General features: G+C 44.6%; 1 protein-coding gene across 1 annotated transcript; it reads left to right on the plus strand.

Moving 5' to 3' along the window:
- Positions 1-397: 397 nt before the first annotated feature.
- Positions 398-40,800, plus strand: sec22c (SEC22 homolog C, vesicle trafficking protein). Its single transcript, XM_067968261.1, has 7 exons — positions 398-669; positions 10,504-10,715; positions 14,116-14,279; positions 16,472-16,651; positions 22,509-22,627; positions 27,533-27,598; positions 35,674-40,800. The coding sequence occupies exons 2-7, from the start codon at positions 10,534-10,536 to the stop codon at positions 35,872-35,874; spliced, it is 912 nt and encodes a 303-aa protein (XP_067824362.1). The 5' UTR covers positions 398-669; positions 10,504-10,533; the 3' UTR covers positions 35,875-40,800.
- The last annotated feature ends 31,289 nt before the right edge of the window (positions 40,801-72,089 follow it).

The raw sequence follows: 72,089 nt of genomic DNA on the forward strand, positions 1-72,089 counted from the left end.
GCACACAATCATCAGTTGCGCCCTGACATTTTCCCCACCAGGTGCGACTATTAACCACGCCCGACTATTAACCACGCCCGATTTAGGGTTCGAGAAACGGCCTCAATTTCAGACTTCCAGCATTTTCTCAATCTTTTCGACAAAGTGATTCTAATTCCGTTGAGTTTTTATAAAATGTTTTTTTTTTGCTCCTTTTCCCTACAAACCTTCCCGGGGTTTGAACACCCCGCACGCTCCACTCCAACCGCCACCAACGGCAAATCCACCTCCTCACATCTCGCGAGCTCCGCGCGGGATCGCGCTTCCTCTCCCCCCGGCAGGGCAGGTATTCTCGCGAGAGAACGCCGTGTGCGTTCGTGAGAAGTGGAAGCAACCATGTTTGTTCTGGACGGGTTGAAGAGCCGGGTGCAATAAGTGCGCAGGCAGAGTCGTTATTCTCACGGGTGGGAGCTGTTGGCTGAAGGTAACGCCGCAGTACGATTTGGCGAAAACGATTCGGTTTGTGTTTTTGTGACCCTCGGACGGAACGAGGCCCAAGTGACCCGCAGTCGACGTGTCAGCGACAAACTACAACGTCCAGCATGCATTGGGGCCACTGGCGCATGCGCAAGGTTCCGAAGGCGGACTGCTCATGCGCAGCTACAATGGGCCATCAATAAGAAGTAATAGGTGAGATTTATCAAATCCACTTTAGGTCTGGGCTACTGGGGAATGTGATCACCTAAAACGTCGAGCCTTCGAAATGTTTTTTAAATTGATCAGACAAAACCTTTATGACGGAGGTTTTTTTCGGAGGGCAGGGCAGGGGAGGGGGTGGGAAGAAAAAGACCTGAAGGTGCTCAGTGCAAAGGAACGAACTTGCATTTCTATAGCGCCTTTCACGACCTCAGGATGTCCCAACGCACTTTACAGCCAATTAAGTACTTTTGAAGTGTAGTCACTGGTGTAATGTAGGAAATGTGACAGCAGTGTAACAATGACCAGACAATCTGTTTTTCAGTGAGGTTGGTTGGGGGGTAAATATTGGCTGGGAGAATTCCACTGCTCTTCTACGAAATAGTGCCATGGGATTTTTGCATCCACCTGAGAGGGCAGACCTGGGCCTAGGTTTAACGTCTCATCCGAAAGATGGCACCTCCAACGATGCAGCACTCCCTCGGTACTGCGCTGGAGTGTCAGTCTAGATTTTGTGCTCAAGTCTGTTGGAGCCACAAGCCCCACTCTGGAGGCTGGAGCACAAATCGGGGTGGACACTCCATGCAGTGCTGAGTTGCCATATGATCATAGTGATGCACTGTGCAATTGATGCAGTAATGACCCCTGATGCGAATTATATCACTGGTGAAAATGATTTTCGGTGTTTATATAGATTGGAAAAAGCGGGTCTAAAATGTTTACAAGGGTGAAGCAGAGTAGCCCCTCTTAAAAGCTGCGGTTGTGACCTATTGGGTAGAGCACACAGGGTGGAGTGTATTCTTCACGATTGTCACATAATAATTACACATTTCATTATTTTGCATATGTAACTTGAGGTTTCTTGTTCTGCTGAGAATATCTATAGAAAGTAACTATCCAGGTTAGTTGTGGCTCAGCAGTAGCACTCTTGCCTCTGAGTCAGAAGGTTGTAGGTTCAAGTTCCACTCCAGAGACTTGAGCACATAATCTAGGCTGATACTCCAGTGCAGTATTGAGAGAGTCGGAATGCTATCTTTCGGATGAGACATTAAATCGGGGCCCCGTGGTACAATTTTGAAAAAGAGCAAGGGAGTTCTCCTTGGTGTTCTGGCCAATATTTATCCCTCAACCAACATCATTAAAACAGATGATCTGGTCATTTACTTAATTGCTGTTTGTGGGACCTTGCTTTGTGCAAATTGGCTGTTGTATTTCCCTATATTACAACAGTGACTACACTTTGAAAGTATTTAATTGGCTGTGAAGTGCTTTGGGATGTCCTGAGCTCGTGAAAGGCGTCGCTATGTAAATGTAAGTCTTTATTTTCTTTTTGGATAATGGAGGCTGTGAGATTGGATAGGTATTCTGGAGTCTTGGCTTAAGGAAAAATTTCAAATGCATTTCTCGAATGGGATTTGATGAATTGAGAAAATCTCATGGTGGGGCCTCGTTCCATGCTTTTCTATGTTCTCACAGGTCTGTTACCCATTACTGTGTTTGTTTGTTCTTTCAAGCTACTAGTTTGAGGTAGTCTGGGATTTTATGATGTGACCATGTGAAACAGGAATGCTGTCCACAGTACACTAGTTTAGTTATGTTAATGATGTGGAACCTGTCAACAGTCGTGGAATATACTTGCTGTCAAGTCTCAATGTAAAGCATCTATCCGCAGCATCTGGGACCAAACTTTTTGTGCATCTCATGGGGTACTGTCTAGTTTCTACTTGCATACAAATATATGGTACCTATACTTCATGTCCTTTTATTGATTACATTTACTAAGGATTGAACTGAGAGGTTATAACTATCAGGAAAGACTAAATAGACTGAGGCTCTTTTCTCTAGAAAAGGGAAGGCTGAGGGGTGACCTAACAGAGGTTTTTTAAAATTATGAAGTATTTGATAGGGTAGACATAGACAAGATATTTCCACTTGCGGGGGAGTCCAAAACTAGTGGCCATAAATATAAGCTCGTCACTAATAAATCCAATAAATAATTCAGGAGAAACATCTTTACCCAGAGAGTGGTTAGAATGTGGAACTTGCTACCACATGGAGTAGTTGAGGCGAATAGCATAGATGCATTTAAGGGGAGGCTAGATAAGTACATTAGGGAGAAAGAAATAGAAGGATATGCTGATAGGGTGGGAGGAGGCTTTTGTGGAGCATAAACATCAGCACAGACAAATTGGGCTGAATGGCCTGTTTTTGTGCTGTAATTTCTGTGCAGTGGTAGTGTATAGGAATGTAATTAAAGTGTGATATGGACCTGATTTAATTGACTTGAACAATGGGGTGTAAACTTGCTTCAGTTGGTAGCACTCTTGCTGTGGGTCAGATGGTTGTGAGTTTGAGTCTCACAGCAGACCTGAATGTATAATTTAGGCTGACATTTTCTTGCAGTTATGAGGAAAGGCTAAATGATCAGAATTCCCTTTTTGGGATGAGATGATAGGAACATAGGAATTGCCAGATTTTAAAAAAAGACCAAGGTCCATCTAGTTTGCCTCCTACCACCCTGGTGGAACGATAATGGAGTTGTTGACTAAACATAACAATCAATCACTATCAATTAGTCTACAACAGACCCAGACATGAGGTGAGGAAAAACTCCACTGGTGGAAAGCTTTGGGAACCATAGGTCCAAAGTCGCCTGTTCTCCCAAACGTGCTACACTTAACATATGTCATGTCTCAAATTACTCATGCACTCTATTAATAAGAGGACACATTTTGGGATATAAACTGAGGTTCTGGTTTTATGTTCAAGTGAGTGTTGAAGTTGAAAGACAGCTAAACTTTAATTTTTCTGGCATCGTGCAATTTGTGCAATGGCTGCAATACTTGTAATTGTCAAGTACGTGCCAGCTGTGAAAATTGCAGATGTGCACAAAGTGGGGTCTCTTTTTTGGGGGGGGCATGGGGGAGGAGGAGGAAACACTTTTCAATGTGTCTTTGCAAAGATGTGGAGATGCCGGTGATGGACTGGGGTTGACAATTGTAAACAATTTTACAACACTAAGTTATAGTCCAGCAATTTTATTTTAAATTCACAAGCTTTCGGAGGCTTCCCCCTTCGTCAGGTGAACGATCTTTGCAAAGAGCACTGGCAAAACAAAACAGTGGCGAATGGGTCACGAGATCGTGGCCTCGATTTTAACCCCCTCCTCCCCCCGATGAGCCGGAAACGGTCGGGTGAGGGATTAAAATCTTGAAAATGGAAATCCTGCCTCCAACCGGCTGCCGTAATGTTAACGGCGGCAATTCAGGCCATCGGCGAGGCTCCCACTAAAGGCAGGTGGGGGCTGCCTTAACGCAAAAGTTGCAGCCCAATGATGTTATCAGCACCACGACATAATATTAACGTCAAGCCAGGGGGCGTTCCATGCTGTCCGAACCATGGCGGGACGAGCCGACTGGCTAGAAGAGGCCATGGTAAGTTGTGAAAGTGTCCCTCTGTTTGAATTCGTTGTGGGCCAGGAGTAGCTGGAGTGCTCCCCTAGGCCCTTCGAGGAGGCCTTGGGTCTCTTTCCCCACCCCAAAACACTGATCTTGACGGAACCTCCCACCCCCATCTCGACAGGAATCCCCGCTCCCGCTCCCGCCCCCAGCCCCAGATTTACAATCGCCCTGGAACCCTTCCCACAGGTCTCTGGCTGCTGCCTTCTGCCACCGAATTCCCGCTCCCGCCCGCCGGCCAGGTAGTGAATCTGGCCAGGTCTGGGATGGGACTCTGGGAACATTTATGCAAATGAGCTCTGGCCGTCAAGATCGGCAGGGCCTCCACATCCCAGAACTCTCCGGGTGCGCTGCCCATTACTGGGCTCATGCGCATCATTCCGCCAATCCCCCCGCCGTTAAAAATCGAGGTCCATGAGTCTCCAATTGAACAGCATTATTTATAATCGGCTTTGTTAATTGAAACGAGTTTCGGCTGTCTCAGTCCAGTTCCTATTGGGCACTGATTGGCAATCTCACTCAGGCCACAGAGTTGCTGAAATGGGGGGGTGGGTGGGGTAGTGTCACACTGTTACAGTAGGGGGTGGTCTTCTGAAGTTGGCACTGAGGCATGTCGTTGGGGCAGAGTACTCTCCAACTGGCTGTGCTGTACCTTGCTTGATGCTGATACTTGGTACTGGAAATGGGAAGAGTTCCATTCCCTAGTGCAAACATTCTTCACTTGTACAGCCTCCCCCATCTCTTTCCCCCCCCCCCCCCCAACCAAAGCAAAACTGCTTTTGATGTCAAAGCAGATGCTAGGATCTGGAATGCACTATCTGAGGGGATGGTGGAGGTAGATTCAATCACGGTCTTCAAAAGGGAACTGGATAAGTACTTGATAGGAAAAAATTTGCAAGGGACGGGGGAGCGGGACTAGCTAGATTGCTCTTGCATGGAGCCGGCGCGGACTCGATGGGCCGAATGGCCTCCTTCCGTGCTGTAACCTTTCTATGATTCTAGGTCAGTTCTACCCAGAATACCTGTTCTTTTGTTGCCTCTTAGCAGAGGCTTTTAAAATGTGAATCCAGAATTAATGGACAACAATTGACAGAGAGAACACCCTGTCATCCAGCAGAGAGACAGATCAGTGTAATATTTGGGATTTAATTAAAATTCAGTAGAATGGGCTTCTGCTTTATGATCAGTGGACTTTTGGCATTGCAGTTCCAAAATTGCAGGGCAATTTGGGTGAACATTCTGATATAATTCTGAGAAATGCTGCAGGGTTTGACAGTGACCTCATTTGTAGCTTGCACACAGGGCAAATATCAGAAACTCATAACCTCCAAAATCAATAAATTGTGAATGTCTCCATTTTACTGGCAGAATAAGGGGCTTATTAATTCCTATTGGACATTCTTTTCAGGGCTTGTGGTACTGCCCAGCATTCTTGTCTTCCTTGCATATCTCATTTATGATTTATTTCAGCTATATGAAAAGTGCTTTTTATAGTCCACTTTGAGTTTTATGTTCCTACTGTCCTTGCTGCACTGTGTACAATATTTCAGTGAGAGACAAAATACTAAGCAAGATGCATTTTGTGTAAGTTGAGGGTTGTGGAAAATTTTCTCGTAAATGGAATCTTTTTTTAAAAAAAGTTCTCCCCATCAATAACCTTTATAAATGAGTTTTCAAAAATTAAACATCCTCTTCAAAAATTTATATTCAGGAGAAACTTCTTTTCCTGGAGAGTAGTTAGAATGTGGAACTCACTACCACAAGGAGTAGTTGAGGTGATTAGCATAGATGCATTTAAGGGGAAACTAGATAAACACATGAGGGAGAAAGGAATAGGAGGGTATGTTGATAGGGTTAGATGAAGAAAGGTGGGAGGAGGCTTGTGTGGAGCATAAACACTGGCATGGACCAGTTGGGCTGAATGGCCTGTTTCTGTGCTGTACATTCTATGTTGATTTAAGCTGGTTCCCCAAAGGATCGCCATGAGTGAGGGTCCTGAATTAATATCAGTAGGCGCCGTCATTAACTCTGGGTGGTGCCAGCTCTTTGAAAGAGCTATCCAATTAGACCCACTGCTCTTTCCCAATAGCCCTGAAAAATTTTCCTTTTCAAGTATAATTCCCTTTTGAAAATTCTATCAAAACCCCTCATCATTTTTAAACTCCTCTATTAAATCTCCCCTTAACCTTCTTTGCTCTAAGGAGAATAATACCAGCTTCTCTGGTCTCTCCACATGACTGAAGTCTCGCATCGCTGGTATCATTCTAGTAAATCTCCTTTGCACCCTTTCCTAGGCCTTGACATCCTTCACACCACAAGTGTGGTGCCCAGTATTGGACACAACACTCCAGCTGTGCACAAATGTTGGATGGGGGTGGGATCAGATCGGCAGTGCTGCACAGATAGCTGCTGTCGCTCACTTTCGAGGCTCGCACCCGAAGAATGGATGTGCAGGTGAAGAATGGGCGCTTGACTGAGGTAGCGGGAGGGCTGTCGGAACAATACTGCAGCAGCCCTTAGTAACTTCTGGAGAGTAGAAGGGGAAAAAGTGATCCATCTATATACATATCCAAGTTATTTCTAAAAATGACAGAGGGAGAAAACTTGAGTTGGAGTTAAATTTTTTACAGTTTAATCTTTGTCTGAACACTTAATTACTGCTGTTCATAGTGTGTGGCCAGCCTGGCAGAGTTTTAACTAGGCTTATTTAGTATAATAGTACTAATATACAGTAGGGAGAAAATTGGTCTTGGCCAGTAAGCTTCTTGATATTCAAAAGGCTCTTTTATTATGTAGTTCAGATTTTCAGAGGATGGCACTATAGCAGCCTCCCAGTGTCACGCTGCCCCCATTTGTATTCTCATCTGGCACCGTTGCTTCTTTTAGATGCGAGGCAGACGCAAATTTGGCTGTAGTTTGCAAGGTCGACAAAACAGTTGACTACTGGTGCTGGAACAAGCTAAGTCGGTGCTTTTATATTTCCTTGTACAGCCAACATCAGGAGAACAGTGTGTACTGCACTTTTATAATGCAAAAGAGCCTTTAATTTATCAACTTGGAAGTTCTATCATCCCAAGTGACAGAGCTATAACTACCTGTAATTCACCCTAGTGTTGTATTAGCACAAAACGCACAGACACAATCTGTTTGGAAGTACAGAATCTTTAGGCCTGATATTAGGAGGGAGGTGGGTTGGCAGCGGGGGGTCGACTGGGCACGTGGGTAACCCGCCCAGTGAAATCGGTGGGTTTGGCACGCGATCGTAAGTAAATTGAAGCCACTTACCTTGGCTTCCGGATTTCGCGCTAGAAAGCTGCGCAGCGGGCGGACTGCGCACCCGCATCATAGGCCGTCAGCTGGAGGAGCCCTATTTAAAAGGGTAGTCCTTCACTGACTGATGCTGCAGAAAATAGGCAAAATTACAGCATGGAGCAGCCCAGGGGAAGGCTGCTCCCAGGTTTAATGATGCCTCACTCCAGGTCTTACTGGATTGCGTGAGGAGGAGGAGGAGGGAGATCTTCCACCCGGCGGACGGGAGGAAGCGGCCTGCCTCTGCCACCACGAAGGCCTGGCTTAAGGTGGCAGAGGAGGTCACCAGCACCACCAACATATCACGCGTCTGCATACAGTGCAGGAGGCGCTTCAATGACCTAACCAGGTCAGCCGAAGTGAGTACTCTTACTCATTCTCCTACACTCCATCTGCCACATCACCGCCCCCACCCCACATCTCCTGCACTGCCAACACTACTCTATCACATCACTCCTCACACCCACTGAACCCTCATCCTCATCTTACCTGCACTTCCTCACCTCCCCAGTACTCATCCCACCACTACCACTCAACCCAATCTTCATACAATCTCATGGCTCTCTCTCATACTCACCCTCTAATGCATCGCTTTCACGGTCAGTCTCACCCCACCTGCCGCTACCTATGCTGCAGCCACAGGGCATGCATCACATATGTGTAGTAGGAAGCGTAAGGCAAACGTGTCGTGAGCATGAAGGGGATGCACAAGGGTGTTTGAGAGTTTGTCATGGTTTTTACTAATATTTGATTTCTGACCAACTCACATTACATATTATATTGTCACCACTACTGCCACGACTTGGCCATTCTTGACTGGCTTGTACAATAATGCCCTTTCATGATGTTCTCCATGAACACCTTTGATGCCACCCATTGGGTCACCCTACAGTGGGTGTATGTGTAGTTGCAAGACTACTTTGTGCAGGTGCCTGTTGTGCAGCACTGTGTTGTGTAGCTCCACGTGGTGGAGGTGGACGGCGTGCCTGGCGAGGCTGGTGATGTTGCTCATCCTCCAGTGGAGTGATGAATGCAGCTATGGAACCCCCCCCGCCCCCCATCCTGAGCGTGTGAGTGTGAGGGGGTCCGCCAAGTAGGTAAATGTGTTTGGTCGGCAGAGTTTAGGGTATGATTTAATAATTTTGTGTAGAGACAACGCTGTGGCAGACAAAACTTTGTCTGAGGTGACAGAGTGCCCTGCTGCAATGAATGAGGTATTCCTCCCAATTGTCAAGGAATCCTCTGCATCTCTCAATAGCTGCTGACTGAAACATGTCTGCAACAACAGGGAGTGTTTCCCACAGCATGGGAAACACGCTGAGGAGAGTCCAAAATCACATCCCTGCTAAAATCTCTTCCCAACGAGGTCTGTTGACGACCTCAAGTACCTCCCTAACTATCTAAACTGTCATACCGCCGGCTTTAATTGCCAGTGGGAGCTCCACGTGCCGGGACTGCGCGCACACCGATTCGCGTCATTGGGGAACCCGGAAGTGGGCGGGTTCGAGCCGGGCTCCGGACCCGCTCCGGGATTCCCCAATTTTAGGAACACCCCCCCCCCGCCACGAACGCACCCGCTCGGCCATCCTAAAATTGACCCCTATAACTGTGTTAGTAGATGGTCTTCACAGTCAAAGCTGATACAGTACAGAAATGTCATGTCTCCACCCTATTCACTGGAATACTAGTCAATAATGTCGGCTATGTAAGCATTTGTCGTTAATCTCTTTTTCTCCCCATCTCCTCCTAAGCATACCTGAAGATTCACAAATAACATGGCCTTAAACTTCTAGGCAAAACTCCAACAATGGTTATGCATATAGGACAGAGTATATTTAGTAATAACTGGTACCGATTATACAAGTCACAACTCCAGTCCCACAGGATTGTTACACATGGGTAACTTTACCAGAGATGAGCTGCTTCATCTGCTGTGCTGTATTTTTATAAACACTGGCACAAGACACACAATTCTTTGCTGAAAAATTATGGCAACGCCTCGATTTTAAGATTCTCATCCTTGTGTTCAAATCCCTCCATGGCTTTGCCCCTCTCTATCTCTGTAATCCCCTACAGCCCTCCGCGATCCTAGCGCTCCTCCAATTCTGGCCTATTGTGCATCCCCGATTTCCTTCGCCCCACGTTGGCAGCTGTGCCTTCAGCTGTCCAGGCCCTAAACTCCGGAATTCGTCCCCTAAACCTCTCTACCTCTCTCTTCGCCTTTAAGTCGCTCCTTAAAACCTTTTGACCAAGCTTCTGGTCACCTGTCCTAATATCTCTTTATGTGCCTTGATGTCAAATTTTGTTTGTTAACGCTCCTGTGAAATGCCTTTGGATGTTAAAATCACTATATAAATGCAAGTTGCCTGATGTAATTTTATTTAAAATTTATTGTTTTGCCTACCATTTTTCTCTGCTTTCCTGTCCAGTAAGTGCAGATTCATGCAGGCATCCTGTTGTTCCATGGACATTGCACACACTCTGGTACCTCATCCACATGCCTGCTCTTGATTTGTGAGCCTAGATAGTGACTGTAGAGTATTTAACTTCGGCGAACATCATAGCAGAGCACAGTCCATCACATGACGTTCACACACCTGCACTTTCCGTGGAGGATCACTAGTTAGTAATTGTGAGCGGGACACTGACTGATTTGTGCCTCCTTAGCACAGAACTCCATCACCTCCAAGTGCCCCTCCAAGTCGCACTCCATCCTGACTTGGACATGTATCGCCGTTCCTTCCTTGTCACTAGATCAAAATCCTGGAAGCACCAGGAAGCACCTTCACCACATGGACTGCAACAGTTCAAGAAGGCCCACCACCACCTTCTCAGGGGCAACTCGGGACGGGCAATAAATGCTGGCCTTGCCAACGATGCCCACCTCCCGAGAATGAATTTTTTTAAAAAAGGAAGTGCTGAGGTTAATTAGAGCCCCTCGACTGAGTTCAGCTGACTTGGCACAGAACAGGAATCAGGCCTTATGGTCTGTGTGGCTCACATGCACTAGCAAGACCTTTGGAGGGGCTGCCACTGATTTAATTTTTGTTTGTAATTTCAGCGGTAGCCTTCATGAATACCGAAGAAGACCATGTCTATGATCCTGTTTGCCTATGTGGTCCGAGTGAAGGATGGGCTGCCGCTCTCTGCTTCCACAGACTTCGAGTACAGCAGGGAGCTGCAAGAATGTAAGAAACACCTGAAGATTGTGTCTAAAATGCTTGGGCAGTTTCCTGGCCGCGGTACGGTGAAGAGCAATCAACTTCACATACAGTGAGTACACTACCACCCACCCCACCGATGTGAGTGCTATAAATTGCTTGTCACAGTTAACTGAGAGCTTTGTGAAAGCTGAGCGTCTTGAATCACAACGGTTTGAGATGACTGCGCTCTGGAACCCGAGCGTTGACTTCCAATTCCGACATGTTCTCCATAGTGCAGCAAAGCGGGTCAGTGATGGCTGCTGTTGCATAGAATTACATGGAATGTATAGCACGCACACAGGCCATTCGGCCCAATTGGTCCATGCTGGTGTTTATGCTCCGCACGAGCTGCACATGTTCTGCATGCTGCTCCATGGCAAGTCGCTAGGGAATTTATAAATGAAGTATGTTTGTTAGATGGGGTGGTAGGCTGGTTAGCACACAGCCCTTTCAGCTTTAAGTTTCGTGGTTTGCATCCAGTAAATGGAATGAAAGTTTCCTTTTTCTGCCTTCCTCAAATAGACTTCTATATTTCAGCATAGAGACGGGCCTTTCAGTCCGTCCAGTCTATGAGGGTATTTTCTTTCCCACATGAACCTCCTAGTCTAATCCCAATCTTCTGTTTGCTTCTCATACCCATTAACGTTCTACAAATGGTCATGGAAATCTGGAACTCTTTTCTCCCTCTGCCCACACACACACACACACACACACACACACACAAAAATGCTGTTAGGCTGGCGGTCAATTGAAAATTTCAAAACTAAGATTGATTTTTGTTAGGCAAGGATATTAAGGGTTACAGAACCGAGTTAAGATACAAATCAGCCATGATCTAATTGGATGGTGAAACAGACTCGAGGGGCTGAGTAGCCTACTCCTGTTCCTATGTTCCTTCCTACCTTTTTTTCCAAGACAATATCAAATTATCTTTAAGGAACTTATGGGCTCTGCTTCAACAAATTCCACATTCTAATCACCCTCTGTGTAAAGACATTGTTTCTGCCATTAATTATTTTTGTCTTAAATTTGTGCACTCTTGTTGCCATCTCACGAACTACTGGAAACAATCTTTCTTTATTTACCTTTATCTGAGGTCTTCATCAGGTCACCCCTTCACTTTCTCTGCTTCAGTGAAAAATGCCCTAATTGCTCAAGTTTGAAGTCATACTGGAACCCTTCATCCATAGTAGTGCCTTCGTAAATCTACACTGCACCTTTTTCCATTGCTTTTTTTATCCTTCCTGTAATGAGTTGCCTAAAACTGTACACAGGACTCCAACTGCATCCTAACTTAGGGTGTTGTACGAGTCCAACATTAACCTCCTTATTTTATATTCTGTGCCCTCAAATATACTCAGGCGCATTTGAAATAAGTTTGAGGACTCTCAACCTAGCCCAAGTCTTAATGGGTACAGCTCCATGATATAAACCTGCCCACAGTGTTGTGTCAAATCAGGAGGCTGTACGTTAGCTAGAGGATATTTTTGTAGTATGAGCTGCTTTTTTGAGGTTAACATTAAAGTACATTACTCATGCAGCATTGTGAGCTATATCCTGCATCAGGCTCTAATGCATCTAATCTTGGAGCAGTTGATTTTGAATCTGGTTACCAAAACTGATTGATTTCCCCAGCACAGACATTTCAAAAATTCACAAACACTGAAGTTAAAAAAAGGTAATAATTGTTTTTAACTCACTTGCCGTATACATCAGCTCCATGGGAATCCAGTAGGAGCGGGTAGAGGGCGGGGAGCGGGGTGGTGGGCTAGTCTGGGGAGTGAGACGCGCATTGTCCGCTTCCCAGCCAATACAAATGCTTTCCGCAGGCTGTCACCACGAAGTGTTGGGGACTGCGCAAGATTCAGTCCCCCCCACCCCCCCAGTTTTCCACGCCCTTTGCTCCTTCCATTCCGGAGACTGTATAACCTCTGCTCCACTTCTCCCCACGTAATGAGGCTCAGATTGAGGAAGGAGCGGAGCAGAATGTGAACTTGCACTCTTCCTTGCTCAGTAGCACTGAGCGTCAGTGGTTTAAAGATCCGCACCACTGCTCGGCTCTTGAGGACGAGATTTTAGACTGCAAGTGACTGCGTTTCCTGTGGCCTGGTTGGAGGTGGTGGAGGGAGGAGAGAGGGAGCTGGACAAGTAGAAACTGAGAATGAATTGTGAAGCATGGGAAAGTACAGGAAAAATTAATTGCTTAATTTCTGAACCCTCCACGTTCAGGAGGAAAACTAGAGTGAGAGTTTGATTTATACAGTCTAAAGCAGCATTGCCATCTTTTCCCCCATTTTGTGTGTTTTTACTCCCATTCTTCTACCTTCCCTGTGCCTACAGTTCCCTGACTAAGAGTATCAGACTGTGATACATATTCTGGTTTGTACTGGCTGCTGCATTTTGTGACATACTGTAAAACTGTGGGTGGTATAAAAATCCAAATGTAAAATAATGCAAATTTCCCCCACTACGCCTTTAGCAGCAGGAAGCAGAAACTTGAGTCTTAAGTTCTGTTTGAGTCCAGTTTCCTCCATAAAAATCTTAATACATCCCCGTGTAATGTTAGAGGGCTGTTCAATGATTGCATACTGTAATTAGACTTCAAATATATTTGGTGTAATAACAGTTGACCAATGTTCTGGGTTTGAGTAAATGACTCATTTTCTAAAACGCTGCCACCCTTAATCCTCCTTTTATAAAAATGTGCTGCCGCAGCCCTTGAGCACTGTTTGCAACTTCTATTCCTCCGCCTGATTTTTTTTAAAATCTTGTGCTTTAATCACCTTTTGTAAATGCGGCTCAGTGCTGTGATCATTTCCTTCTGTTTCCCCCTCCCCAATTCTCCAAAGGATCGCGAGGAGGGTGGCGTTGGGGCCAAATGAAGCTGCACTGTGCTTCAGTGCCCTAGCCTCAGAACCTCAGGATGATGGAAGGCTTGACCGGAGATTGGCCTCTATCTAAAGTGAGGTTTTACATTTTTATTTTGGATATGTTTTAATTTAAAAATTTTTTTAAATGAGCTATTTTTACAGCGCATGAGACCCTTGCTAGTGCTGCCAGCTCCCAACAAGCACGTTTAGTGTAACTGGCAATCACTCCTAAGTAAACCTGCTGGATTAAGTGAGGCTGGCAGTTTGGAAGACTTTTTTTTATTTGACTGGATCTTCCTCAGTGGCCAGCCATTGCAAAAACCTACGTTTATTTTGAGGATTTTACAGGGAACAGAGCCATCTCACAAAGTTATGTTCCTTCTCCCTTTTACGGTGCAAGATTTGCCTCTGGCGACAGCACCGTAATGTAAATAAGGTGTAAGTGTATCTAAAGGGTCAGCTGATAAGTTCAGTATTTGACAGAATATTGGAGCTCCACTGCTCAGACTTTTACAAAGGATAGAATTTTTAAGTTGTACATTATATAAGATACAAATTTCACATTCTGTCACTATATCTTTACTGACTTTTTCCCCCCAGTTTTACTACTTCACAGGGCATCGCCTACATGACGATCTGCTGTAGCTACTATCCGACTACAATGGCATTTTGCTTCCTAGAGGAACTTGGAATGGAGTTTGTATCTTCCTTTGAGATCGCTCAAATCCACGTGGTTTCGAGACCGTACGCTTTTCTTGAGTTTGGTTAGTTTTCTGCCTTTTTTTTGCAACCTGGTTACCATTTCCTGGTTCTCATCTTTCCTTCACTTAGCCCCTTTTCCCCCTTTTTATCTATTCAACATTGACTAGCAGTGTACACAACTGATTCCAAGAATGTTCGTGGAAATTGACTGTCAATTACATAAGCACCTGTCTGTTTTTGTTTGAAAGTCTGTGTTAAATGCTCTGAGTAGGAATTTCATCAGGCCAGGCAGCAGCGCACTTTCCAATGGTTTCTGCAGCTACTCAGTAAAAATGACTTCTTCTCAGATGGCTGCAGTTTGAAAATGATCCTGCTGGGAACCCTCTGTCAATGCAATTGTGTGCATGTGTGTGACTATAAACAGTGAAGAATCCCTATCAATAATCTGGAAATAAAAAAGTTGGTATCAATTAAAGTGACTATGAAGCTGGCTGATTGTTGTAAAAACCCAACTGGTTCATTAATGTCCTATAGGGACGGAAACCTGCCGTCATACCCGGTCTGGCCCATATGTGACTCCAGTCCCACATCAACGTGTTTGACTCTTAACTTCTCTCTGAAGAGGCCTAGCAAGCCACTCAGTTGTATCAAATTGTTACACCACACGGACTGCAGCGGCTTAAGACTACGGCAACTAGTGAAGAACCATAAATGCTGGCCTTGCCAGCGACGCCTGCATCCTGAGAATGAAATTTTAGAAAAAGGTGAGGGAGAATATTGGTGTATAATGAGCAGTGTCAGAGTGATGGACTCTTGTTTCTGCTCCAAGTTCACTACCTTGTTAGCTCCCAACCCCGGCTTTGCTCTCTGAGAGATACACAGATGCTTTCCCCACAGGAAATGGGCAACGGTGGGCTGTTTATTGGGCCTCCAAGGAGAGTGGAGACTGCAAGAAGAGTCTTGAAAGAAATAAAATTCAGTGTAACTGTCCTAAAATATATTGTAAACAATTTTACAACACCAAGTTATAGTCCAGCAATTTTATTTTAAATTCACAAGCTTTCGGAGGCTTCCTCCTTCGTCAGGTGAACGATGTGAAAACCTGACGAAGGAGGAAGCCTCCGAAAGCTTGTGAATTTAAAATAAAATTGCTGGACTATAACTTGGTGTTGTAAAATTGTTTACAATTGTCAACCCCAGTCCATCTCCACATCATGACTAAAATATATTGTCACACATAATTGTTAAAGTTGATTGCTTGACTGACAGCAACACATTTACACCCTTCAGTTCTCCCCCCTCCCCCTCCACTCCAAAATAACATTGCTTCTGTCGTTAATTATTCTGATTCAGCGGGAATTTCTGTGTGCCAGTTAAGAATCATATACTCTTACTGCACAGAAGCAGGCCATTTGGCCCATCGTGCCTGTGCCGGCTCTTTGAAAGAGCTACCTAATTAATATCACTCCCCCTGCTCTTTCCCCATAGCCCTTTTTCCCCTTTAAGTATATATCCATTTCCCTTATGAAAGTTACTATTAAATCTCCTTCCACCACCCTTTCAATTGCAATTTAAATATTAAAAAAATGGGAATACCAGTGATTGTGATCTCCTCCCGAACTCTGGAAAGGACGGATGGAAAGGGAGACACTGTTAAACTTATTTTTTTCAATAAATCTGTTATTCCAACCCTTTTCTTTTGCTTCATTCAGTTTTCCATCCCCCTTTTCTCCTTTAGCACATTTCTTTGTGATCCTTATTGCCGCTACCCTTGGTTAAAAATGAATGAACGGCAGGGAGTACTCGCAGTGAAAAGCACTAACCCACATTTTTTTTAATATAAAGAGAAACGGCCTCCTACGTGATGAGAGAGATCTATTTCTAGATTACTATTTTCTGTGGAGAATCTTCATTTCAGGTCTCTGCTTGTACCCTGAGTTGCTGCGATGATTTATGTCACTGTTGGGTTTCACATATCCCAGGTGATTCTGTTGAGTTTGTCTGGGAGTCAGTAGTTTAGACCAGCCTGGAACCTGATGCAGAGCTGCCTCAGTTGGGGAAACTCTAGAACAGGCTGAGTAAAAGAGACCACAATGAATCTCTTGATAGATAGGAGCTACATTTTCCATTTGTTCAAATAATTTGGATAGGGAAGTAGCTTCTATTGGAAGTATTCCTCTTGGTCTTTCGTTCTCGTTCATTGTAGCCTTGTTCGATTAAGTTTTTAAAATGAGCATATTCCATTTAATTGCAGATAGTGTGATACAGAAGATAAAATGGCACTATAACTATTCAAACCGTCCTTCGTTAAAGATCAGTGTGACAAATATCCAGAGGGAATTAAAGGTGACACCGCCCCAGCAGGTGAATGTTGACGATATAGTGGTTACCAACGGGACATTGAATGGGCACCTGCATTTGTATTCGGGCTCTGGTAAGCTCAGATCAGACACTGCCTTATGAATGTACTGATGTAATTGATGCACTGCCTCTAAAATGTAAGCTTATATATTCAGTCCCACCAATGCCATAGCTTAAATTGTTCCAGGTGAGTTCAAGAGTTTGTCAGTAATGTTTGCAAACTGCTGTGGTGATGAATTCAGAGTCAATGTCCGTGCTATATGAAGAACAGATCATGTTTAAAACACCAGTTAAAGTGAAGTATTTAAATTGTACAGTTTAGAACCAGAAGTATTTACATAAGAAATAGTAGCAGGAGTAGGCCAATCGGCCCCTCGAGCCTGCTCCGCCATTCAATAAGATCTTTGATTTACGAGATATTACATTAATATTTGAAAGTGTGAATTTAGTATATTGAGTATCTCTTTTTTTGTAAATAGAATGTCAGTGGTATCAATTTGGGCTTACTGTTTTATTGACTTGGACTACAAGAACCTTTCAACAGGCTAGAGAAGACTGCACTCTAACTCCATTGTAACATGGTGAAAGGCAGACGATAGAACTCCATTTTCACATGACTTGACTTTTCCATGTTTGACATTAACGACTGGTGACAAACATGTCTGTTTAGTAATAAGTATGTTATCCAGTAGGTGGTACAGGATGTTGGAGTCTGTACACTGTGCTGTGGAGTGTGATGCGAGGGTTCTTTGGCACATTGTGCTTCACATCTTGACCGTGATGTGGAGATTAGATACCTTCCCATAAAGGTTAGGGGAATTGGGGTGAAAGCTGCTTTCATACAGTCCATGCAAACGGTTTCAGAGCACAATTGCTGGAGCCAGTCTTCAGTCAGTCCTGTTGGTCAGTGATGTGCTTTGTAAACTTGTACTAATGTAATTGTTACACTTCCTACCAGTGGTGGTGCTACAGCATCTCAGTTTTTCACCAGCCTGCAATGCAGAGCAACTCCTATGCTGCATCTGCTCTAGAATGTGTGACTTTAAAATGGAGAGTTGAATTATATCTGTGTGCCTTGGGGGTGGGGTGGCGAGGAGGAACCACTTTTAATAGATTGTAACAGAACTCTCTCCTCAGAGTGTAAAGTGTTTTTGTAACACTTAAAGTACTGGTGGAAATAAATAATATTTCTACAGGTATAATATGCAGGGGCGGCGTTAAGACCGTGCAGTTGCATGAAGCCCCGGAGCCAGTCATAAGAAAATAAGAAATAGGAGCAGGAGTAGGCCAATCGGCCCCTTGAGCCTGCTCCACCAATCAATAAGATCATGGCTGATCTGATCCTAACCTCAAATCTAAATTCATGTCCAATTTCCTGCCCACTCCCCGTAACCCCTAATTCCCTTTACTTCTAGGAAACTGTCGATTTCTGTTTTAAATTTATTTAATGATGTAGCTTCCACAGCTTCCTGGGGCAGCAAATTCCACAGACCTACTACCCTCTGAGTGAAGAAGTTTCTCCTCATCTCAGTTTTGAAAGAGCAGTCCCTTATAAGATTATGCCCCCTAGTTCTAGTTTCACCCATCCTTGGGAACATCCTTACCGCATCCACCCGATCAAGCCCCTTCACAATCTTATATGTTTCAATAAGATCGCCTCTCATTCTTCTGAACTCCAATGAGTAGAGTCCCAATCTACTCAACCTCTCCTCATATGTCCGCCCCCTCATCCCCGGGATTAACCGAGTGAACCTTCTTTGTACTGCCTCGAGAGCAAGTATGTCTTTTCTTAAGTATGGAGACCAAAACTGTATGCCGTATTCCAGGTGCGGTCTCACCAATACCTTATATAACTGCAGCAATACGTCCCTGTTTTTATATTCTATCCCCCTAGCAATAAAAGCCAACATTCCGTTGGCCTTCTTGATCACCTGCATACTAACTTTTTGATTTTCTTGCACGAGGACCCCCAGATCCCTTTGTACTGCAGTACTTTCCAGTTTCTCGCCATTAAGATAATAACTTGCTCTCCGATTTTTCCTGCCAAAGTGCATAACCTCACATTTTCCAATATTGTATTGTATTGCATCTGCCAAATCTCTGCCCACTCACCCAGCCTGTCTATTTCCCCCTGTAGGTTTTTTATGTCCTCCTCACTCTCTACTTTCCCTCCCATCTTTGTATCATCTGCAAACTTTGATATGTTACACTCGGTCCCCTCCTCCAAATCATTAATATAGATTGTAAAGAGTTGGGGACCCAGCACCGACCCCTGCGGAACACCACTGGCTACTGGTTGCCAGTCCGAGAATGAACCATTTATCCCAACTCTCTGCTTCCTGTTAGATAACCAATCCTCCACCCATGCCAGAATATTACCCCCAATCCAGTGATTCTTTATCTTGAGCAATAATCTTTTATGTGGCACCTTGTCGAATGCCTTCTGGAAGTCTAAATACACTACGTCCACTGGTTCCCCTTTATCCACCCTGTACGTTATGTCCTCAAAGAACTCAAGCAAATTTGTCAGACATGACTTCCCCTTCGTAAAGCCATGCTGACTTTGTCCTATTAAATTATGTTTATCCAAATGTTCCGCTACTGTCTCCTTAATAATAGACTCCAAAATTTTACCCACCACAGATGTTAGGCTAACTGGTCTATAATTTCCAGCCTTCTGCCTACTACCCTTTTTAAATAAGGGTGTTACATTAGCAGTTTTCCAATCTGCCGGGGCCTTTGCCGAGTCCAGAGAATTTTGGAAAATTATTACCAAAGCATCCACAATCCCTCCTGCCACTTCCCTCAAGACCCTAGGATGTATGCCATCAGGTCCAGGGGATTTATCCGCCTTGAGTCCCATTACAATTCCTTAGTGATTTTAATCATATTTAGCTCCTCCCCACCCCCCCCTCCCCAGAACCCCCTGTTTGTCCAGTGTTGGGATATTCTTAGTGTCCTCTACCGTAAAGACTGAAACAAAATATTTGTTCAGCGTTTTTGCCATCTCCATGTTTCCCACCATTAATTTCCTGGTCTCATCCTCTAAGGGACCTACATTTGCCTTAGCCACCCTTTTTCTTTTTGTATAACTATAGAAACTCTTGCTATCTGTTTTTATATTTTTTGCTAATTTATTTTCATAATCTATCTTCCCTTTCTTAATCAATCCGTTAGTTACTTTTTGCTGTCTTTTGAAGACTTCCCAATCTTCTATCCTCCCACTAAGTTTGGCTACCTTATATGTCCTTGTTTTTAGTCGGATACTATCCTTAATTTCTTTACTTAGCCACGGATGGCTGTCATTTCTTTTACACCCTTTTTTCCTCAGTGGAATATGTTTTTTTTGAAAGTTGTAAAATAACTCCTCAAATGAACACCACTGCTCATGTACCGTCTTACCCTTTAATCTATTTTCCCAGTCCACTTTAATCAATTCCGCTCTCATACCATCATCGTCTCCTTTATTCAAGCTCAGTACGCTTGTTTGAGAACCAACCTTCTCACCCTCTGATTGGATATGGAATGTAACCATGTTATGGTCACTCATTCCAAGGGGATCCTTAACTAGGACATTATTAATTAATCCTGGCTCATTACACAGGACCAGGTCCAAGGTTGCTTGCCCCCTTGTAGGATCAGTTACAGTCGGTTTGCCCTCACCCCCTCCCCCGGAGCCGGTCGGTTTGCCCTCACCCCCTCCCCGGAGCCGGTCGGGTTGCCTCCGGACTTGCACTTTGTTTTTCTCGGAAGTGGAGAACTGTTTCCAATTTGTCAATATTGAGACAGCAAGACTGACAATTTTTTTTCCACAAGCAATGTCCAAAACAGAAACTGATCATAACGAAGATGTCTCTATACCAACTCACCGTCTCCCTACGACTGGACTACTATCACCTTTTCTCTCAATCCACCTGTTGTGACAACTATCGGGGGGGCGGGGGGAGAGCCATTGTCATTTTTTTTAAATTGGCGACCCAATATTGTAGCAACATGGTGACTCGCCCTGATAGTTAGTTGCTGTGTCCAATCCTGATTCGGTGACAGTGTGCTAACATTCCAGAAACATTCAAGGATCAATTAGAGGACGGGAAGGGCAGAGAGCAGACCATGAGGGACAGGGTGTGGGCTGGGCAGGTGTTAACTGAATTTGATGGTATCTGTCTACCTATCAGACCAAGTTTTCAATGATAGCAAACATAAGAACATAAGAAATAGGAGCAGGATTAGGCCACATGGCCCCTCGAGCCCGCTCCACCATTCAATTAGATCATGGCTGATCTTCAACCTCAACTCCACTTTCCAGCCCAATCCCCATATCCCTTGATTCCCCTAGAGTCCAAAAATCTAACTCTCTCGATCTTGAATATACTCAACGACTCAGCATCCACAGCCTTCTGGGGTAGAGAATTCCAAAGGTTCACAACCCTCTTGAGTGAAGAAATTCCTCCTCATCTCAGACTTAAATGGCCTACCCCATATCCTGCAACTATGCCCTGCGTTAGGGTTAGGATCTCCAAATGCTTAGATTTATTCAGAAAACAAAATAGAGGTTAAAATTAAGGAATTAAGAATCTGTCAGAATCCTGATTCAGTCATAAAACCAGCCCCATTTCCTGCTATGAATGAAAATACGCAACCAATATGTTGTTAACACCCGGCCTAGCATTGTGGAGTCTGACTGACACCCATCCACGGTCCAAGAATATCCCCACGTGAGCCCAAATTATAAAATGATCAATCGTAGCAATCATTGGAGTGTCTACACTTAAATCTCCAACAAGTTCCCTCTTTTCTGTCGCTTATAGCATTTTTGTTAATCTTTCTCGTTCTCGCTTTCAAGACCTTTATAATCGTTCGATACCATTTACTTTTGTGTTTTCTATCGCTTATCATTTTGCGAACTATTTTTATATTGCCTATTGCAAACATGCCTTTTCACGATCATATGTGTGCGGATTTGACATCAGATTAAGTAGGTAATATTTAGCATTATTGTTTAGTAAAATGTAGGGGCCCTAAACCGAACCTTTGCAAGGGGGGCCCCCCGCAAGGCAAACACCGCCCCTGATAATATCGCAGTGACACTGACATAAAGCACTTCAATTAAATGTTCTTGGGCTACGTCAACATATATACCAATAAAAAATGGTATCTTCCTTTGTCTGAAGTTAGAGTGTTATAATCAGGGTTCCTCACTAATGAATTGTGCAGTTGGCTTCACACTGTGACAGACTAGGAATTCCTGGCCCGAGTGCCCCCTCACTCGGGGAGCTGGAGGGTTGCAGTGGTGGCTCAAATTTGGCACAGGATCCTGTTCTGTCAGATCGCCATCTCTTTTTTTTGAGCGCTTGCAAATTCCAATTGGGGTACAAGAGCTTTACTTCAGACCCTGCCAAGGGCAGATGCCCAAGCATTAGTGGGGGCTTGGGAATGGCTTGTTTTCTTGGGGAGGAGGTATGTTGTATGTTGTGGGCGGGAAGCCCCAAGCCACAGGAAATTCCCTAAAAAGAGGATTTGATTTCAATATTTCCATGCTAGGGAGCAGGAAAGCCATCAGGCTTCATGCTTCTTATCACTACTGGTTAACCCCAGTTGCAGTGTGTGCCTGTGTGGATTTTGGCTGTAAGGACAGGATGTGATGCCCTACACAGCAAAATAGCTTCCCAGCACTTACTATCTTGGGTCAGGTAATTAGGTCATTATTAAATTGGGTGAGGTAATTGAGGGCTGTTGGGACCAAAGAGAATAAGTTGGATAAGATTGGAAAGACAGGAAAAATAATAAATCTGTCCCTCAACAACAAGAAAATCTGGTATCTACACAGGGCCGATATCCTGGTATTAGGCTGACACGTCTATTAAAAAGACCGTCACTATAGCAGATTGCCTCTATTCACAAATACAGTATCTTGTTTTATTTACCCTCAGCACCCAGTTATAGACTGGAGCCAGTAAGTGTCGTTGGGATCCTCTCGGTTATCCTTAATATCATGTGTGGAGCTCTCAACCTGATCCGTGGCATTCACCTCATAGAACACAATTTTCAGGTAATTGAGAAATTTGCAAAATATTTTCACAGATTGAATGAAATAGCTGACAGCAGAGCTGAATAATATTTTTGTTCTACGTTTTATTTTTTCTTCCCCGTACAAAAATACACAAAATGTTAAAGGAATTATTAAAATCTATTTGATGCTTAAAGCATCACTTAATTGGACCAGTTCATTTACTACCCCTGTAGTCATGGCGTGGTCACATAGCTTAGTGGAGTTGGCCTTTATTTTAACATAATGTTGCAAGAAATACCTTTTCCCATCTATATTTATGAATACAGTGAGCAGCAAGACGCCCAGTACAGGCTCCTGTGAAACTTCTATAGTGTAGTGGTAGCACTCTTGAGTCAGAAGGTTGTGGGTTCAAGTCCTACTCCAGAGATTTGAGCACAAAATCTAGGCTGACACCCCAGTGCAGAGGGAGTGCTGCACTGTCGGAGGTGTCGTCTTTCAGATGAGATGCTAAATCGAGGTCCCATCTGCCCTCCCAAGTGGGCGTAAAAGATCCTATGGCACTATTTCGAAGAAGAGCAGGGAAGTTCTCCTGGTGTCCTGGCCAATACCACCAAACAGATTATCTGTTTGTCGGACCTTGCTCTGTGCGTAATTGGCTGCTGCGTTTCCTACATCACAACAGTGATTACACTTCAGAACTACTTAATTGGCTGTGAAGCGCTTTGGGACATCCTGAGATTGTGAAAGGGACTATGTAAATACAAGTTCGTTCTTTCTTTCACTGTCTATCAGGCAGATCTATTTTCATTTGTTGTCATGTTCTGAGTTTCACTTGTTTACTAACGTACCATTATTCTGTGATCCTCTCCAATCTCCCTCCAGTGTCTCTGCACATTTAGCCAGTGAGTAGCTGAATAATGCAGACCAAAATGATCACAGGTTCAATCCCTGGTCTGTGCCACAGCCCCACAGTTAATCTCAGCAACCCTCGACTAGGGAGGGGGAAATTTGGCCAGGGTTATCATGTCCGATTTATTCACTGACCCCCGCCCGCCCACCCTCAATTTGTTGAAGGGCATCAGGTGAAGGCAGAATTGGGCTACGATGTTCTGAGGTTGAATAGTCGACACTCAAATGTCCTGGTACACCCAATGGTTACTTGGTTGAGGTACTGGAGGGTGCTCAGCTGTCATCAAACTATAACCTGTGTGTGTTAGAGGGAAGAAGGGAGAAAAGTAGTGAGAAAATGAGGATGGGGATTCCAGTCAATTGCTGAGGCATGACCTGTTGACTTTTAAATCCATGCTTACCACTCATTAAGATCTCTGTACTCTTCAGATAACCATTAATAACATCTCGTAAAATGCATTTCGCCATTTTTACAATATAGATGTAAAGCTATGGGGAAAGAGAGGGGTAGTGGGAGTAATTGGATAGCTCTTTCAAAGATGGGCCAAATGGTCTCCTGTGCTGTATGAATCTAGGTGTAATTCCCAGTTCACTTTCCACTTTTTTTTGCATAGATTTTCTATCCTCCTTTTTAAAGTGCATTTATTGGCATATCAGCCTTTTACATGCAAGCTTACGGAGTTACAGGGCTCAGCTAGTTGAATAAAAGATGATAATGTCATACTTTTAATTGTATACAGTATTTTACCAGATGTTTTATGTTGATTTTATTTGGTGTGGGAGCTTCAAATTGGTATTGACCAAGACAAAAATTGAGTTTGCTGAACTTTTTCATTGAATTAATCCTAATGAAAAGTTAAGAAGAAACGCATTAACAATGGGAGAAAACACATGGGGCTCGATTTTAAAAGTAAAAAACGGGTGGATTGGGGGCGGGGGGGGGCTTTAAAAATTGCCACCATTTCAGACCTGCCCCCAACCCGCCCATTTCTGGTTTTCACGGGTGCAGGACGAGGGGCGGGCAGTCAACCCGCTCCCAGGAGGCGGGTCGGGCCTTAAAACCTTTCATGGAGGCTTCAGGCCTCCATTTTTAACTAATTCCCCATTTCAATCCTGAGGGGCCGGGATTCCCGGGCCTTCTGTTTTACGCCTCGTGAAAGCAGGCGAGAAGGCCCAAGACTGCAGGTAAGTGCCTAGAAAGGCACAGCTTGTGGGCCCGCAGGAGCAGGAGTGCTTCCCCCAGGCCAAACAAGCCTTCCTGCACTGATCGCAGACATCACCCCCCCCCCCCCCCCCCCCCCCCCCCCCGATCGTGGGACCCCAATTCTCCGACCTCTGTCCCGATCCCGCTCCCCCCCCCCCCCCCATGACTGACTCATGCCCACCCATGCCCCCCCCCCGTTTTACCCCCTGCCCCCCACCCATGCAGACAAAGACTTAACTGCAGCCGCCCTCTCCCTGGCTGGTCCCCATCCTACTGAGACCAGCCTGTCAATCAGCCGGTCAGTTGGATGGGAAACCGACAAAATCGTAAGGACATCCGGGAAACTTGTACTAATGGGTTTCCCGACCTCAAATTGACCCTAGTGACCCCTTCCCGGCTCCATTTGAAAATTGAGCCCATGGTAATTGACAAGATAGGTACAAAATGAGGAAAGAAGTTTGACTCGTCTTAGCTCATCCAGCCACAAAGACATTACAGTTTCCATCACGGCATCCAATTGATAAATGATTCCAGGGATTTTTGCCTCCACTCGGAGTCCATTCCATGTATCGATCACTCTGTGAAGCAGAGCTTCATAACATCAGTCCTAAATTTACACCTACTTAATTTAAACCTGTGCTCTTTGTACTATTGCCCTGTTGAGTTTGAAATATTTTGGATATACGGTACATTGTCTTGCAAACCTCTCTTAAGGCCACTTCTCAATTGTCTCCTTTAAGCTGAATTGTCCAAGTTTTTAACCATGATTCAGTGTTGTGACACGAGGCATCAGCCTTCTGGCTCCTTTTTGCACTGTCTCCAGGATCAAATGTCTCGGTGATCAATACAAGATGCAGTTCGAGCGTGACACCCCCTGACTTGTACTCCACTGTTTCCTGGTTATATAATTCAGCATTCTGTTTGTTTTCTTGATTGTTGTTCTGCAGTGATTGGACACATTGAATCTATTAATACCTGTAAGGAATCTTGCAACACCAGGTTATAGTCCGCCAATTTTATTTTAAAATCACAAACTTTCGGAGATTATCGATTATCGATGGAGATAATCTCTGAAAGCTTGTGATTTTAAAATAAAATTGTTGGACTATAACCTGGTGTTGTAAGATTCCTTACATTTGTCCACCCCAGTCCATCACCGGCATCTCCACATCATGGCTATTAATACCTGGCAGATGTCGTTCAATTTCATCCGTGGCTATTTCAACACCATCACGGATTACATGTGTCACTCAGTTTTTGTTTCTTCCTACACGCAGTGCGTTACATGTGTCTGTTAAATCTCATCTGCTGAACTTCCAGCCACTTACATATTTTGTCTAACTCAATTAGTATTACATAGAAAGTACAGCGCAGAATTCGACCCAACTAACCTATGCCGGAGTTTATGCTCCACACGAGCCTCTTTCCACCCTACTTCATCTAACCCTATCAGCATACCCTTCCATCCCTTTCTCCCTCATGTGTTTATCTAGCTTCCCCTTAAATGCATCTATGCTATTCGCCTCATCTACTTCTTGTGGTAGCGTGTTCCACATTCTGACCACGCTGAGTAAAGAAGTTTTTCCTGAATTCCGTATTGGATTTATTAGTGATAAATATAGAAACATAGAAAATAGGAGCAGGAGTAGGCCATTTGGCCCTTCGAGCCTGCTCCGCCATTCAGTATGATCGTGGCTGATCCTCTATCTCAATACCATATTCCCGCTCTCTCCCCATACCTCTTAATGCCTTTTTTGTCTAGAAATCTATATCTCTTTCTTAAATATATTCAGTGACTTGGCCTCCACAGCCCTCTGTGGTAGAGAATTCCACAGGTTCACCACCCTCTGAGTGAAGAAATTTCTCCTCATCTCAGTTCTAAATGTCCTGAAACTGTGACCCCTCGTTCTAGATGCCCCAGCCAGGGGAAATATCCTCCCTGCATCCAGTCTGTCATTCTTCTAATCTCTAGTGAATACAGGCCGAGTCGACCCAATCTCTCCTCATATGACAGTCCTGCCATCCCAGGAATCAGTCTGGTGAACCTTTGCTGCACTCCCTCTATGGCAAGTATATCCTTTCTTAGGTAAAGAGACCAAAACTGCACACAATACTCCAGGTGTGGTCTCACCAAGGCCCTGTATAACTACAGTAAGACATCCTTGCTCCTGTACTCAAATCCTCTTGCAATGAAGGCCAACATACATTTGCCTTCCTAACTGCTTGCTGCACCTGCATGTTTGCTTTCAGTGACTGGTGTACAAGGACTCCCAGGTACCTTTTGTACATCAACATTTCCCAATCTATCACCATTCAAATAATACTCTGCCTTTCTGTTTTTCCTTCCGAAGTAGATAACTTCACATTTATCCACATTATACTGCATCTGCCATGTATTTGCCCATTCACTCAACTTGTCTAAATTGCCTTGAAGCCTCTTTGCATCCTCCTCACAACTCACAATCCCACCTAGTTTTGTGTTGTCAGCAAAATTGGAAATATTACATTTGGTTCCCTCATCCAAATCATTGATATATATTGTGAATAGCTGGGGCCCAAGCACTGATCCCTGCGGTACCCCATTATGATTATCTCATATTTATGACCCCTAGTTTTGAACTCCCCCACTGTAGTTTAGAGCTTCCTACTCATTTGGCTTATTATTCATATGATAAGCCTAATTTGTTACCTTTCTTTTGCCATTTACCATTAAAAAGTATGAATTTGGAAAGTGACACACCTGTACAATCACGCCTTATTGAAATGAACTTTGGTGGAAGAAGAGTATGTTGTTTATTATTATTATTTTTGTTAACTTTGTTTTTCACCAGGACGGCGATGAAGGAAAGGGGGCGGTTGTTGCATTTCTCGCAGCTTTTGTTACCTGTGTATTTCAGGTAATTGTAAACAATTTTACAACACCAAGTTATAGTCCAGCAATTTTATTTTAAATTCACAAGCTTTCGGAGGCTTCCTCCTTCGTCAGGTAAATGTTCAGGAGCTCCTTGAAGCCTACGCATTTATACATCACAGAACAATACATGGTGTTTCCAGACTGCCCCTGCAACTGCCCGTTGCCAAGGCAATCACCGTGTTCAGACAGAGAGGTGTCACCTGCAGAACCCCCGAATACACATTCAACAAAAAAACAAACAGGAAAAAAAAACAGAGAGAGGCAGAAACATCCGGAAGGCAGAGAAAGCCAGCAAATGACCCATTATATTAAAAACAGATAACATTTGTTCGCTGGTGGGGTAACGTGTAGCGTGACATGAACCCAAGATCCCGGTTGAGGCCGTCCTCATGGGTGCGGAACTTGGCTATCAATTTCTGCTCGACGATTTTGCGTTGTCGTGTGTCTCGAAGGCCGCCTTGGAGTACGCTTACCCGAAGGTCGGTGGATGAATGTCCATGACTGCTGAAGTGTTCCCCGACTGGGAGGGAACCCTCCTGTTTGGCGATTGTTGCGCGGTGTCCGTTCATCCGTTGTCGCAGCGTCTGCATGGTCTCGCCAATGTACCATGCTCTGGGGCATCCTTTCCTGCAACGTATGAGGTAGACAACGTTGGCCGAGTCACAGGAGTATGAACCATGCACCTGGTGGGTGGTGTCCTCTCGTGTGATGGTGGTATCTGTGTCGATGATCTGGCATGTCTTGCAGAGGTTACCGTGGCAGGGTTGTGTGGTGTCGTGGACGCTGTTCTCTTGAAAGCTAGGTAATTTGCTGCGAACGATGGTCTGTTTGAGGTTGGGTGGCCCTAGTAAGAACGGGATATGACGCCCTAGTAAGAACGGGATATGACGCTCGACTCATCGATCGACAGTTCCGACGGGCCACAGCAAAAAATCGCATAGACCTCCTCAGGAGACCAACACGGGACGCAACCAACAGAGTACCCTTTGTCGTCCAGTACTTCCCCGGAGCGGAGAAACTACGCCATGTTCTCCGCAGCCTTCAACATGTCATCAATGAGGACAAACACCTCGCTATGGCCATCCCCACACCTCCACTACTCGCCTTTAAACAGCCACCCAACCTCAAACAGACCATCGTTCGCAGCAAATTACCTAGCTTTCAAGAGAACAGCGTCCACGACACCACACAACCCTGCCACGGTAACCTCTGCAAGACATGCCAGATCATCGACACAGATACCACCATCACACGAGAGGACACCACCCACCAGGTGCATGGTTCATACTCCTGTGACTCGGCCAACGTTGTCTACCTCATACGTTGCAGGAAAGGATGCCCCAGAGCATGGTACATTGGCGAGACCATGCAGACGCTGCGACAACGGATGAACGGACACCGCGCAACAATCGCCAAACAGGAGGGTTCCCTCCCAGTCGGGGAACACTTCAGCAGTCATGGACATTCATCCACCGACCTTCGGGTAAGCGTACTCCAAGGCGGCCTTCGAGACACACGACAACGCAAAATCGTCGAGCAGAAATTGATAGCCAAGTTCCGCACCCATGAGGACGGCCTCAACCGGGATCTTGGGTTCATGTCACGCTACACGTTACCCCACCAGCGAACAAATGTTATCTGTTTTTAATATAATGGGTCATTTGCTGGCTTTCTCTGCCTTCCGGATGTTTCTGCCTCTCTCTTTTTTTTTTCCTGTTTGTTTTTTTGTTGAATGTGTATTCGGGGGTTCTGCAGGTGACACCTCTCTGTCTGAACACGGTGATTGCCTTGGCAACGGGCAGTTGCAGGGGCAGTCTGGAAACACCATGTATTGTTCTGTGATGTATAAATGCGTAGGCTTCAAGGAGCTCCTGAACATTTACCTGACGAAGGAGGAAGCCTCCGAAAGCTTGTGAATTTAAAATCATATTTCAGGTAAGGTTAGCTTTTTTAAAAAAAATGTTTTTAAACAAATGTCCCTGCACATAAGGCCACTCTAATTTAGTATAAGCGTTTTACAGACTCCGTTTTACCGGGGTGCAGGGGATCAGAGATTAGGTTAACAGAAGAGAAGGGTTTGGTCTGAGAAGAGGGAGAATGTTCTCTATGTGATTGCCTTATAAAGGACAGCAGGTTGGAAGCAGCTCCTATTTCAAATATTTTATTCTCCGTGTTTGTTTCTTTTAAAATTCCATCCTTACAGTTTATTCCTTTCATCTCCTGTGTGGCTGCCTGCTTCATTTGCCCCTGTGCCTACCTTTAGCTGCGATCAGTAATCGTCTCTCTTTGTCTGCCTCTGTGCCTCGTAAATGTTACAACACAGAAGGAGGCCGTTCAATCCATTAAACCTGTGCTGTTCCTGGTTCTCGGTGCTGATCATGTTTCCCTGACTGTTCCTCTGAATGCCTTGTCTGTGCCTGTTTTACATAGAATTACATAGAGTGTACAGCACAGAAACAGGCCATTTGGCCGAACTGGCCCATGCCGGTATTTATGCTCCACAGGAGCCTCCTCCCACCCCTCTTCATCTAACCCAATCAGCGTAACCTTCTATTCCTTTCTCCCTTGTGTATTTATCCAGCTTCCATTGAAATGCATCTAAGCTATTCGCCTCAACTACTCCTTGTGGGAGTGTCATGTTTTTTTTTGGCCTTTCTTGCTTATCCCACTTCCCTCCTAATTTTCAGCAGATTGAAATAATTCTGAAACCAAAGCAAAATACTGCAGTTGCTGAAAATCTGAAATAGAAACAGAAAACTCTGGAAAACACTCAGCAGGTCAGGCAGCATCTGTGGAGAGAGAAACAGAGTTGACGCTTCAGGTCGATGACCTTCGTCAGAACTGGAAGATTAAAAAGATTCTGAAGTTCTCTTTTTTTCAGTGGGAGCCAAGCCTGATTTATTCAGGTAGCAGCATGGGTAATGCTATTTTTCTGCAGACCATTCAAAACCTCCCCTCCCCGTCCTTTGCTCAAACATTCCCTCCGTCTCTGCTGCTCCAGATCGTAGTCCAGTAAAACAGCTGTTAAGACTCTGAGCAAATACATCCCATTGGGTATTTTTCCTGAGATGGGTGAGGGGTTACATGGGGTCTACACCACAGAAAGAGGCCATTTGGCTCAACTGGCCTATGCCGGAGTTTATGCTCCACACGAGCCTCCTCCCTCTCCTCTTCATCTAACTCTATCAGCATACTCTTCTATTTATTTTTCCCTCATGCTTATCTAGCTTCCCCTTAAATGCATCTATGCTATTTGCCTCAACTACTCCTTGTGGTAGCATGTTCCACATTCTCACCAATCTCTGGGTAAAGAAGTTTCTCCTGAATTCCCTATTGGATTTATTAGTGACTGTTTTATATTTATGTCCTCCAGTTTTGGACACCTCCACAAGTGGAAACATTTTCTCTACATCTACCCTATCAAATCCTTTCATTGTCTTATAGACCTCTATCTGGCCATCCCTCAGCCTTCTCTTTTCTAGAGAAAAGAGCCCCAGCCTGTTCAGCCTTTCCTGATAAGTACATCCTCTCAGTTCTGGTATCAACCTTGTGAATCGTTTTTGCACCTTCTCTAATGCCTCTATATCCGTTCTATACTATGGAGACCAGAACTACACAGTACTCCAAGTGTGGTCTAACCAAAGTCTATACAAGTTTAACATAACTTCTCTGCTTTTCAATTCTATCCCTCTAGAAATGAACCCCGTTGCTTGATTTGTCTTTTTGATGGCCTTATTAACTTGCTTCACTACTTTGTGATTTGTGTATCGATACCCCTCGATCCCTTTGCTCCTCTACCCCATTTAGACTCTTATTATTCAAGCAGCATGTGGCCTCCTTATTCTTCATACCAAAATGCACCACCTCACACTTACCTATATTGAAATTCATTTGCCATTTACACACCCATTCTGCAAGTTTATTAATGTTTTCCTGTATTTTGTTGCATCCTTCCTTTGTGTTAACTACACCCCTCAATTTGGTGTTGTCCGCAAATTTTGAAATTGTATTTCCAATTCCCGAATTCAAATTGTTAATGTAAATTGTGAACAACAGTGGTCCCAGCACTGATCTCTGTGGAACACCACATCCCATCTTTTGCCAGTCTGTGTAGCTATCTTTAACCCCTACTCTTTGTTTTCTGTTTTGTAGCCAGCTTGCTATTCATTCTGCTACCTTTCCCCTGACTCCACATGCTCTGACCTTAGTCGTGAGTCTACTATGCGGTACCTTTATCGAAGGCCTTTTGAAAATCCAAATATATTGCATCTACTGCATTACCCTTGTCCACTCTTTCTGTTACTACTTCAAAGAATTCAATAAGATTGATCAAGCACGAATTTCCTTTCTGAAATCCCTACCAACTATTCTTTATTATATTTTCTTTCTCTAGATATTTTTTCTAATACATCTTTGAGTAAGGATTCCATTATCTTTCCTATCACTGATGTTAAGCTAATTGGTCTAAAGTTCCCTGGACTTGTTCTATCTCCATTTTTAAACATAGGAATCACATTAACTGTCCACCAGTCCTCTGGCACAATTCCCTTTCCTAATTAATTTTTATATATATATGTAATAGTGCCTCTGCTATCTCCTCCCTAACTTCTTTTAATATGCGTGAATGTAATCCATCCAGACCAGGGATTTTATCCTCTCTAAGTTTGATTAGTTTATCAATTATCCCCCCACCCCATTCTATCTTAAATGTCTACATCTTTTTTGATCTATTCTTCTAATGTCATACCCACCATAATAGTCTCCCTGGTAAATACTGAGGCAAAGTAACTATTCAATATTTCTGCCATTTCGTTGTCATTACCTGTGAGTTTATCGTGTGTATCCCTTAGTGGTTCTATCCCAATCCTGATTTTTCTTTTGTTATTTATGTGTCTGTGGAACACTTTACTATTTCTTTGTGTTCCTTGATAATTTAATTTCATAGTTCCTCTTTGCTTTTCTAATCTCTTCGTATTCACTTTTGTCATCCTCTCCTTTATTATGTATGTACTTAGTCTATGCCTTTTTTTGTTTCAGTTTTACCCGTACCTCGTTATTCATCTGTGGTGGTGTATTATTGGCTAGTTTGCTCTTGTTTTTTAGAGGAATACATTTCTCCTAAACTCTATTGATCACCGTTTTAAATATTTCCCTCTGCTGTTCAATCTCTCAACATTTTTTTTCCAGTTTACCTTCCCTAGTTCCATTCTCATCCCCTCAAAATTAGTTTTTTTTCCCAATCCATTACTTTTAGTCTTTGTCAAATGTCTTTCTCAATCATTATTTTAAACCTTATTATGTTATGATCGTTATTGCATGGATGTTCCCCTACGCTCTGGTTCATTTCCCATTATTAGATTCAGTAGTGATTCCTCTCATTGGGCTTCGTATGTACTGGGTAAGAAAGGAGTCCTGAAGACACTGTGTAAAAAAAAAAAAAACCCCATTCCCCTTTCCCTATCCCTTCTTGCCAGTTTATTTGGGGGTAGTTGAAATCTTCCATGATCATTATTCTATGTCTTTTACTCATTTCATAGATTTGCCTGCATATTTCTTCCTCCACTTCCCTTCCACTAATGGTGGTCTGTAGAATATACCTAATTAATGTGATCGATCCCTTCTTATCCTTTGTCTCAATCCATATAGATTCTGTTTCTATTTTAATCTTACTTATGTCCCTTTTTTCTACTGCCATTATGTTATCTCTAAATAGTACAGCTACCCCACCCCCTTCTTCAATCTCTATCCTTTCTAAATACGTTATAATTTTTAACTGCCAGTCCTGTTCTTTACGTCATGTTTCAGTTATCCATACTACATCTGGCTCCTCACTACAAATTATTGCCTCCAGTTCCCCCGTCTTGTTTCGGATGCTGTGCACATTGCTGTACAGGCAATTTAATTTGTTTTTATTAATTCTTCTACTCACTTTATTTTTAACAGTCATTTTATACTTATATTCTACAACTGTATCTGTTCCCTGACCTTTTATATTACCCTTATTCTTTACCTGGTCTGACCTTTACTCTCATCTCCTATTTCTTTTATCTTCAAGCTTGTGTTATTTTCACCAGGTTGATATATTTTTTTTTGGTTTCCTGGAAATGTTGCAGAATGCGTGATCTCAGGAATTCCTTATTCCTGCCAGGAACCCCCTTTTTAGGGGGCAAAAAAGAAAACTCTTTGCCATGCTTGTTGAGCTGAATGCCATTTAACGGAATTTTAAAAATGTGGATAAAGGGTGTTTACGCGGCAGCAGTTTCTGGTTGTAAGTGTCTGTGTTTGGCCGGTGCTTCAGTCTTTCTGCGTGATTGTTGACCGTTGAAGGCCACTGAGTAAGTTTACAGAAACGATCTCCAAGAGGATAGAAGGGGTGGAAGTTATACTTCAGTTGAACAGAGCCTTGGTCAGACCCCCATCTGGAGTACTGCGTTCAGTTTTGGGCACTGCACCTCAGGAAGGATATATTGATCTTGGAGGGGTACAACGCAGATTCACCAGAATGATACCGGGACTATGAGGATAGGTTGTATAAACTTGGCTTGTGTTCCCATGAATTCTGAAGGGAGGGTGGGAAATCGAATTGAGATGATTAAAATGATAAAGGGATTCAATAGGATAGATGCAGAGTAATTATTTCCACTGGTGGGGGAATCCAGAACGAGGGGGACACAATCTTAAAATTAGAGCTGGGCCATTTAGGAGTGAAATCAGGAAGCACTTTTTCATACAAAGGGTAGTGGAAATCTGGAACTCTGTTCCCCCAAAAGGCTGTGGATACTGGGGGCCAATTGACATTTTCAAGACTGAGATCGATTAGATTTTTGTTAGGCGAGGATATCTAGGGATATGGACCAAAGGAGGGTAAATGGAGTCATGGTGCGGATCAGCCATGATCTAATAGAATGGCGGAACAGGCTCATAGGGCTGAATGGCCTACTGCTGTTCCTATGTGAGTTTAAGCCTGCAATGGATTATTACAACAACAACTTGCATTTATATAGCGCCTTTAACGTAGTAAAACGTCCCAAGGCGCATCACAGGAGCATTATAAAACAAAATTGGCCACTGAGTCACATAAGGAGCTATTAGGATAGGTGACCAAGAGGTAGGTTTTAAGGAGGGTCTTAAAGGAGGAGAGAGAGGTAGAGTGTCATGGAGGTTTAGGGAGGGAATTCCAGAGCTTAGGGCCTAGACAGCTGAAGGCACGGCCGCCAATGGTGGAGCGAATAAAATTGGGGATGTGCGAGAGGCCAGAAATGGAGGAGCACAGAAATCGCGGATGGTTGTAGGGCTGGAGGAGATTACAGAGATGGGGGGGGCAAGGCCATAGAGGGATTTGAAAACAAGGATGAGAATTTTAAAATTCGAGGCGTTGCTGTACCAAGAGCCAATGTAGGTCAGCGAGCACAAGGGTGCGAGGAGAACACTGGAACACTCCAGTCTAGAGGTAACAAAGGCATGGGTTTCAGCAGCAGGTGAGCTGAGGCTGGAACGTAGATGGGCAATGTTACGGAGGTGGAAGTAGGCAGTATTGGTGATGGAGCGGATACGGGGTCGGAAGCTCAATTCAGGGTCAAATAGGACGCCGCGGTTGCGAACAGTCTGGTTCAGCCTCGAGCGGGATGGAGTCGGTGGCTAGGGAACGGAGCTTGCAGCGGGGACTGAAGACGATGGCTTCTGTTTTCCCAATATTTCGGTGGAGGAAACTTTTGCTCATCCGGTACTGGATATCGGATAAGCAGTGTGACAAATCAGAGGCAGTGGATGAGTCGAGAGAAGTAGTTGTGAGGTGGAGCTGGGTATCGTCAGCGTACATGCGGAACCTGAGGTGTTTTCGAATGATGTCGCTGAGGGGCAGCGTGTAGATGAGAGATTACTAGCAAAGTAACACATTAAACAATTTTTGCCTTTCGTTCACTTCCTGCCCAGTGTGATGTCTACTGTTCGAACACTTCAGCCAATATGTATGAATAAAGCATGGTTCTGTTGATTGCGCTGAACAGTACAGTGTGCAGTGTGTTTTTATTTTAATGGTTGAATCCATTTCTTTTGCAGTGTTACCTGTACCTGTTCTACATGTCTGCCAGGACGATCAAGGCGCCCGGAGCGTTGGTTCTCATCTTTATATGCAATTCTTATTTATTTGGGCTGAGGAACGTTTGGCAGATCCTTTTCCACTTAGGAGTGGCCTGTCTGTCCACGTATCAGATATTGTCAAGGAAACTCACCGAGAGACCGCACGACAGCGGAGTCTGATACCCAGGAGCACCCGGACCATTGACCAACACCGCGGATGGAAAGGTCGCAGCGACTGAGTGTTTTCAAATGTGCCTTCAATATGTTTAATGATGTCGTCACCATCACCACAGTTACTGCTTGGACTTGAAATGAAACACTACGACTTCTAAAAGGAACGTAAAATTGCCCCTCTTCCCAAAATGTAAGTCCCATCGAAAGAGAAATGGAATTTTCTTTGGGAGGAGAGGAAGATGATCACTCATTTATAATGTGTTGCCTTCCAAGTGCTTAACGGTACTCCAGAAGTTTAGTGTGGGACAGTAAAACCTAGATGCAACTGGATCGATCTCCCATGCTGTTGCACATGGTGAGTCAAGACCAAGAGTAGTCTTCGAGGGAAGCAGGTTTAGAGAGCAGAAGATAATTGGTCCAAGGTGTGCAGATGTAATTCGATCCCCGTTTCAAAGTCATACATTCTGTCCTTATTTTTATGTTTCCACGATAAATTGCTGCGTCCACATTTACCATGGAAAGTGCCTGTGTAAACTTGCCACGCTGGAACTACACTCTCCTGCCAGTGCTGGTGCTGCAGCAACACCACAGTGGAGAGGGTGCCATTACAAGGTGACAAGTTTACATGCACAGTTTCCACTATAAATGTGGACATAGCAATTTGTAATGGAAAGAGTTGACAACTTGTGTCTCTGCACACACTTCCTTTGATTATAGATATAATGGTATTGATGAGTGAGAGATGGCTTTACATAACACGCAAAGGTGAGTTTAACACGTGATTGTCCACATGCTAGATAGAAAGCCCCTTACCCAGGAGACTGGGGGTCCTAAGGTCTTTCACTCTTTTTACCTTGGATACTGTGTCCAGGGTTCATGTTCTTTGCCAAAGGATGGGATGAAAATCTCCTTTCTCTGTCATCTGTAAGCGTTTTGAATGAAAAGAGTTTTGTGTACTTTCAACCCAATCCACAGCACCAAACCTGCGTATAACTTGGCACGTTAGCCTGGGATTGACAAGCTCAACTCAGAGGCCATAAGGGATCTGATGTGGGGAAACTGAACATTTTAGAGTGGTACCTTTACATGTTTGGCGATATGGAGGGGCCTCCTTTTCTTCAGTAGGGGGCGGGTTGGGGCACCCTGTTGTGGCAAAAAAGAGGGAGCTTGTCGCTGCATTAGGTTGTGTTGTACCTGACCTGGAACTACTTGATACTCAGATTGCTGTACAGGTCTCCCGGTTAGACATCACTTCCCTTGATAAGCGCAAAAATTGCCCCAAGGTTTTTGAAAGACAAGGGGTAAAAAAACCCTGTGTTCTCTGTTGATGTGTGCGACTCTAATCATGACTTTTTAAAAATAGATTGACATTTATTAATGGGACAGATCGAGAGATAAAATGTTAGAATTTGGTCCAATAATTCACCTCCAATACCATCTCTTCAAATGGTAATTATACAGTCGAGGGGGACGTGATTTCTGTACAGTTCATCTGGTTCAGGAAACTCCACTTCCTTTCATTTAAATGGGGGGCAGAGATAATTTGAGGCTGTGTTTGTAGCCAGATGACTTGCTCATAAGCCTCCCAACTGCAACAAACACATCAAAATTATTTAATCAAACTTTTTTCTTTTGTATGTAATTTGTGTCAAAAATGCCCCTTCTATCTTTGTTTAGAAGAGATGTTACTTTTTCTTTACCGTTTCACTGCTCGAGTCATTTGTCCAAGTGCTGTAAATACTTTAGCGATGTTGACTTTGCTGTCCTATTCCATCACTCGTTTCTTGTTGTTTGCCAGTTGGGGGGGTCAGGGCTCTGCTTTAAGGAACTAAAGACAGGGCCACTAGCCTTTCATGTCCCCAGCTGAACCCAAACGGTCCCAGGCCTTCCTTGATCAATGCCAACCAAAACTTTATCCTTCATTATGTCACCACCTTCCTGCACCCTCCATTCTCCCGTTATCACTGTGGTATACCAGTGTTTAGCTGAGCATTAAGTCTTCCCAAATCCACAAAGTGAATGCTACCCTTCCATTCTGACAAGGTCATGGTGATGCAGTGCGATCCATTGTAATCAGTGATTCCTAAAGGCACAGGATAATTTTGGCATCCCTAAAATGGTGCTTAATTCAATTGGTTGCCGACCATATTACACAGGAGATATCATACAGCACGTGTGAAACACGTTTGAAGGAAAGCTAATATTCTTTGGGAGGGAAGGGAATTAATGACTTGGAAGACTTTTTAAACATTCGAACGGTGACTCGTCCTTTTTATGTTCTGTCTGAGTGAATGGAGTGGGAATCTCGTGCCTACGTTTAAACCAGGGCCTGCAGGGCTACGGACCAAATGCGGGAAAGTGGGATTAGGCTGGGTGGCTCGTTTCTCAGCCGGCGCGGACACGATGGGCCGAATGGCGGCCTCCTTTGCCGTAAATTTTTTATGATTCAATGAAATCACAGAATTGCTTCAGCTAATACACACGGGGTCCCATTGCTTGGCAAATCTGCCTTATTCATGTTACAGGGCGGATTTCGCGGTACTGGGCGAGCACAAAAACAACTGTGTGCGCGCAGCTTTGTGCGTGCCCAGTTTGAAAGTCGCAATTACGACTTTAGCTCTGGCTGCGCGCCTTCCTGGTTGTTTGGGGTTAGACCCCGATGAGGCAGTGAAAAAATGGCATCGCCGGCCTGCATGGACTGAAGAACATTCAGTCGGCCCACGGGCAGAAAGAAGTGGCAGCTGTTTCACATTGCCAGTATCGTGCCGTTTTTATGTCACTGCTCTGGACCTGCTGACTGAGGCGATGCCAACCCCTCGAACCACCGCAGTGGTAAACGCAGCGTCCGAATTGGCAGCGAGCTCCTGTTGCTGATAGCGATAGAGCAGATTTCAGGCGAAAGCACGGCTCGTGTCGAGAATTATTTATTTAGTTTCATTCTGCCATCGCTAGCAAGGCCGACATTTATTACCCATCCCTAGTTGCCCTTGAGAAGGTGATGGTGGGCAGCCTTCTTGAACCACTGCAATCTGCGTGTTGAAGGTGCTCCCACATTGCTGTTAGGTAGGGAGCTCCATGATTTTCACCCAGCGATAATGAAGGAACGGCGATTATTTGTCCGGAATTATCTTGAAGTTGAATTGTCAGATCATTAGTCTTTCTTTCTTCCAGTTTCAATGCGCGGAATGTCAATTGACTGGGTGGTTTTTTTTTTACAGATTAAGCATGCACTATTATTGCGGGAAAAAAATGTTTTTATATGTATTTTATTTATTCAATTTCAAATGTAATATCTTGGCTAACAATTTTGTGTAAGTGTGGTACCTTGTATGATGCTTTTGCTGCTAACGTCACAGACCTTTAGTAGGAGTTACTTGCATTTTGGAGCAAAAACAGTTGTTTTTGCGATCTGTGTGTTAACTTAGTGACAACTTAATTCTAAGAAGCCGTTTTAGTTGATGTCAGAAAATGATGGGCTGAGGCCCAACTGCATGGACTTCCACTCATCTAATACTGGCATCCGAGATGTGCATTTTAGGAGGTGATCCATAATATGTAATGATAACCTGCAAAGCCATATTGATTGGTCCCTATTAAATGTCTAGATAACCAATGATTTTATTCCCCAAAAGCATGAATATCTTTCTAATACAAATTTAGCAAAACAACCGTTTGTGAAAAATCATTTCATTGTACTACTAGAATTAATTACAAGAATGACTATAATCCAGTCCGTTCTCGTACAGTTTTAAAAGCAAAATACTGCGGATGCTGAAAATCTGAACTAAGGAGAGGGAAACAGAGTTAACATTTCAGGACAATGACCTTTCATCAGAACTGGAAGAAGACAATTCTGACGAAAGGTCATCGACCTGAAACGTTAACTCGGTTTCTGTCTCCACAGATGTTGCCTTTATGTTTTTATCTCATACAATTTTGTTCGATCCGCATCGGTCCAGGCTTCTTGAGAGGCGTTATTGTCTCGCGGGAAGTTTTCAGACTCAGTTACAGAATCAACCCTGTCTGAATACTTGGCTCATGGCTTGTAACTTGGTTACCACTTCAGGTTCACACTGGCGGGCTAACCTTTTCAATGTGGGACTAGCGCCAAGAAGGTGCTCGCCTTCCCACCTGCGCACCCTGATGGACAGCAAAGATCCCAAAATGGATGACCAAGGATCTATCCTACAGACCTGGCAGTACTCCTAACGGTATTATATCCCCCCACAGTGTACCGTTTCCCCCTCCCTAAAAGACATGTAGCTTCTTTTAATCACCCCGTCTCCTCCCTAACTCATTCTTTCCCAGGTCCTCAACTATGAATCCCTCTCCTCCCTCGGTATTCCCTTGCTCTTATAGGCTTCAAAATCCAAGTTTGATGTCACATCATTAGTGCTCATCTCCTCTTCCACCTCACACACTTCACGATGAGCCATGGCTCTTCGTCTCAGTTTCTCCATAGAGGACAAAAAAATCTGATCCAACTAACTTAAATTTCTTCAAAAATAAACTAGAACGCGTGGTAAATTGATCTCCACAGATGCGCTGAAGTTCCAGTCCATTGTCATTTGTGTCCGTTTCTCTGGCACTGGGGAGGGGCTCTCTGACCCTCGTATTCAGGGTGACGTTCGTCTGCCAACCTGGCCAGAACAAGGGGAGATAATCTTAGAAATTGAACGAAGCCGTTTAACAGTGAATCGAGAAAGGGTTGCGGAATGTCCTGGCCCGAGGGTCCGTTGATGCAAACTTAACTGTGATGCTTAAAAGGGAAGTAAGAGTATTAAGGGATATGGAGAAAAAGCAGGTATTAAGAAGGTAGAGCTGTCTAGAAATAAAACAAAATGGCAGATCAGACTCGTTGGGCCAAGTGGCCTACACATGTTTCTATGTCCAGCGGTTTACGCCCCAGAGCTAAAAACAGAAAGTGCTGGAGAAGCTCAGCAAGTGAAGCAGCATCTGTGGATAAAGAAACAGAGTTAACGTTTCAGCTCAAAGACCTTTCATCAGAACGTTCTGACGAAAGGTCTTTGACCTGAAACATTAACTCTGTTTCTTTCTCCACAGATGCTGCTTCACTTGCTGAGCTTCTCCAGCATTTTCTGTTTATATTTCAGATTTCCAGCATCCGCAGTATTTTGCTTTTTACACCCAGAGCTCCTGGGCAAAGAGAACCAAGCTGGACTATGTATCTTTTCTTGCTGTGCCGTCTGGAGTTTTTACAGGGATTAAATAATTATTGTGTGGGTGGGTAGCGAAGTGTCATACAAGAAGAAATTCAAGTGGGATTCAAAACCTACATGGATAACTGTTAAATAGTGTACGGTGACTGCAGGGTAGTTAATGTTAGGGACACCAGTAACCTCAATGCGCATTATTCATGCATAAGAACATAAGAAATAGGATCAGGAGTAGGCCATACCGCCCCTCGAGCCTGCTCTGCCATTCAATCAGATCACGGCTGATCTTCGACCTCAACTCCACTTTTCCGCCCGATCCTCATATCCCTTGATTCCCCTAGAGTCCAAAAATCTATTGATCTCAGCCTTGAATATACTCAGTGAGCATCCACAGCCCTCTGGGGTAGAGAATTCCAAAGATTCACGATCCTCTGAGTGAAGAAATTCCTCCTTATCTCAATCTTAAATGGCTGACCCCTGATCCTAAGACTGCCCCCTAGTTCTTGTCAGGGGAAACAACCTCTCAACATCTACCCTGTCAAGCCCTCTCAGAATCTTATGTGTTTCAATGAGAAAAAAAAGTCTGTAAAATTCCATTGCTGGGAATGTTTGCTGATGAAGTAAGTGTTTATTACCGTATGTAGGGATGGTTGTAGCCCTGTTGTATTTACTCTAATCCGTTGTTATAAGCACTACGCTTATAAAAATTTTAAACTTGTTAGTTTAAAATGATTTATTAGTGTGAAATTATATGGACTTGATTTAGATAGGAAAAACAGCGCAGCAATCCTAAATAAATGTGGAAGTTACAGCATGGCAGTGACTGCAAAAAGCAAAATACTTTATAGTGAGGGGAAACCTAGTTATGTTTGTTGGCTTGTCTTAAATGCCAAGTCTTTTAAAAAAGAAAGAGATGGAGAACTGGCTATTTAACGGAGAGTGGGAATTGACTTTTGGAACCTTGTGTTCGGTCTGTCTTCATGCTCCTAACTTGACAAACTCTGCAGAGAAGACCTCTGGTGATATTGAAGCTGCTTATGTGGAGGAGATTCACTCTGTGAGATTGTTGGCTGTGGGGAAAACATTAAAAGGGGTTAATTTCGATTTCGGGCGATAGTGCAAAAACGAGTGCTCTCGATTCAGCTGCCTGTTGTACATCTCTTCCCCATTGCAGTCAATAGAAATTAAAATGGGCAGAGAGGTATAATGGGTGGCTGAATCGATAATCACCTGTTTTACACGATCACCCAAAGTCAAAATTAACCCCCATTGTCTGCATTCTTCATCAATGTCAAAAGTACTTCAAGCAAGTTAAGTAATTATAGTGTGATTTTTTTTTTCCGGGGAGATGTGATATAGGAGGGGGCTGGCAGGAGAATCTGCTCGGGTCCAGCAACAGCCCTGCACTGTGGCTGTGGTTAAGCTCGGGCAGTGGGCTCATTTTCTGTGGTTAGAAATGATAGCAGGACTGCATGTTTTTTTGTTTGTCTTGCGGCTCTGTCTGTATTGACAAGACGCACCTAGGGGTAGCTGGGCATGTTTTTGCAATGTTTGAGGGCATAGGAATTTTTGAGGAATAGGAAAAGGCCCAATATGTTCTTTTTTGTAGATCAGTCACATGCTATAATCCCTTCTCAATCTCCGGGGGCAGGGGGTGGGGTGGGTGTTGAGAGGATTTGGGCCCAGTTCTTAACGATAGGCAGGATAACTCTCAACAAATGATGGACTGGATTAGTTGGCGTATTACTGAAATTAGTAGATATGTTTCTAAAGTTGTGTAATTTGAGGGCGATAGATTCCCATGAGTTTAAAAGATTCGGGTTGGGCAGATAAATGGGGTTGAGGTACAGATCAGCCATGATCTAATTGAATGGCAGAACAGGCTCAAGGGGCTGAATGGCCTCCTCCTGTTCCTACAGAGAGGGCATTAATCCCCATTCTTACAATTTTAAGGCTAGTACTGCAGGCTTCAAGCTTTCTCTTGATCATTGTAATGTCAGACTCAGGAGCTTTTTTAAAAACTTGTTAAAGCGTTCTACCATTTTCTGGTTTGATCAGTTTTTCTTTGTCTTAGAGCAGCAGAAGAGACTTTTTAATCGTAGCCTGAGTAATTTATTCACGGCCGGTTCTTGCTTTGCGTGTTGTCTGACTCACGAGCTTTGGGGAGGCTCCACCGACCTGCAGTCTACCGTGTGTAGTAAGTACAGGGATGAAGAAACCCATTGATACTAGTTGTCGTTCCAACCTCTGATAGTAGTATCGTACCGCGTGTTGATAACTCATCTGCTCAGGTGACACGAGAAGAAGCTTTCCTGCTTTGCCTCGACTGAAACTGCAGTGTGATTAGTGTGCAGTGTTTTCTAAATTGAATTTAGACAAACAGTCTTGCGTTCACCTCGTGAGGTACCGCTTCAGCTTCACATCAGCTGTCCTTGACAAAGAAAATAAAATAAAAATCATGGGCAGTCCCATTAGACCACCCGGCAAGTTTTCAAATGCCACTTTTCACCATTTCAATGTAAGCCACCTGTCCCGCTGGCTTCTTTAACATTAAAATGGAACTAGCTGTCGAGCGTGATTGAGCAGAGCTGTGGGCTTGTGTGCACAGTGCTTCATGTTGTCTGGCCAGAGAGGGGTGCAAAGCTAGCAGTATAAGCTTGCTGGCTCCACATCATTTGTAGGCAGGTACCAGTCTCGAAGTGGCAGGTGACGACACCCCAGGTTAGTAAATGAGCAAAACATGGGACGGTTGCCCGAGTTTAGATAACGGGGGAGGTGGGGGGAGCTGTTTGCAATAGTCAAAAATCCTCCAATCATTTATTACCAAAAGGATTATGGAAGAATCTTTGTTAAAAGCTACATATGGATTTACTTGGATTATGTCAAACTGTTTTTAAAAAAAGGACGTCTTGAAGTATTTATATGGCAGTCGGAGCTACTCGTAGAATCGTAGAGTCTTGCAGCACAGAACGAGGCCGTTTGGCCCGTCATGCCTGTGCTGGTTCGCTCAAATGAAAACCAACATACTGCTTAGAACCACATTTATGAACTTTATCCTTGAGTGAAAAGGTGTACCTTTTTTTTTAAAATGATTTCTTTTGCACTGTCCTACAATGAATGAAGGGAATTTGATATTTTATATGGTTTGTTTCTCATAAGTCTTGTTTTCATTGCATGTCAAACTAAATTTCTTTATGCATTGTCAAGGAAATTACTGAAAAATAAAGATCTATTCTGCAAACATTTCATTTTATTTTAAACCCAGTGTATTGCATAAGGAAAACCATCTTCTCGATTAAAGTCTGAAAAGAAAAGCACAACTTTATTGCAAGTGTGAATAAGAGAATAATGTGTGATGATGCTGTGCAATTGCTCACAAACCTTCCAATTACAGGCACATGAGCTCATAACATTTCCAGTGTTCAGCTTTTTACAGACTTTTGTTAGAAGATTCTGCTATGTCTGTATATGCACATAGATTGACGCTTGGCTTTTTTTGTGCTTAACAACAACTTAGACTTATATAACACCTTCCACATAGAAAATCGTCCCAAGGCACTTCACAGAGGTGCAATCAGACAAAAACGGACACTGAGCCAAGCAAGGAGATATTCGTAGGAGTGACCAAAAACTTTGTCAAAGAGGTGGGTTTTAAGGAGGGGTCCTAAAGGAGGAGAGGGCGGTGATGGTGTTTAGAGAGCGAATTCCAGAATGTGATGCCTATGCTGCTGAACGCATGGCTGCCACTGGTGGGGTGAAGGGAGGGGGAAATGCAGAAAAGGCCACAGTCAGAGGAATGGAGAGTTTGAGGTGGAGATGGGCTTGTAGAACTGGAGGAGGTTACGGAGATCAGGAAGGGCGAGGCCATGAAGAGATTTAATCATGATGGGAATTTTAAATTGGAGATGTTGGAAGACTAGTAATGAATTTGGTCAGTAAGGACAGGAGTGAGGGGTGACTGGAACTTGGTGCAGGATAGGAAACGGGCAGCAGAAATTTGGATGAGCTGATGGTTACAAAGCATGGAGCATAGGAGGCTGGCCAGGAGAGCATTGGAATAGTCAAGTCTGGATATGTCAATGGTATGAATGAAAGTTTCAGCAGCTGATGGGCTGAGGCAGGGTAGAGGTGGGCAATGTTACTGAGATGGAAGTAGGTGGTCTTTGTGATGGAGAGGATATGGGGTTGAACAGGACGTTGAGGTTGCAAAGAATCTGATTCAGACTGAGAAACTTGCTGGGGAGGGGAATGGAATTAATCGCAAGGGTACGGAGTTTGAGGCGGGGGTCAAACATGATGGCTTCATCCTTCCCGATGTTTAACTGGAGGAAATTGCAACTTATCCAAACAGTCTCATCACAGAAGCAGTGAGGAGTCAGGGGAGTTGGAGCTGGGTTTTGTCAGCGCACGTGTGGAAGCTGAAGCAATGTCTGCGGATGATGTCGCCGAGGGACAGCACGTAGATGAACAAGAGGCGGGGGACCAAGGAAAAATCACTGGGAGACTCCCAAGGTAATGGTGTGGAGACGGAAAGAAAAACAATTGCTGGAGATGCTCTGGCTACGATTGGACAGGTAAGAGTGGAACCAAATGAGTGCAGTTCCACTGAACGGGACAATGGAGGAGAGGTGTTGGAGGAGGATGGTGTGGTTGACCGTGTCCAAGGCTGCACAGAGGATGAGGAGAGATAATGCATCATAGTCACAGAGGAGGTCATCCAAAAAAAAAATGTTCATAGGATGTGGGCGTCGCTGGCGAGGCCGGCATTTATTGCCCATCCCTAATTGCTCGAGAAGGTGGTGGTGAGCCGCCTTCTTGAACCACTGCAGTCTATGTGATGAAGGTTCTCCCACAGTGCTGTTAGGAAGGGAGTTCCAGGATTTTGACCCAGTGACGATGAAGGAACGGCGATATGTTTCCGAGTCGGGATGGTGTGTGACTTGGAGGGGAACGTGCAGGTGGTGTTGTTCCCATGTGCCTGCTGCCCTTGTCCTTCTAGGTGGTAGAGGTCGCGGGTTTGGGAGGTGCTGTCGAAGAAGCCTTGGTGAGTTGCTGCAGTGCATCCTGTGAATGATACACACTGCAGCCACAGTGCGCCGGTGGTGGAGGGAGTGAATGTTTAGTGTGGTGGATGGGGTGCCAATCAAGTGAGTTGCTTTGTCCTGGATGGTGTTGAGATTGTTGAGTGTTGTTGGAGCTGCGCTCATCCAGGCAAGTGGAGAGTATTCCATCACACTCCTGACTTGTACCTTGTAGATGGTGGAAAGGCTTTGGGGAATCAGGAGGTGAGTCACTCGCCGCAGAATACCCAGCCTCTGACCTGCTCTTGTAGCCACAGTATTTATGTGGCTGGTCCAGTTAAGTTTCTGGTCAATGGTGACCCCCAGGATGTTGATTGTGGGGGATTCGGCGATGGTAATGCCGTTGAATGTCAAGGGGAGGTGGTCATTGCCTGGCACTTGTCTGGCACGAATGTTACTTGCCACTTATCAGCCCAAGCCTGGATGTTGTCCAGGTCTTGCTGCATGCGGGCACAGACTGCTTCATCATCTGAGGGGTTGTGAATGGAACTGAACGCTGTGCAATCATCAGCGAACATCCCCATTTCTGACCTTATGATGGAGAGTAGGTCATTGATAAAGCATCTAAAGGTGGTTGGGCCTAGGACATGCTGTGAGGAACTCCTGCAGCAATGTCCTGGGGCTGAGATGATTGGCCTCCCACAACCACTACCATCTTTGTGCTAGGTATGACTCCAGCCACTGGAGAGTTTTCCCCCTGATTCCCATTGACTTCAATTATACTAGAGTTCCTTGGTGCCACACTTGGTCAAATGCTGCCTTGATGTCAAGGGCAGTCACTCTTACCTCACCTCTGGAATTCAGCTCTTTTGTCCATGTTTGGACCAAGGCTGTAATGAGGTCTGGAGCCGAGTGGCCCTGGCGGAACCCAAACTGAGCATCGGTGAGCAGGTTTTTGGTGACTAAGTACCGCTTGATAGCACTGTCGACGACATCTTCCATCACTTTGCTGATGATTGAGAGTAGGCTGACGGGGTGGTAATTGGCCGGATTGGATTTGTCCTGCTTTTTGTGGACAGGACATACCTGAGCAATTTTCCACATTGTCAGGTAGATGCCAGTGTTGTCGCTGTACTGGAACATAAGAACATAAGAAATAGGAGCAGGAGTAGGCCAATCGGCCCCTCGAGCCTGCTCTGCCATTCAATAAGATCATGGCTGATCTGATCCTAACCTCAAATCTAAAGAACACAAGAAGTAGGAGCAGGACCCGGCCACTCAGCCCCTGGGCCCGCTCCACCACCCACAGGGCCTTGACCGATCCGAACTCCGCTTCATGTCCAATTTCCTGCCCGCTCCCCGTAACCCCTAATTCCAGTTAGGGTTTGGCTAAGAGGCGCAGCTAGTTCTGGAGCACAAGTCTTCAGCACTACAGCCGGGATGTTGTCAGGGCCCATGGCCTTTGCTGTATCCAGTGCACTCAGCCATTTCTTGATATCACATGGAGTGAATCGAATTGGCTGAAGACTGGCTTCTGTGATGGTGGAGATATCGGGAGGAGGCCGAGATGGATTATCCACTCGGCACTTCTGGCTGAAGATGGTTGCAAACGCTTCAGCCTTGTCTTTTGCACTCACGTGCTGGACTCCACCATCGTTGAGGATGGGGATGTTTACAGAGCCTCCTCCTCCTATTAGCTGTTTAATTGTCCACCACCATTCATGACTGGATGTGACAGGACTGCAGAGCTTTGATCTGATCTGTTGGTTGTGGAATTGCTTAGGTCTGTCTTATAGCATATTGCTTCCGCAGCTTAGCATGCATGTAGTCCTGAGTTGTAGCTTCAACAGGTTGGCACCTCATTTTTAGGTTCGCCTGGTGCATTTGTGACTTTTAGAACCGTGGCAGGGCAAAATCCTGATAGGAACAGGAGTAGGAACAGGCTCGTGGGGCTAATTGGCCATTATTCAATGAAATCATGGCTGATCTATGACCTATCTTCATATACCCGCCTTAACCCCATATCCCTTAATACCTTTAGTTAACAAAAATCTATCAATCTCTTTTTTTGATATATATTAATGATTTGGACTTGGGTGTACAGGGCATAATTTCAAAATTTGCAGATGACACAAAACTTGGAAGCGTAGTAAACATTGAGAAGGGTAGTAATAGACTTCAAGAGGACATAGGCTGGTGTTATGGGTGGACACATGGCAAATTAAATTTAACACCGAGAAGTGCAAAGTGATACATTTTGGCAGGAAGAATGAGGAGAGACAATATAAACTAAATGGTACAATTCTAAAGGGGATGCAGGGACAGAGAGACCTGGGGGTATATGTGTACAAATCTTTGAAGGTGGCAGGACAGGTTGAGAAACTGGTTAAAAAAGAATACGGGATCCCTTTGAGGAGGAAAGACTCCACAAAAAGGGTGAACCAACCTTGGCTAACTAAGGAAGTCAAGGATGGTATCAGGTTAAAAGAAAAAGCATACAACATGGCAAAGATTACTGGTAAGCCTGAAGATTGGGAAAGCTTTAAAAACCAGCAAAGGATGACGAAAAGAATAATAAAGAGGGAGAAAATAAATTATGTGAGTAAACTAACAAGAAATATAAAAACTGACAGTAAAAGCTTCTACGAGTATATAAAGTAAACATTGGTCCCTTAGAGGATGAGACTGGAGAAATAATAATGGAAAACAAGGAAATGGCAGAGGAATTGAACAGATATTTTGTATCTGTCTTCACAGTAGAAGACACTAATAATATACCAATAATAGTGATTGTTTTTAGTTCCTCCCTCCCCTTTCCCCCTTGCTTTTCTACTATCACTAGAGAAAAAGTACTAGGTAAACTAATGGGTCGAAAGGCTGACAAGTCCCCTGGACCTGATGGCTTGCATCCGAGGGTCTTAAAGGAAGTGGCTACAGAGATAGTGGATGCATTGGTTGTAATCTTCCAGAATTCACTAGATTCTGGAAATGTGCCCGCGGACTGGAAAACCGCAAACGTAACACCCCTATTCAAGAAGGGAGTGAGACAGAAAGCAGGTAACTATAGACCAGTTAGTCTAACATCTTCATTGGGAAAATGCTAGAATCCATTATTAAGGAAGTAGTAGCAGGACATTTGGAGACTCATCATACAATCAAGGAGAGTCAAAATAGTTTAATGAAGGGGAAATCGTGTCTGACAAATTTATTAGAGTTCTTTGAGGAAGTAACGAGTAGGGTGGATAAAGGGGAACCAATGGATACAGTATATTTGGATTTCCAAAAGGCATTCGTTGAGGTCCCACATAGAAGGTAACTGCACAAGATAAGAGCTCATGGTGTTGGGGGTAATATACTGGCATGGATAGAGGATTGGCTAACTAACAGAAAACAAAAAGTCGGGATAAAAGGGTCATTTTCAAAATGGCAATCTGTAACCAGTGGGGTGCCGCAGGGCTCAGTGCTGGGGCCTCAACTATTTACAATATATATCAATGACTTGGATGAAGGAACAGAGGGTCTGGTGGCCAAATTTGCTGATGGTACAAAGATAGGTGGAAAAGCAAGTTGCGATGAGGACACAAAGTGTCTGCAAAGGGATATTGACAGGTTAAGCGAATGGGCAAGAATTTAGCAGACGGAATATAATGTGGGAAAATATGAAGTCATCCACTTTTGGAGGAAAAATAAAAAAGCAAAACATTATTTGAATGGAGAAATACTACAAAATGCTGCGGTACAGAGGGATCTGGGTGTCCTCGTACATGAAACACAAAAAGTCAACATACAGGTGCAGCAGGTAATCTGGAAGGCAAACTGAATATTGGCTCTTATTTCTAGGGGGATGGAGTATAAAAGCAGGGAAGTCATGCTACAACTGTATAGGGTGCGGGTGAGACCACACCTGGAGTACACCAGTTCTGGTGCCCTTATTTAAGGAAGGATATACTTGCATTGGAGGCAGTTCAGAGAAGGTTCACTAGGTTGATTCTGGGTCTGGAAGGGTTGTCTTATGAGGAAAGATTGAACAGGTTGGGTCTATACTCATTGGAGTTTAGAAGAATGAGAGGAGATCTTATTGAAACATATAAGATTCTGAGGGGACTCGATAGAGTAAATGCTGAGAGGATGTTACCCCTCATGGGGGAATCTAAAACTAGGGGGCATAGTCTCAGAATAAGGGGTCGTCCATTTAAGACGGAAATGAGGGGGAATTTCTTCTCCCAGAGGGTCGTGAATCTTTGGAATTTACCCCAAAAAGCTATGGAGGCTGAGTCATTGAATACATTCAAGGCTGAGTTAGACAAATTTTTGATCAGCAAGGGAGTCAAAGGATATGGGGAAAAGGCGGGAAAGTGAATTTGAGGTAAAAATCAGATCAGCCATAATCTCATTAAATGGCGGAGCAGGCTCGAATGGCCAAATGGCCTACTCCTGCTCTTATCTCTTATGGTCTTATGATCCTGAGCTTTATAAATAGAGTACAAAAGCAAGGAAGTTATGTTGAACCTTTTATAAAACACTGGTTTTGCCCCAGCTGGAGTATTGTGTCCAATTCTGGGCACCGCACTTTAGGATGGAGATGAAGGCCTTAGAGAGGGTGCAGAAAAGATTTACTAGAATGGTTCCAAGGATGAGGGACTTCAGTTACGTGGATAGACTGGAGAAGCTGGGGTTCTTCTCCTTAGAGCAGAGAAGGTTAAGAGGAGATTTGATAGAGGTGTTCAAAATCATGAAAGGTTTAGACAAAGTAAATAAAGAGAAACTGTTCCCATTGCCAGAAGGGTCGAGAACCAAAGAACACAGATTTAAGGTGACCAAAGTTAACCAAAGGCGACATGAGGAAAATCTTTTTTACGCAGCGAGTAGTTATGATCTGGAATGCGCTGCCTGAAAGGGTGGTGGAAGCAGATTCAATTGTGGCTTTCATAAAGGAATTGGATAAATACTTGAAGGGAAAAAATTTGCAGGGCTACGGGGAAAGAGTGGGGGAATGGGACTAACTGGATTGCTCTTTCAAAGAGCCGGCACAGGCTCGATGGGTGAATGGGCTCCTTCTGTGCTGTAACCATTCTATGATTCTGTGATTCTAAGATTCTATCCCAGATTTAAAATTAACAATTGAGCTAGCATCAATTACCATTTGCAGAAGAGAGTTCCAAACTTCTACCACCCTTCACGTATAGAAGTGTTTCCTAACTTCACTCCTGAAAGTCCTGGCTCTAATTTTTAGGCTATGTCCCCTAGTCTTAGACTCCCCAACCAGTGGAAATAGTTTCTCTCTATCTACCCTATCAGTTCCCCTTAATAGCTTGAAAACTTCAATCAAATGACTCCTTAATCTGCTAAATTCCAGGGAATAAAACCCTAGTTTGTGTAATCTCTCCTCGTAATTTAACCCTTGGAGTCCAGGTATCATTCTAGTAAATCTACACTGCACTCCTTCCAAGGCCAATATATCCTTCCTAAGGTGCGGTGCCCACAACTGCTCACAGTACTCCGGGTGTGGTCTAATCAGGGTTTTGTATAGCTGTAGCCTAACTTCTAGTCCTCTGGATATAAAGGCCAGCATTCCATTGGCCTCTTTGATTATTTTCTGTCCCTGTCCATGACATTTTAATGATCTATGTACAAGGACCCCTAAGTCTCTTTGGACCTCCACTGTTTGGAGCTTTTCACCATTTAGAAAGTACTCTGATCTATCCTTTTTAGGTTCAAAGTGGATGACCTCATACTTGCCTACAGTGAAGTCCATTTGCCACAGTTTTGCTCTTTCACTTAATCTATTAATATCTCTCTGTAATTTTATGCTCCATCTACACTGGTTACAATGCTGCCTATCTTTGTGTCATCGGCAAACTTGGATATGTCGCTCTCTATCCCATCATCTAAGTCGTTAATAAATACAGTGAATAGTTGAGGCCCCAACACAGATCGCTGTGGGACACCACTAGTCACATCCTGCCAATTTGAGTACCTGCCCATTATCCCTACTCTCTGTCTCCTGCCACTCAGCTAATTTCCTAACCAGGTTAATAATTTTCCCTCAATTGCATAAGCTTCAAATTTAGCTAACAGTCTCTTATGAGGGATTTTATCGAATGCCTTCTGGAAATCCATATAAATAACATCCATAGACATTCCCCTGTCCACTACTTTAGTCACCTCTTCAATAAATTCAATCAGGTTCGTCAGGCTTTACAAATCCATGCTGGCTCTCTCTGATTAGCTGAACATTTTCAAGGTGTCCAGTCTAGTAATTTCCTGACAACAGATGTTAGACTAACTGGTCTATAATTCCCTGGTTTCCCTCTCTCACCTTTCTTAAATAGCGGAGTGACAGGTGCAATTTTCCAATCTAAAGGAACACAGGGCTGGAGAAGATTACAAAGGCATGGCAGAGCGATGCTGTGGAGGGAATTGAAGACCAAGATGACGATTTTGAAGGCAATAATGCTGGGGACTGGGAGCCAGGGGAGGTCGGCAAGGATAAGGGCGATATGTGTGCAGGATTTTGTGTGGGATGCAGTGGAGTTCTGGGTGTGTTAAGAGTGTGTGTATATATATATATATATATACGGTGGTGCTGAGGAAGCCTATGAGGACAACGTTAGAGAGATTGAATTCTGTAGTGACCATGGTGTGGGTGGGGGTTTCAATGGAGGGGTGGTAGAGATTAGGCAGGGGATTCTCTGGAGGTTGAAGTAAGTGACCTTCAGAGTGGAAAGCAGGTGAGATTAGAAGCTCAACTCAGCATTGAACAGCACACCCAGATTATGCATCTTTGGGTTCAGTCTGAGCCAGCAGCTGGGGAGGAAAATGGAACTGAGGCACAAAGTTTCTGCTAGGAGCTGAACAGGATGGGTTTTGGTCTTGCCGATGTTGAAGTGAAGAAATTTGGACTTCCAGGCTTGTGGAATCAAGCGTGGTGATGGAGAGGTGAAATTGGGTATCACCGGTGTACCAATAGAAGTTGACCCCATGCTTGCAGATGGCATGACTGAAGGGCAGCATGCAGATGAGAAATGGGGGGGGGGGGGGGGGGGAGGGTGAAGCCTTGGGGAAACCCGGAGTTGACCAGGTTGGAACGGTTGGAGACATGACAGATGGCGGTGTACTGGTGCATTTGGATAGGTAGAAATGGAACCAGGATCGGGTGGTCCTGCAGCAGTAGACCATGGATGAGAAGGATTGAGTGGTTAACTGTTGAGGGTCATGGAGAAGTTGAGAAGGACCAGAACTTAACAACATAAGAGATAGGAGCAGGGGTAGGCCATTCGGCCCCTCGAGCCTGCTCCGCCATTCAATGAGATCATGGCTGATCTGATTCTGGCCTCAACTCCACTTTCCCACCTGTTCCCCATATCCTTTGACTCCCTCGCTGAGACAAAAATTTGTCTAACTCAGCCTTGAATATATTCAATGACTCAGCCCCCACCACTCTTTGGGGCAAAGAATTCCAAAGGTTCTGAGAGAAGAAATTTCTCCTTATCTCAGTCTTAAATGGGTGACTCCTTATTCTAAGACTCTGCCTTCTAGTTCTAGATTTCCCCTATGAGGGGAAACATCCTCTCAGCATCTACCCTATCGAGTCCCCTCAGAATCTTATATGTTTCAATAAGATCTCCTCTCATTCTTCTAAACTCCATTGAGTATAGGCCCGACCTGTTCAATCTTTCCTCATAAGAAAACCCTCCCATACCTGGAATCAACTGAGTGAACCTTCTCTGAACTGCCTCCAATGCAAGTATGTCCTTCCTTAAATAAGGGCACCAAAACTGTACTCAATACTCCAGGTGTGGTCTCACCAGCACCCTGTACAGTTGTAGCATAACTTCCCTGCATTTATACTCCGTCCCCCTAGAAACAAAGGCCAATATTCCGTTTGCTTTCCCAATTACCTGCTGCACCTGTATGCTAACTTTTTGCTTTTTGTGAAGAAGTAACACACCTAGTGACAGGTCACTATGGAGTGTAGGAGAGTGGCTTACGGTGACTGGCCCATTTTGTCCTTACCCCTTTCCCTCTGGGAAAATCAGAGGTTTGGCTCAGCGGGTTGCACTGACACTTCCTGAGTCAGAAGGTTGTGGGTTCAGAGGCCCTCCCCAGGACATGAGTATGTAATGTAGGTTGATACTTCTGTGTGGTACTGAGGGAGTGGTACATTGTTGGGGTGTTATTCTTTGGATGAGACATTATCAGTCCTGTCTGCCTGTTACAGTGGTTTAGGCAGAGGTTACAGATTCCAAGAAGAGCAGAGAATATTGAGACTGGACTGGACTGTGGTGGTGGTTTCTGGTCCTGTACATTTCCCATGGTCGCCTGGCTAATGTTTTTCCCTCAACCAACTCCATGAAACTTCATCTCATTGTTACTTGTGAGAATTTCCTGTGTGCAAAATGGCTGCTGTGTTTGCCTACATAAGAGAGAGAGGCTTACATTTCTATATCGCCTTTCGTGACCCCAGGACGCCCCAAAGCGCTTTATTGCCAGTGAATTACATTTGAAGTGTAGTCACTGTTGCAATGTAAGAAATGCAGCAGCCAATTTGTGCACAGCAAGTTCCCACAAACAGCAACGTGATAATGACCAGATAATCTGTTTTTTTTTAGTGATGTTGGCTGAGGGATAAATATTGGCCCCAGGACACCGGGGAGAACTCCGCTGCTCTTCTTCGAAATAGTGCCATGGGATCTTGTATGTCCACCCAGGAGGGCAGCTGGGGCCTTGGTTTAATGTCTCATCCGAAAGACGGCACCTCCGACAGTGCAGCACTCCCTCAGTACTGTCAGCTTAGATTTTGTGCTCAAGTCTCTGGAGTGGGACTCGAACCCACAAGCCCCACTCCAGAGACTTGAGGACAAAATTTAGGCTGTACAGAGTTGCTGGATGATCACTGTATAGTAATGACTCCTGAAGTGAATGATATCACTTAAATAATATCAGTGATTACATTTGAAAGGAATTGATTGTGTGCAGAGAGCTTTGGGATGTTTCTGAGAGATATTTAATAAAGTGATTTATAAAAGCAATTTTCTTCCTTTCCTCCTCTCCTCCCTCCCAAACCCCTTACTATACTGCCATGCTGCTACGCAGAAGGATCATCCTTTGAAATAGGTTATTTTTTCTTCCGAAACTTGAAATATACACGCACAGGCATTTAGAGTTGTGATTTGTGAATGTACTTGTTTTGCTAATCTGTGCTGACACTTAATGACCATCGGGCGAAAGTGCAATACCAGTTCCAGGCAAGCTTGAACCACTAGGTGGTGCTGCAACCCAAATATTACCGAATGGAGCCCGTTCGGCTAAAGTGAATGATTTTCCCCACGGTCGCTTTCTCGCTTGAAGTTATATTCCAAAGCAAAATTGCTGGTGTAATTTATTTAAAATGCCGTCAAGGCAGCTGCATTTGAAGGATTTTGGCAGAAGAGTTATAAAACTGGCTTGAGATAAAGAGAGCAGCTTATGACAATCATATTTGGGCTACAGTCCGTGGATTAATCATATTTATTTAATGGGCTACTTGGCAGGGGAAGGCTGTGCGATGTGAAAACTGCTTGCAATCTAGAGGGAGGGAGAACAGCTCTTGGTATCTTGGCATCGCTGTGGGTTGATGCAGCATTGTTCACGGGATGTGGACGTCGCTGGCGAGGCCGGCATTTATTGCCCATCCCTAATTGCCCTCGAGAAGGTGGTGGTGAGCCGCCTTCTTGAACCGCTGCAGTCCGTGTGGTGACGGTTCTCCCACAGTGCTGTTAGGTAGGGAGTTCCAGGATTTTGACCCAGCGACGATGAAGGAACGGCGATATATTTCCAAGTCGGGATGGTGTGTGACTTGGAGGGGAACGTGCAGGTGGTGTTGTTCCCATGTGCCTGCTGCCCTTGTCCTTCTAGGTGGTAGAGGTCACAGGTTTGGGAGGTGCTGTCGAAGAAGCCTTGGCGAGTTGCTGCAGTGCATCGTGTGGATGGTACACATTGCAGCCACAGTGCACCGGTGGTGAAGGGAGTGAATGTTTAGGGTGGTGGATGGGGTGCCAATCAAGCAGGATGCTTTGTCCTGGATGGTGTCGAGCTTCTTGAGTGTTGTTGGAGCTGCACTCATCCAGGCAAGTGGAGAGTATTCCATCACACTCCTGACTTGTACCTTGAAGATGGTGGAAAGGCTTTGGGGAGTCAGGAGGTGAGTCACTCGCTGCGGAATACCCAGCCTCTGACCTGCTCTCGTAGCCACAGTATTTATATGGCTGGTGCAGTTAAGTTTCTGATCAATGGTGACCCCCAGGATGTTGATGGTGGGAGATTCGGCGATGGTAATGCCGTTGAATGTCAAGGGGAGGTGGTTAGACTCTCTCTTGTTGGAGATGGTCATTGCCTGGCACTTGTCTGGCGCGAATGTTACTTGCTACTTATCAGCCCAAGCCTGGATGTTGTCCAGGTCTTGCTGCATGCGGGCTCGGACTGCTTCGTTATTTGAGGGGTTGCAAATGGAACTGAACACAGTGCAATCATCAGCGAACATCCCCATTTCTGACCTTATGATGGAGGGAAGGTCATTGATGAAGCAGCTGAAGATGGTTGGGCCTAGGACACTGCCCTGAGGAACTCCTGCAGCAATGCCCTGGGGCTGAGATGATTGGCCTCCAACAACCACTACCATCTTCCTTTGTGCTCGGTATGACTCCAGCCACTGGAGAGTTTTCCCCCTGATTCCTATTGACTTCTTTACAGCAGGGCTGAGGGATCAGAGGAGCAGCCGTGCCTCATCGTGGTCAGTAATGTGTCTGTGAGGCATTGTTGCTTTTCCTTTTCCACTCACCAGTCTTCTCCCTGTCTTGAAGGCATTGGCTGCTTGGACAGGGTGCTGAAGTGGGGTGATCACCCATAGAACTGGACCCCGGGAGGAGTCAGCGCCTTCGTGTGTATTGCCAGATTGTTGAACAGCAACAACAGCTTGCATTTATATAGCGCCTTTAAGATAGTAAAACACCCCGAGGTGCTTCGCAGGAGCGATTATCAGACAAAATTTGACACCGAGCCACATAAGGAAATAGTAGGACAGGTGACCAAATGGCTTGTTCAAAGAGATGGGTTTTAAGGATCGACTTAAAGGAGTAGAGACAGATAGGGGGGTTTATGGAGGGACTTCTAGGGCATAGGCTGATGGCACGGCCGCCATTGGTGGGGGCGAAGGAAATCGGGGATGCGCAAAGCGGCCAGAGTTGGAGGAACGCAGGGTTTCCTTGGAGGGCTGTCGGGCTGAAGGAGGTTACAGAGATAGGGAGGGGCGAGGCCATGGAGGGATTTGAACACAAGAGAACGAGAATTTTAAATTCGAGACGTTGCTGGTTCGGGAGCCAATGTAGGCCGGCGAGCACAAGGATGATGGGTGAACGGGACTTGGTGCAAGTTATATAGAACTGCAGTCCAAGGAGCTGTCAGTATCTTCATGAGTATTGACAGATTGTTGAATCGCAGAGAGCGTAACAGTGGAATTTGATAATGTCCCCTCCCAGTGTCCACACGCATGAACTTGCAGTCAGGGACACAGCTTAATGACCAGGAGGCCAATCCTCCTTCCAAAACCCAGCAAAGGACCTACTGCTTCTTGACTGGAATCAGCTCGGCTGAGATCAGCTTGTCAAACACAGGATAAAAAACACTTCATATGTTAAGACTTTAATGCCTCTTTTGAAGAGGGAGTTGTAATATTAGTGCCGCGTCTCAAACCCAAGAGTTCCGATTAACCTCAAGCACCCGTTTGCTTTCATCTATCTATATTTAGACTTTTTTTTTAATAAGCAGTAAGTGCTGAAATTGGAAAGCAGCAGGGAGTAATTACTAACACCAGCAGCCTGAGGGTGCTGAAGTACCATTGTTTGAGATTAACTGTGGCTGCTTTACTTACTGCGAGATATTTGCTCTTTATATTTCTAGTGAACTGTTTCAGTTTCTATTCCTATTCCAGAGAGGAGAAAAAAAACACCTAGAGGGTCAAGTGACAGAGTACATGAGCACGTTGCCCATTCACCTGAGAGATCTGGGTTCTCATCCAGCCCAGACTGATGGGATGTTGTTACATAGAAATACATAGAATTTACAGCACAGAAACAGGCCATTCGGCCCAACCACTCTATGCCGGTGTTTATGCTCCACACGAGCCTCCTCCCGTTCTACTTCTTCAAACTCTCTCAGGATATCCTTTCTATTCATTTCTCCCTCATGTACTTATCTAGTTTCCTTTTAAATGCATCAATGCTATTCGCCTCAACTACTCCTCGTAGTTCCGCATCCTCACCACAAATTCCCTCCTGAATTCCCTATTGAATTTATTAGTGATTATCTTATATTTATGATCCTTAGTTTTGGATTCCCCCACAAGTGGAAATATCTTCTCTATGTTTACGTTGTTTAAGCTGCTGAGTGTTCTACTATTTCTTTCCTATTTCACTTTTCATTCATGCAAGGCCGCTGAACAAGTTTTCTCAAAACAACCCATTTCTTCATACTTACCTTTCACCTTACCTGAGTTAATTCCATTTCATTTGCTTTCTATTATATTACTATTCCAAATTTCGGGTCTATCTTTGATATTTTCTCAGGTTCAGCTGCACCGACCAACTCCCATAAGCGTTCCTTGTGTCTTATGTTCAGGACTGTGCCCATACTGCCCAATATAATAGCCTAATCTGGTGGCATAATACCCCCTCCCCTCCCCCCACCTCTGTGATGTGAATTGAATGTCCTGTCTTTCATATGTGCCCTTGTGGACTTCTCCAGAAGGACTGAAAATATGCTGGCGAGACAAAGCCAGATATGAATCGTTAAGCTGCTTTAATTCACAAGTGAATATACAGAGACGGTAATAATCAAAACTCACTTACTTCAAGTAACTTCAAATCCCTCCCCGTGAATAATGGAAATAAACCACATTGCCTTGCTCTGGGTTAGTTGGCTGACTATTACTTGCTGTGGTCAGTCTAGCATCGAAACGGACCAACGCTTATGTGGGGTTGGTCGGCCCTAGTCTTGCAGACCACCCTCACTGACTGACCTTGAACATGGGTTTATCTCTGACTTCTTCCCCAAGGATTAGATTATGAGGAGAGATTACATAAGAGACTGTTAGCTAATGCTGAAGCTCATGGAATTGAGGGAAAATTATTAACCTGGTTAGGAAATTGGCTGAGCAGCAGGAGACAGAGAGTAGGGATAATGGGCAGGTACTCAAATTGGCAGGATGTGACTAGTGGTGTCCCACAGGGATCTGTGTTGGGGCCTCAACTATTCACTGTATTTATTAATGACTTAGATGATGGGATCGAGAGCCACATATCCAAGTTTGCCGATGACACAAAGATAGGCAGCATTTTAAGCAGTGTAGATGGAAGCATAAAATTACAGAGAGATATTAATAGATTAAGTGAATGGGCAAAACTGTGGCAAATGGATTTCAATGTAGGCAAGTGTGAGGTCATCCACTTTGGACCTAAAAGGATAGATCAGAGTACTTTCTAAATGGTGAAAAGCTCCAAACAGTGGAGGTCAAAAGAGATTGGGGTTCATGTACATAGATCATTAAAATGTCATGGACAGGTACAGAAAATAATCAAAAAGTCTAATGGAATGCTGGCCTTTATATCTAGAGGGCCAGAATACAAGGGGGCAGAAGTTATGCTGCAGCTATACAAAGCCCTGGTTAGACCGCACCTGGAGTACTGTGAGCAGTTCTGGGCACCACACCTTAGGAAGGACATATTGGCCGAGTGCAGTGTAGATTTAGTAGAATGATACCTGGAATCCAAGGGTTAAATTACAAGGAGAAATTACACAAACTAGGGTTTTATTCCCTGGAATTTAGAAGATTAAGGGGTGATTTGATCAAAGTTTTCAAGATATTAAGGGGATTATAGAAGATTAAAGGATGATTTGATTGAGGTTTTTAGGATTTTGAAAGGAATTGATAGGGTAGATAGAGAGGAACTTTTTCTGTTGGGGGGGGGGGGAATCTAGAACAAGGGGACATAGCCCTAAAATCAGAGCTAGACCATTCAATAGAGAATTTAGGAAACACTTCAAGGTTGGTAGAAGTGTGGAACTCTCTCCTGCAAAAAGTAGTCGATGCAAGCTCAATTAATCTGAGATTGATAGATTTTTGCTAGCCAAGGGTGATAAGGGATATGGGGCCAAGTTGGGTAAATGGAATTAGTTTACAGATCAGCCATGATCTCATTGAATGGTGGAACAGGCTCGAGGGGCTGAATAGCCTACTCCTGTAAATATGTTATATCCTATATTCAGTGATTCGCCAATAGGCCTGTCAATAAAAATGGCTTCCTTCCCTCCCCACAAGAGTAGATTCACGGCAGGGGCCCTGTGTTGGGCTCAAATGAATCGATTATCCCAATGATAATTAGTGTGGTTATTCATAGGGAGTCTGAGACCAGAGTTATCAGATTTTTAAAAGACTGAATACAAATTCTCAAACCGCCATAGTGGGATATGCATTCACGTTCTTTGGATTATTAATCCAGTAACATAACCACCACACTACTGCCTCCCTCCCTCCCTCCCTCCCCCCTCCATGTAATGTTCTCTGTCTGTTGTGTATCTGCTGAAATTGGAAAGTGAACCCACCCTTCTGACCATTAAGGAAGAGGCTATGCCTAAGTAACAAGCCACCCCTCTTCCATGTATGTTTTGAAACATTTCTGAAGGATGTGATTAGGTGCTATCACAAGCTAACACAAGAATTTCTGTAAGTCTTTCTTTACTTTGTCCAATCTGATTTTTCTTGCCTCAGAGTCTGGCAAACACGAATTCACAACATGTTGCGGGAGGCAGGATGTTAATTTACACAATTTTATGTGCGTTTCAAAGGTCGAATCAATACTAAACTAATAAACGCGACACGTTATCTCACGGCCGACTCAACACACAGCCGTGACTCAGCTCTGGAGCTATACTTTGTGGTTTAGATTTCACGCTGGGTAAATGGGGCAATGCCTTTAGCAAGATGCTTCAGATAAATGTGAGGCTGAAGATAGAGGAGACTTTATATTTACCTGGGAGTTTGATCAAAGCGAAATTGGCGCTTTCCTGAGAACAGTCGGGTAGAAATTACACTCGGTGATGTTAACCTTACGGGCTCATATCAAATTCCTCTCTCTTGATGCCTTGATTTTAAAATTTGCATCCTTGTTTTCAAATCCCTCCATGGCCTCGCCCCTCCCTATCTCTGTAACCTCCTCCAGCCCTACAACCCTCTGAGATCTCTGCGCTCCTCCAATTCTGGCCTCTTGCGCATCCCTGATTTTAATCGCTCCACCATTGGCGGCCATGCCTTCAGCTGCCTAGGCCCTAAGCTCTGGAATTCCCTCCCTAAAGCTCTCTTCCTCTCTACCCCTCTCTCCTACTTTAAGACGCTTCTTAAAACCTACCTCTTTGACCAAGCTTTTGGTCACCTGTCCTAATATCTCCTTAAGTGGCTCGGTGTCAAATTTTGTTTAATAATCGCTCCTGAGAAGCATCGTGGGACGTTTTACTACGTTAAAAGCGCTATATAAATGCAAGTTGTTGTGTTGTTGAGGGAGAAAGGATTAGAAGGGTATGCTAATAGGGTTACATGAAGAGGGGTGGGAGGAGGCTCATGTGGAGCATAAACGCCAGCATAGACCAGTTGGGCCGAATGGCCTGTTTCTGTGCTGTAAATTCTATGTAATATGTAAAAAAATCAGGCCTGGGCTATTTTAACTCTGAGCCTCATTTAAATCAATGGAAATGAAGATGGGGAGAGATGTATAATGGGCGGCTGAAACGATATCTACCATTTTACACTGTCGCCCAAAGTCAAAATACCCCCCATTAAAACTAAACAGTAACTTAAAAGGGTGGGCGGTAGTGGGGGGGGGGGTATATGATAAGGCTAACAATATTAAAGATGATCATGAGGAATGTAGGAAGAGTAATGGGGAGGTGAAAAGGGAGATTTGATGGACTAAAAGGGAATAAAAAGGATAGCACATTACAAGTAAAAGAACAGTTAAAGGCTAGGGTAGGACAGCTCAGAGATTGAAGCAGGGAGTCTAATTGTGGAGGATGAAGGTCCTGCAGAGATATCAAAGGTAAGATTTTGCATCGGGTTTTATAAATGACAGTGGGAGTGAGAATGTAGCTGTAATGGAGGAGGACGTGAAACAACTGGAGATAACTGTAGAAAAGGAATTGGTTCTGAAAAAAATAGCAGAACAGTTATACATTCCTTTCTGGCACAAAAAACACGAAAAGAAAAGCGGCCCAACCATGGCTAAGAAAAGAAATTAAGAACAGTATTAGATCTAAAGAGGAGTCATATAAAGTTGCCAGAAAAAGTAGCAAGCCTGAGGATTGGGAGCAGCTTAGAATTCAGCAGAAAAGGACCAAGAGATTGATTAAGAGGGGAAAAATAGAGTATGAGAGTAAACTTGCAAGGAACATAAAAGTGGACTGTAAAAGCTTCTACAAGTATGTAAAAAGAAAAAGATTAGTGAAGACAAATGTAGGTCCCTTACAGTAAGAAATGGGAAAATTTATAATGGGGAACAAGGAAATGGCAGAGCAATTAAACAAATACTTTGGTTCTGTCTTCACGGAAGAGGACACAAATAACTTCCCAGAAATGCGAGGGAACCAAGGGACTAGTGAGAAGGAGGAATTAAAGGAGATTAGTATTAGTAAAAAAATAGTGCTGGAGAAATTAATGGGACTGAAAGCCGATAAATCCCCAGGGCCTGATAATCTGCATCCCAGAATACCAGAAGAGGTAGCCATGGAAATAGTGGATGCATTAGTTGGCATCTTCCAAAATTCTATAGATTATGGAACAGTTCCTGCAGATTGGAGGGTGACAAATGTAACCCCACTATTTAAAAAAGGAGGGAGAGAGAAAACAGGGAACTACAGACCAGTTAGCCTAACATCAATAGTAGGGAAAATGCTAGTCTATTATAAAGGATGTGATAGCAGGACACTTAGAAAATATCAATGGGATTAGACAAAGCCAACATGGATTTATGAAAGGGAAATCATGTTTGACAAACCTACTGGAATTTTTTGAGGATGTAACTGGTAGAATAGATAGGGGAGAACCAGTGGATGTGGTTTAATTTGGATTTTCAGAAGGCCTTTGATAAAGTCCCACATAAGAGGTTAGTGTGCAAAATTAAAGCGCATGGGATTGGCGGTAATATACTGGCATGGATTGAAAATTGGTTAACAGACAGGAAACAGAGAGTAGGAATAAATGGGTCTTTTTCGGGGTGGCAGGCAGTGACTAGTGGGGTACTGCAGGGATCAGTGCTTGGGCCCCAGCTATTCACAATATATATCAATGATTTGGATGAGGGACCAAGTGTAATATTTCCAAGTTTGCTGATGACACAAAACTAGGTGGGATTGTGAGTTGTGAGGAGGATGCAAAGAGGCTTCAAGGTGATTTAGACAAGTTGAGTGAGTGGGCAAATACATGGCAGATGCAGTATAACGTGGATAAATGTAAAGTTATCCACTTTGGTTGTAAAAACAGAAAGACAGATTATTATCTGAATGGTGATAGATTGGGGAATGTTGATGTACAAAGGGACCTGGGTGTCCTTGTACACCAGTCACTGAAAGCAAACATGCAGGTGCAGCAAGTAGTTAGGAAGGCAAATGGTATGTTGGCCTTCATTGCAAGAGGATTTGAGTACCAAAGCAAGGATGTCTTACTGCAGTTATACAGGGCCTTGGTGAGACTACACCTGGAGTATTGTGTGCAGTTTTGGTCTCCTTACCTAAGAAAGGATATACTTGCCATAGAGGGAGTGCAGCGAAGGTTCACCAGACTGATTCCTGGGATGGCAGGACTGTCGTATGAGGAGAGATTGGGTCGACTAGGCCTGTATTCACTCGAGTTTAGAAGAATGAGAGGGGATCTCATTGAAACACATAAAATTCTGACAGGGCTAGACAGACTGGATGCAGGGAGGATGTTTCCCTGGCTGGTGGGGTGGGGGGGGCGTCTAGAACGAGGGGTCACAGTCTCAGGATACGGGGTAGGACATTTAGGACTGAGATGAGGAGAAATTTCTTCATTCGGAGGGTGGTGAACCTGTGGAATTCTCTACCACAGAAGGCTGTGGAGGCCAAGTCACTGAATATATTGAGGAAGGAGATAGATAGCTTTCTAGACACAAAAGGCATCAAGGGGTATGGGGAGAGAGCGTATTGGGATAGATGATCAGCCATGATCATATTGAATGGCGGAGCAGGCTCGAAGGCCGAATGATCTACTCCTGCTCCTATTTTCTGTTCCTATGTTTCTAACTCAAGATGGATCCGTCACTGGCCCCTGACGACATGCATGATAAAGGAATAATATCTGAGATCCATTTCAGTTTGGTCCAGTAGATTCTTCATACCTGTTTGTGTGAGTTTTTTGTGTTGTGGGACACTCCTGGTGCTTGTATCTCCTGATTATTTAAATTGGACGGACTATGACAAAATGTCAAGTTGGAAGGAATGTTTCTTGTTTTTCACCAGCGAGCAGATGTGTGGAATAGGTTTCCAGCTAAAACAGTTAATGGTGTGCTGATTAATGCCTTTGGAACATGGGAACATAGGAATTGCCAGACAAAAGAAGACCAAGTTCCATGTGGTTCGCCTTCTACCACCCTGGTAGTCACACAATACAACGGTAGTGGGAGTTGTTGACTGATCACAACAATCAATTAGTCTACAACAGACCCAGACATGAGGCGAGGAAAACCCCCTGTGGTGGAGAGCTTTGGGAACCATCGCTCCAAAGTCACTGTTGCTCTTAAGCAATTCTTACACTTACCACATGTCATGTCTCAAATTACTCATATACTGTATCCCAAAATATTATTTTCTGAAACTCTATCTAATTTGTTTTTTTTGAATGGATCAGTACTAACTACTGCCACTGTCTTCTCTGGGATTCTGTTCCTTAGATGGACCACTCGCTCACTGAGATATTGTTTCCGCAGATTAGTTTTGAATTTAGCACCCTCCCCTTTGAGCGCGGGGCCGTGTCCTCTGCTTCTGCTGTTCTGGTCAAGGCGGAATAGTTTGTCAATGCACTGCAAAAGAAGTGGATGAATCTTTCAGTAAGATTGTGACTGAGGGTCGTAAGGGTAAGTGGAGACAGTGGAGATTGGATGTGACTGAGGGTCGTAAGGGTAAGTGGAGACAGTGGCGATTGGATGTGACTGAGGGTCGTAAGGGTAAGTGGAGACAGTGGAGATTGAATGTGACTGAGGGTCGTAAGGGTAAGTGGAGACAGTGGTGATTGGATGTGACTGAGGGTCGTAAGGGTAAGTGGAGACAGTGGAGATTGAATGTGGAACGTGACGCTGAGCTGTGGGATCATGGAAATGTCACATCGGGACAGGCATCTGATTGGGGATGTGTGATGTAGGATTTAAGGTTAGGTGGGCATTCTGGGGTTTTTATTGAGTTAGCGTTTCAAACAGAACAAAGAGGCATTAAAGTTAAACAGACATCGTGGTGACTGATCGTAGAAGGGAACTTAAATGCGAGTCTCTTTCCATAAGGAGGCAACATGATGGGTTAAATGAGGCTGGCCATTATTATTGCATGGTTTGGTCAGTAGAAATTGTTATTTGTACAGTCTCCTCAAAGTTTTTATTTGCTTAATATGCTAGCCTGGCATCCAAACAGTAGTGTGGACATCTTAACAAGCTGTCTGTAATGAATATTTAATAACGCATCTGTCCAGAGGAATTTTAATTCAAAAAAGATTCAAAGACTTCCTGCATGCCCCTACATTTCTCAGATTGTATAATGGCTGCCTTGAGCAAGATGATTAAATGGAAACACCAAACATTGCTAAAGATTGACAGGATGCAGCATCTTACGGGCCTTAACAACACATCTGGAATGGAGCCATTAAATCCTTCGATAACCTTCAAGCTGCTCTTTAGCTTCTCCAGAACTTTTGACATCTGCAAATCCAAACACCCAAAACAAAAGCAAAATACTGCGGATGCTGGAAATCTGAACTAAAAACAGGAAATGTTGGAAAACAATCAGCAGGTCAGGCAGCATCTGTGACGATGACCTTTCATCAGAACCGGAAGAAGTTAGAGATTTAACAGTTTATAAGCAAGTACAGAGTCAGGGAAAGGGGGGATGGGGGTGCGGGGGGTTGCAGGGAAGAACAAAGGGAAGGTCTGTGATAGGGTGGAGGGGCAGGAGTGATTAAATGACAAAAGGGATGATGGTGCAAGGCAAAATGGTGTGGTAATGGGACAAGTAAAGAAACAAAAGATGGGTCTAGAGGAGATGTAAATAGAGTCATAGAGAGTCATAGAGTTATACAGCACGGATAGAGGCCCTTCGGCCCATCGTGTCCGCGCCGGCCATCAAGCCCAGTCTAATTTAATCCCATATTCCAGCATTTGGTCCGTAGCCTTGTATGCTATGGCATTTCAAGTGCTCATCCAAATGCTTCTTGAATGTTGTGAGGGTTCCTGCCTCCACAACCCTTTCAGACAGTGAGTTCCAGACTCCAACCACCCTCTGGGTGAAAAAGTTCTTTCTCAAATCCCCTCTAAACCTCCCGCCTTTTACCTTGAATCTATGCCCCCTTGTTATAGAACCCTCAATGAAGGGAAAAAGCTCCTTAGTATCCATCCTATCTATGCCCCTCATAATTTTGTACACCTCAATCATGTCCCCCCTCAGCCTCCTCTGCTCCAAGGAAAACAAACCCAATCTTCCCAGTCTCTCTTCATAGCTGAAGCGCTCCAGCCCTGGTAACATCCTGGTGAATCTCCTCTGCACCCTCTCCAAAGCGATCACATCCTTCCTGTAGTGCGGCGACCACAACTGCACACAGTACTCCAGCTGTGGCCTAACCAGTGTTTTATACAGCTCCATCATAACCTCCTTGCTCTTATATTCTATGCCTCGGCTAATAAAGGCAAGTATCCCATATGCCTTCTTTACCACCTTATCTACCTGTTCCGCCGCCTTCAGGGATCTGTGAACTTGCACACCAAGATCCCTCTGACCCTCTGTCTTGCCTAGGGTCTTCCCATTCATTGTGTATTCCCTTGCCTTGTTAGTCCCTCGCATCACCTCGCACTTTTCCGGGTTAAATTCCATTTGCCACTGTTCCGCCCATCTGACCAACCCATCTATATCGTCCTGCAGACTGAGGCTATCCTCCTCGCTATTTACCACCCTACCAATCTTTGTATCATCAGCGAACTTACTGATCATACCTTTTACATTCATATCCAAGTCGTTAATGTAGACCACAAACAGCAAGGGACCCAGCACAGATCCCTGTGGTACCCCACTGGCCACAGGCTTCCAGTCACAAAAACAACCTTCGACCATCACCCTCTGCCTTCTGCCACTAAGCCAGTTTTGTATCCAAAGTGCCAAGGCACCCTGGACTCCATGGGCTCGTACCTTCTTGACCAGTCTCCTGTGCGGGACTTTATCGAAGGCCTTACTGAAATCCATGTATACCACATCCACTGCGTTACCCTCATCCACACGCCTAGTCACCCCCTCAAAAAATTCAATCAAATTAGTCAGACATGATCTTCACTTGACAAAGCCATGTTGACTATCCCTGATTAATCCTTGCTTCTCCAAGTGGAGACTAATTTTGTCCTTCAGAATTTTTTCCAATAATTTTCCTACCACTGATGTTAGGCTCACTGGTCTGTAGTTCCCCGGTTTTTCCCTACTCCCCTTCTTGAATAATGGTACTACATTAGCGGTTCTCCAGTCCTCTGGCACATCCCTTGTGGCCAGAGAGGTTCTGAATATATGTGTTAGAGCTCCCGCAATCTCCTCCTTTGCCTCACACAGTAGCCTGGGATACATTTCGTCCGGGCCTGGGGATTTATCCATTTTTAGGCCTGCTAAAACCGCCAATACCTCCTCCCGCTCGATGTTAATATGTTCGAGTATATCACAGTCCCCCTGTCGTATTTCTATGTCTACGTCGTCCTTCTCCATAGTGAAAACAGATGCAAAAAATTCATTTAGAACCCCTCCTACATCTGCCGGCTCCACACACAGATTGCCATTTTTGTCCCTAATGGGCCCTATTTTTTCCCTAGTTATCCTCTTACCCTTAATATACTTATAAAACATCTTAGGATTTTCCTTTATTTTGCTTGCCAGTGTTTTTTCATGGCCCCTCCTTGATCTCCTAATTTCCTTTTTAAGTATCCCCCTGCACTTTTTGTACTCCTCTAGGGCTTCCTCCGTCCTTAGCCTTTTGTATCTGCCAAAAGCCCTCCTTTTTTTCCTAATCCATTCTTGTATATCCCCTGACAACCAAGGTTCCCTGGAGTTCTTGGAACCACCCTTGACCTTTACGGGAACATGTTGCCATTGTATGGTCTCAATCTCCCTTCTGAAAGACTCCCATTGCTCCAATGCGGATTTTCCTACAAGCAGCTGATCCCAGTCCATTTTGGCCAGATCCTGCCTTATCCTATTAAAATCGGCCTTCCCCCAATTTAGAACCTTTATTTCCGGCCCCTCCCTGTCCTTTTCCATGACCACCTTAAATCTCACTGAATTATGGTCACTGTCACCAAAGTGCTCACCTACTAGCACTTCTTCTACTTGGCCGGCCACATTCCCTAGAATTAGGTCCAGTACCGCCCCCTCTCTTGTAGGACTTTCTACATGCTGGCTCAAAAAGCTCTCCTGGATGCACGTTAAGAATTTTGTACCCTCTAAGCCTTTTACACTCTGAGTATCCCAGTTAATATTGGGGAAGTTGAAATCCCCCACTATTATTACCCTATTATTTGCACAATTTTCTGAGATTTGCCTACATATCTGTTCCTCTATCTCCCCCTGACTGTTTGGGGGTCTATAGTACACTCCCATCAAAGTGCTTGCCCCCTTTTTGTTTTTAAGCTCCACCCATATGGCCTCATTTGAGGAACCTGCTAATATATCATCCCTCCTTATGGCAGTAATTGATTCTTTAATTAATATTGCGACCCCCCCTCCTCTTATACCTCCCCCTCTGTCTCGCCTGAAGATTCTGTACCCCGGAATATTGAGCTGCCAGTCTTGCCCCTCCCTCAACCATGTCTCTGTGACAGCAACAATATCATACTCCCATGTGTTTATCAACACCTTCAGTTCATCCACCTTATTTGCAAGACTCCTTGCATTAAAATAGATGCCATCCAGCCTTGCTCTTACATATTTGCCCTGTCTTCCAAGCTGACTTGTTTTTTTCTCTATATTTGGCTGCACATCACCCCCTATTGTAGCTCCACTCTGTATCCCATCCCCCTGCCAAGTTAGTTTAACCCCCCCCCAACAGTGCTAGCAAACCTCCCCGCAAGGATATTTGTCCCGCTCTGGTTCAGATGCAACCCGTCCGACTTGTACAAGTCCCACCTTCCCCAGAAGCAGGCCCAGTGATCCAGGAAACTGAAACCCTCCCTCCTGCACCAACTCTTTAGCCACGCATTCATCTGTTCTATCCTCCTATTTCTATACTCACTAGCCCGTGGCACTGGGAGTAATCCAGAGATTACAACCTTTGAGGTCCTGCTCTTTAATCTGCTACCTAGCTCCCTAAATTCTTGATGCAGGACCTCATCTCCCTTCCTACCTATGTCGTTGGTCCCAATGTGGACCACGACCTCTGCCTGCTCACCCTCCCCCTTGAGAATGCCCTGAAGCTGCTCAGTGACATCCATGACCCTGGCACCAGGGAGGCAACAAACCATCCTGGAGTCACGTTTACGGCCACAGAAACGCCTGTCTGTTCCCCTTACGATAGAATCCCCTACCACTATAGCTCTTCCACTCTTTTTCCTCCCAGCCTGTGCAGCAGAGCTACCCCTGGTGCCAGGAAGTTGGCTGCTGCTGCCTTCCCCTGATAAGTCATCCCCCTCAACAATATCCAAAGCGGTATATTTGTTTGAGAGGGAGACGGCCACAGAGGACCCCTGCACTGCCTGCCTGCTCCTCTTACTCTGCCTGGAGGTCACCCACTTACTTCCTGCCTGTACAACCTTTACCTGCGGTGTGACCATCTCACTAAACGTGCTATCCACGACGTTTTCAGCATCGCGAATGATCCATAATGAATCCATCCGCAGCTCCAGTGCCGCAATGCGGTTTGTCAGTAGCTGCAGCTGGATGCATTTCCCGCACACATGGTCGTCAGGGACACCGGAAGGGTCCCTGATTTCCCACATAGAGCAGGAAGAGCATAACACGAGGCTGGGCTGTCCTGACATGACTTACCCTTTAACTAATTAATTCAAATTAAATGAATCCCACCAATTTCACTTCAATTAAAAGGTATACTCAAGGGCCCTTGCTGAACAGCAGTCCCCCACTACACAACAGAGACCCTAGAATCCACAAACTCTAACCTTAGACAAATTCAGCAGGAAAATACTCACCAGCCAATCACTTACCTCTTCCTTGGTGACGTCCCACTTTGGATTACTTTTTGCTTCTTATTTATCTTAGGTCCAGGAGTTAAGTCCCTGAAAACAAAATATAAAAACGAACCTACCCTTAAAATTCCCTGTACCCCCCAAAAGGTTAGAGGAGGTTGGAGGGTGGGAGTCACTACTAGTGTAGTGTCTCGGGTTTAGCAACCGCTCCACCTATATACGGGTACCAATGAATTGGCCCCGCCCCCTGCCTTTGAAAAAGCCCGCGGTGCTCCTTCCCCGCTGGGGAAAAAGACTCACGTAGGTGAGTTTAATTACTCACCTCAGGCCTCCGCTGCTCCCTTTATCGACTCGCCAATCACCTACCCGCTGTCCTGTGACGTCAATCCTTGTTTTTTTCACCGATTGCCTCTCTGCGGGTAGGCCCTCGAGCCTGGGCCTTTAGTTGTCTCCGAGTCCGGCGCTCTCTCCTAGGTCCGCTCCCGCCTGTAGCTCCGCTCCGAGTGCGGGTAGGCCCTCGAGCCTGGGCCTTTAGTAGTCTCCGAGTCCCGCACTCTCTCCTAGGTCCGCTCCCGCCTGTAGCTCCGCTCCGAGTGCGGGTAGGCCCTCGAGCCTGGGCCTTTAGTAGTCTCCGAGTCCCGCGCTCTCTCCTAGGTCCGCTCCCGCCTGGCAACAGCAGACCCATTAACAGCACCTGCGGTCCGAAAAAACGGGAGCAGTGGTTCTGATGTAAAGTTGTTGAATTCAATGTTGAGTCCGGAAGGTTGTAATCGAAAGATGAGGTCCTGTTCCTCGAGCTTCCCTTGATCTTCATTGGAACAGTGTAAGAGGCCGAGGACAGAGAGGTCAGAGTGGGAGTGGGACAGAGAATTAAAATGGCAAGTGGCCGGAAGCTCAGGGTGCCACTTGCAGACTGAGCGAAGGTGTTCAGCAAAGCGATCACCCGGTCTGCGTTTGGTCTCCCCGGTGTAGAGGAGCGAATTCACTGTGAGCAGCGAATACTGAATACTACATTGAAAGAAGTACAAGTAAATCGCTGTTTCACCTGGAAGGAGTGTTTGGGGCTCTGGACAGTGGGAAGGGAGGAGGTGAAAGGGCAGGTGTTGCATCTCCTGCGCTCGCACGGGAAGGTGCCTTGGGAAGGGGAGTGGGTGTTGGGGGTGATCAAAACACTTATCTGCATAGGCCAATTGGCCAGTCAATTGGCCAATCGCAGCATTAGAAACCTTCAATCCAATCTGACCAAAACAGCTCTGCTGTGATGTATAACCTTCTATTCAGAAAATACAACCCTAACAGAATCTTTCCGCGAGAGGGAGATCTTGGACAAACTCTTCCCAATGATAATTGGGAATCCTTTTTAGTGTCAGCTGTGGCCCAGTGGTGGCACTCTCGCTTCTGAATCAGCAGGCCGTGGGTTCAAGTCCCACTCCAGAGACTTGAGCATGTAATCTAGGCTGAGACTCTAGTGCCATACTGAGGCAGTGCTGCACTGTTGGAGGTGCCGTCTTCCAGAAGAGACATTAAACTGAAGCTCCATCTGCCCTCTCAGGTGG

This window comes from Heptranchias perlo, chromosome 2 (genome assembly GCF_035084215.1).
Source record: "Heptranchias perlo isolate sHepPer1 chromosome 2, sHepPer1.hap1, whole genome shotgun sequence".
NCBI lineage: Eukaryota > Metazoa > Chordata > Chondrichthyes > Hexanchiformes > Hexanchidae > Heptranchias > Heptranchias perlo.

Excerpts from the sequence above, each read along its gene's own strand:
- sec22c (XM_067968261.1), top strand. The coding sequence starts at position 10,534 with ATGTCTATGATCCTGTTTGCCTATGTGGTCCGAGTGAAGGATGGGCTG. Across the intron at positions 16,652-22,508 it reads GCATTTGTATTCGGGCTCTG|CACCCAGTTATAGACTGGAG; the intron begins GTAAGCTCAGAT and ends ATTTACCCTCAG. Across the intron at positions 22,628-27,532 it reads TCATAGAACACAATTTTCAG|GACGGCGATGAAGGAAAGGG; the intron begins GTAATTGAGAAA and ends GTTTTTCACCAG.